This window comes from Pteropus vampyrus, unplaced genomic scaffold (assembly GCF_000151845.1).
Source record: "Pteropus vampyrus isolate Shadow unplaced genomic scaffold, Pvam_2.0 Scaffold623, whole genome shotgun sequence".
In the NCBI taxonomy this organism is placed as follows: domain Eukaryota; kingdom Metazoa; phylum Chordata; class Mammalia; order Chiroptera; family Pteropodidae; genus Pteropus; species Pteropus vampyrus.
In genome coordinates, this window is record NW_011889404.1 from 75,725 (window position 1) to 142,645 (window position 66,921).

At 37.7% G+C, this 66,921-nt stretch overlaps 1 protein-coding gene across 3 annotated transcripts; it reads right to left on the reverse strand.

The window, feature by feature from the left end:
• Positions 1 to 3,174: 3,174 nt before the first annotated feature.
• On the reverse strand, positions 3,175 to 60,682 carry PTPDC1 (protein tyrosine phosphatase domain containing 1). Of its 3 annotated transcripts, XM_011384779.2 has the most exons (11): positions 60,410 to 60,426; positions 36,376 to 36,463; positions 20,741 to 20,804; positions 20,100 to 20,271; positions 18,012 to 18,092; positions 17,678 to 17,796; positions 16,516 to 16,653; positions 13,533 to 14,791; positions 10,414 to 10,599; positions 8,346 to 8,456; positions 3,175 to 6,078 (listed from the first exon to the last, which is right to left on the reverse strand). In XM_011384779.2, exons 3-11 carry the CDS (start codon positions 20,799 to 20,801, stop codon positions 5,962 to 5,964), a joined length of 2,244 nt encoding a protein of 747 aa, XP_011383081.1. In that variant the 5' UTR covers positions 20,802 to 20,804; positions 36,376 to 36,463; positions 60,410 to 60,426; the 3' UTR covers positions 3,175 to 5,961. The 3 variants fall into 3 exon arrangements, with proteins under 3 accessions (XP_011383081.1, XP_011383080.1, XP_011383079.1); XM_011384778.2 differs by lacking the exon at positions 20,741 to 20,804 and having other exon boundaries at positions 60,410 to 60,682; XM_011384777.2 differs by lacking the exon at positions 60,410 to 60,426 and having other exon boundaries at positions 20,741 to 21,172.
• Between the last annotated feature and the right edge of the window lie 6,239 nt (positions 60,683 to 66,921).

A 66,921-nucleotide genomic window follows, 5' to 3' on the forward strand; every position in this document is an offset into this window, starting at 1 on the left:
TTGCTGACACCACAGTGGGAAGGGGTGCTACAGGATGTGACCGGCTGCTTCCACTGCCTAAGTCTCTATTGCTCAACCGACTGAGGACCCCCCAGCCCCCACCGTTACAATGGGGGAATTGGAGCTCCACACACTGCTTCTTCTGGTTGGGGATGAAAAATCAGCCCCCACTTACCCAGTAACAATATGTGGTGGGCAATTGGTCACCACCTGCTTCCCCTGAGGGGACAGTTGGGCGCTACAGGAGGTGGTGGTCTCCACTGGTGTTTGACTGGAGCAGCTACTGTAAGGGTCTTTTGTTGGTAGGATGCCCTTTCCCTGGTTCTTTGTCCCAGGGAATAGATGTCCTTCGGAGCTTTCTTGTTGGTGCCTGTTGGCGGTCCTGGGTCAGAGCTTCTGCAGTGACATCTGGAACCATGGGAAACAATAAGGGATGTTTGGGGCCCCTCAGTGATTTTCCTCAATCTCCCAGACCCCTTGGCTGCTGCCACCTTCTTTACACTTCTTAGTCTACCACATTTGTGATTTGGGGTTATGTCCAAGGTTATTTGTAAAATGAAAACCTGCAGGAAGGGGGCTTCTTTACTTCAGTGCAACTGAAGTCTGCATTGGGGTTAATCTGGGAGTGTGACTCAGAGCTCTCCCCTCCTTTCCTCTATCTCTCTCCTCTTTTCTTTACTCGCATTTGTTGAGTTCCTTCCATGTGCTAGGTGTTACACTAGGTGTGGCAGGTCCATGGATAAAAAGAAAGAAAACCAACAACAAATACAGCACCATGCATTTAAGTCTTATGAGAAATAGACATGCACATAAACAATCACTTGAGAGGACGCACAAATAGTCCCAAACACATTGGAACACTACCTGACACCAACAGGATCTGGCAAAAATCAAGAAGTCAGACAGTACAAAGTGTTGGCAAGGACATAGAGCAAATGAGAACCCTCAATCATTGCTGCTGGGGGTATAAATGGGTACGATTATTTTTAGAAATACTTTGTCATTGGAAACTAGACATGTGCATACCCTAAGACTCATAAATTCCACACTGAGCAACAAAGGCTAGAGAAACTTGCATGGTGCACCCGCATATTACATTCATGTACAAATATAAACCACCCAGTGTCTATCACAAGTCAAAGGGATAAATTATGGTATATCCACACATGGACTGCTACGGAGTAGTGAGCATACGTGAGCTGCACACATCAACACAGATAAATGTGTGGAGCATGCTGAACAATAAAAGCAAGTCATAGGAGGATATGCGCTGCATTTTTCAATTTATGTAAAGTTTAAGAACAGGCAAAACAAAGCGATGTGCAAAACTATAGAGAAACACACAAAGGTACAGTGGGAGCACTAAAGAGGAGCAGAGAATTTTGTTTCTTGTCTTGTCAGCTCAGGACGCATAACAAATACCACAGACTGGATGGCTTAAACAACAGACATTTATTTTCTCACAGTCCTGGAGGCTAGAAGTTTGAGATCAAGGTGTGAGCAAGGCTGGTTTCCCTTGAGGTCTTTCCCCTTGGCTGGTAGATGTCTTCTCCCTGGGACCTCACCTAACCTTTCCTCTGTGCCTGTGTCCTAATCTCCTTTTCATATAAGGACACCAGTCATGTGGGATTAGGGCCCACTCTAATGACCTCCTTTCAACTTAATTTTCTCTTTAAAGATCCTATTTCCAAATTCAGTCACATTCTGAGGTACTAGGAGTTGGGACTTCAACATAGGAATTTTAGGAGGACATAATACAGCCCATGGCGCCTTTCCGCCTCTCTGGGCTATGGGGTAGCCAGATAAATATAATTACATTTAACAAAGAGTTGGTTAGCACATATTCTGTTCCAAAGAATCAGAGCCAAGTTTTGAAGGACATTCTAAATTAACAGAATGATTAAGTGTTGAAAATTAATCTTCCCCCACTGTGTAGAAAGAATGAAGTATGGACTGAAGGTGGTAGCTAGGCAGAAGACAATGCAGAACTCCATTAGGGTTCTGACAGAGGAGAAGACAGCATGAATAGGTGACGCGGTAGAGTGGACATGCACTAGGCTCGGCTCCTGGATGGAGGTCGATGACTGACTGATTCCTGTGTGTCACCAGCATCAGCAGAGAGCCGAGCAGAGTAGGCACAAATCTGTTGCTGAAAGAATCAGTTTCATATTGGTCTCTTCCACTTGTACTGGAACTCTACCATGAGCATACGGGATATTCTTAGAAAATAATTGATCGTTTAATCTAAACTTTGCCAAAATTATTCAGGAAATGTCCGCTACTGATCCTGGAAACATTGCATTTAATATTCAGTTGAATCACACAAAGTGGCCAACATTTGGTCATTCTGACCTGCAGAAATGGCCATTCTACATGGGTCAATCTAATTCAGTGTCAGTTGTTGGTTTACATTTTTATTTTTGGGAGGAGACAAAAAATGACAAAACAATCCACTACATCAAAACCAAGGAGTATTTGCAGGTATAATTAAATGGTCACATAAGTAGAAACCTATTCCCAAAACAACTTCTCCTCCACACAGGCACTCTTGAGTAAAACACCTTTTTATTTTAATCAAGAAAGCCAGGAAGCAAGGGCATAACCGCCTTCTGTTGTGATATAAGTTGCAGTGGATGTAAGAAACTTTTATTTTCAGTGCAGAAGAGTTTAGGATATTAAAGTCTTACTGAGACATTATGTTTAGTGACTGCATTTTATTGGCCGGCTTGGAATGAAGGTTCGGCACAGCTCCACTAGTGAATGGCTCCATTGTGATTACTTATAAATCAGTTTTATTGTCAGTGTCAGGCTAATCAGAGATCAGCTCATGACTAAAAACAGGACTAAAAAATAATGCACCACTGCACAACAGGATTTGTTAAGAGCTCCTTGAGGAAAGGTGCTAACTCTGGGCTGCATTCACAAAAATAAAAAGCACCAAAAAGAATGTTGTTCGTAATTTCCTTGCACTGAAAACATATCAGTGCTTCTTAATTTGGAACAACAAAGATCCTATGAGTAAACTGACAATTTTAGTCAATCCCCCAAATAATTTGGAAGCTTTCAAGAACTTGGGGCATACACTTTGTCTATAACATACTGTTCCTGGAATTTTTTCAGACATCTAGAGGATAGCCTGAAACAGCGCCCAAAACTATGAGTAAGCATTCTCCATTTAAGAGAAAATCGAGAAACTTTATTGAAGTATGACATATGGCTTTTTTCATGAAATACAGAGTGATGAAAGCACATACTCTTTCTCAGATAAAACTTGGAAGTTGGTTGAAGATATGATGACTAAGTTGAATGGCACAGAACTTCTGAGTTATGCAAATACATGAAGCAATAACTAAAACAGCAGTACTTTATCTCAAAGAGCAGCAGCAAATGTTCTGAAATAGAAAAAAACAAAAGTGGCAAGAAACCATACACTTCCTAAGTGTGATATGCTAGAGATACTATGAGAGTAACACAGCCAGCTCGGCCTTTTCCAGAGGACCAGACGCATGGGAGTGTTCTACCGCACTTGTGGACAGCACAATGCTCTGTAACACCATCGTGGAGCCCTGTGCTAACATAGCCTCAAGGTCCCTGACAGGCACTCGGTGCTGGGTAGGTCTGCCTGCTTAAGAGCTCTACAGGCAGGTGGCTTCAGGAGGGAGGAGAACTTAGTTCTGAATCAGTCAGACTGGGATTCCTTCCCCAGGCAAGTATGAATAATATTTTTCTCTCGGTCTGGTAAGAGAAGTAAGCAAGACAACGCATGTGCTTGGCTACCGGTAGTTAAGTTCTAAATGTGTGTGCTCTTGGCTCTTCCCACTTCTGTTGAGCCGAATATTGCAACCCTGAAACTTCTTCGGATAGGTAGATTTCTATCCTCTGGGCAATAAAGAATTCCTCATCCGTTCAAATTTAGTATGGCAGGAATGCTGTTGGCTTTGAGGTTTTCCTCATCCATTCCTCTTAGAACTCTCCAATCCCAGTCCCTACCCCGACATCTCCTTGGTCTTAGAAAGAGTCATGACTTTCTAGAGTTTGGCTAGTTGATTATTCAGCCTACAACTCAGCCTGCCAATCAAGATAATCTATCTTGATTGATTGCATCTTTATCATCAGGATATCATGACTCTCAAGCTAAAGAAGTACAAGATAAGAGTTATGGATTATTCTTTTCACTTTTATTCAAATAAATACAATAATTGTATACAGCCCGATTAACTCTTCCAGCATCTTTCCTTCTCAGGCTGGCACACTCAGATTTAGATGTGCACTGCCGCAGCCACATCACAGCTGCGCAGCCTCTACCCTTTAATTTGAAACAATCGCTTCAGACTCACAGGCCAATAGCCACTCATCAGATGAACCACGGAGCCACCTGCCCATGTGAGACTGAGATGAGGACAGACATCTTTTTGGGTAAAAAACATTTGTATAATGTATCTTTGGATAGAGTGTAATTGTTTTCTCCCCTACTTTCCTAGATCAGGCACTTGAAAATGAGAAATTTCAGGATTGAGCAACCCAGTTCATAAAAATTCACTGCATTTGATTTCCTAATAAATTCAAACAGTGTGGGAGAAAACAGCATTTAGCATTTGCCACCAGAGTTAGTTAGACTGATAATGACGAAAGTATTTTTGATGTGTTAAAGCTTGATTCACAAATGAAGTAGTTGGAGAAATTTCATTTGTTGTATATTTGCCTTGTTTTCCCTGAAATTCTGTCTTTAAAGATAAAGTAGTAGTTTCTTTAGTTTGAAATTGGTTTGATTAATATCACTTTTACTGGGAAAACTCTGATCTACTCTGTGGGCTTGGCCTCTGGTACCCCACCTGTTCATTTAAATAATAATTTATTATTTAATTGCTCATTGATAGTTTGGTTCTATAAGAAACTAGTTTAGGTGGTTACCTCTTATCTAAAGCCAATAGGGTGAATGTAACCTAAGTGGGTCAACTTCAATTTAAAAATCTTACTTCTCATAGTAAAAAAGCAGCCAAAGATTGGATCTACAGAATGGCAGATCTGGTGTTGTGGGCCAGTGCTCATGCTGTCACACCATTAACACGAACAGGCATGACTCTGTGGAGCTGCTACAGTGCCCGGGCCAAAAAGGGCTGCAGAGCCCACTGTGCAAGATCCGCCCTTCTCTGGAGTCTTGCTTCGGAGCAGCCTCCGACAGTGCCTGCCACTGACCCCACTTCCTCTGTAAAGATGCTGTTGGGCTCAGTGCAGTCCAGGGGAGTGGGAGTAAGGCCTGATGTGTGAACACAGCGCCTGAGCAGAGGCTGGCAAGGTCATCTGGAAGAGCAAGTCTACTTTTCACAAGTAAAAAATCCCAACCACTTCACAGTCATTCCTTTAACATAAAATTAATTCACTCTGAAAAATAATACACTTTGAAACCCTCTGTCACATTTATAAAAAGAAAAAAATTCCAACAATTAAAAAAATCTTTTAAAACCTTTGTAACAATTGCCTTCTTATTAAGAAATATAAAACAGTTTAAGACACTTGGTGACTTCCTTAGGTCATATATCAGGGGATTAATACACAGTGAGGTTTTACTACTAAAATTATCCACTTGGTAAAAACTCTAGAAAGAGTTCATCAACGAGCAGGGCATTTGCATCAAACCTTTTCCAAAATGTCAAAAAAAAAAAAAAAAGGATGTAAACACCACATACTTAAAATATTAGTACAACAATATTTAGTTAAATAAATAAAAGAAAGCGGCACTGACTTTATGGCAATTTTTCCAACGCAAAAATGTAGCTCAACAATATGTTAAAATAAATAATTGCTCCAAACAGGAACAGTCATTCTCAGTACAAAGAGCATCTGAAATAAAGTGCTAGGAGATGAAGTAACTCCACACTTTAACTTGTTCACTTAGGAACAGAAATGCTGTCTGGATCATCAGGTCTGAAATATTCACCATGACAGGGAAAGTCAGTTTCACTAGGCACTAGGCTTAGGGCTGTCTTTTGCCATTTTTCTTTTTTCTTCCAGTGCGTGCTTAAATATTTTCTTCAGAGTGTTGTAAACTATTGGTCCATTTTCAGAATCAAAATTAACCTGGTGACAAAGAAAATTTATATTCAGGGCACTGTAATATGAATTTTAACTAGTCTATTTTAGGAGAAAAGAAATGGGGTAGAGAAAAAACTAACACTTCTAAACAAAATTATATATAATTTTAAGAGTATACACAATGCATTTCACACATTACTTTTAGTTGAAAGACTATAAGAGAATTGCCAATCATGTCAATACCAAACTTATCAATGAAAACCCAGCACTAAATCTAGTGCCTGGAGATGTAGTATACTTGTCAGGAAGTCAATAGTGAGTTTGAGTCAGTTTTGATTCCAGAGACTGATCACTGATAATATAAGGGAAAGGTCTCCTTATGAAGACAACTGTGCACCAGCTGTCAGTGTTGTGCTGGGGTGACCTGAAAGGGCTCTCCACCTGCTGGTCATGCAGCCTCACGTCATAACTGACTTCTCTGTAAAAAAATCACAATGTCCATCTCTTTGGAGTTTCTGTGAATACTAAATGTGAGAGTCTTCCATGTATGTGGCACATATAAAAACCTATGTAGCAGTCTCCTTTCCCCTTGGTGGGAAGGCACCATGTACACATATGTGGACCGTTTGCCCAAAGTCATCATACCGAAGGATTGGGAGTGATGCAGGATGGAGAACCAGAGCAATTATCACGCCTCCACTCAACGGCCAAAGAAATGTGTGACTCCTTAGGACAGGATCAGATCACTTGGCCAGTGACTCCCTCCTCCTGAGGGAAGGGAGGGAGGGAGGGAGGGAGGGTTGTCCTCTTGTGAAGGGCTGGGAAAGGTCCGGGATTTCACCCTGCTCTCATAACCCCTTCATCTGCCAACTCAGCGACACTGGCAGAGATAACAAGACTGCTGGGTCAGAGACAAACAACTTAATAACTCAAACAACATAATCACATGGGTTTCCTTGCCCTCCAAGTCACATGGGGTGACTTGGAAGACACAGGTGGAGGCTGCATAAGCAGGGCATTTACATCGTAACTAAGGACCCCAATGTGTGATGTGGGGGATGAGGGGGCTGTAGCAAATCTGCTAAGCTCTGGCCTGAAGGGAGACATGATCTTTACCACATGGGAAGCAGACACCACACAGACTTCCTTGAAGAACCCAGGACGAGACCCGTCACAGCCTCTGCTCATAAGGACTGTGCACAAAGGGAGAGAATGAAGAACTGTCTCCTGAAATTTTTATATATGTGGAACAACTGATATAGTTAACTTTTCATTAGTATCCCCCTAAAAGGCCAACAGAAGTTGTAAAGAATTCCTGATGCTTTCGGAAAGATGAATATTAACGTTTTTTTTTTTCAGTTAAGTCAGAAATTTATTTTTATCTTAACCATGATATTGTCTATCCCATTTACAAAAACCTCTTATTAACATTAATAACAGTTTCAATTGTTTACTTTATTAAACACCAAACCACAATCCTCCCCACACAGCAGGTAGCCTTTTGGGTCTATGGAAGTGTAATAAAATATAGATTTAAAAGGATCATGTGGTTGGGGTTTGAGTGGCTCACTTGGGAGCATGGAAGCTTAGTGCCGTGAAGCTCCAGATGAAGAACAAGGAAGCCTGCCAGAAGGATATCATTTTGGAAAGAGTGTAGGGGGAGGAGACTGGTGAATGAGTACAGATGACAACTGCAATCATCATTAATGTTTATCACAGACACTATCATTGAAAAGCTGGTTCTTTGTTTAATGACATTTTCATAAGTGAGAGGTACCGACAAATTAGCTGAATGGGTGAGGGTAATTTTTTCTTTGCAGGACCTGGCTTCTTTCTTCAGCCAGGAAAGATTGCTGTGAGCCAAAAGGATGTGCAGGGAAAGGACACTTTTTTACTCTTTGCTTATCATTTGCCAACCAGGACGCACTACCAAATAGTCAATGCTGGATGCTGATTTCTTAATATATACGCTATCTTGTTTAGACCCAAGGTAGAACTGGCTCAACAAGAAGATTCTCTGATTCCTACTAGGCAGGCACATCATTTAAAAATACTTTCTCAACACTCAATTGTTTCTCTCTACATAAAAGCTCTTTGTTCCAATGTTCTCCTTCAAAAAGCCCACAGTTCAGCTTTTTCTAATAGCACTTAGAAAACTGATATGTTTTGGCGAGAACTCTGCAACTATTTAAAAAGTCAAACGCATTTTCATTAAGAGGAAATAGCTAAAAGTTTTATTTTAGAGGACGCTGGATTTTGATTTACCAAGATTATGCTGCTTGTGGTCTGAAAGAAGAAGGAGTGCCACCCACCTTAGTGAAAGCTTTAATGGCGTGGGCAAGGATGGCTTCCTCAACATCCACGGGAATCGTCTGCAGGCTCACTATGCAGTGTAACACGCAAAGAATAGTCTGGTGCTGGCCCTATTTTTGCAGAAATCAAAATAAAAAATGTTGTCTGAAAAATACCTCAAGAAACAAACTCAGAGCAGCTGCAGAGCCAGGAACTGGTTGGGGACCAAGTACTCAAAACCTCCAATACTACACTATCTACCAAGGGCTCACCAATGTTTACAATTATGTGTTTGAAAAGCTTTCAGGAGATAAAATCAAAGCTCGTTAGTTATTACATGAAGTGCGACTTCAAATAAAATGTCTTCCTTGCAGTGAACTGATGGGATGATCCACTCATTGTTTCTGGACACAATCACTTCAGTTTGGCCAGTGTATACTGAAATGTCACGGCAATACATGGACATGTGTGCCTGCCCATTGGAGATGCTACTGAGGGAGGAGGGGTAGAAGAAGATACAGCACAGTCCTCCAGGAGCATACCAGAACTTAAGGCAGAGGTCCCTGACGAACATGTCACGACTTGATTCCTGGCGGCTGTTCACCTTAGAGAAACAAAGGAGAACCGCCGCCCCACCCCCGCCCCCACCACTGGACAGTGTGCATTCAGTACACATTGCCCCCGAGAGCCACCAACTTCACCCTGGGCATCTATTCTTTTTTTTTTTTTTTTCTTCCTGGACATCTATTCTAAAGGCATAATCTGAAATACAGAAACTCCTTCAAACACAAATGATCATAACAGTGAAGCCTACAAAAGTAAAAATGCTGAAAAGACATCCTACAGGTGGCGTTGGAGTAAATGCTGATGGAACAGCATGATGTGACAAAAGGTGCACAAGTTTTGTGCCAGAGCCACTGGAGTTTGAACCTTGCTCTGATACAAGCTGCGTACCTCGGCCGAGTTACTCCACCTTTCTTTCTCAGTAAAACAGGGCCTCTACCTCTGCAGGCAGAGGAGATGAACAAAGGTGAAAACGGAAATTACATCCCAGCAAGGGCCTGGCCAACCACCACCTAATAAGGATAACTGCCTCCCTGATCCCCTCCCCAGATCCATCTCTGTAATTTAACTGCTGAAAATATAGCCTAAGAGAAAGACTACTAATACAGGAAAAATCTTATCTTTAAAGATGTGCATCACACAACTGTGTGCATCTGCATGTCTGTGTGTGCACTAGTAGCAGATGTGGAAATGAGATGTTTACACTGCAGCATACTAGGTAACTCAAGGCTGATTATGAGATTAACGGTTTCCTAAAACAAAAACAAAGTCTATTTTTAAATGAAAATTTAGTATCTCTATATGGTTAAAAATATTAAATTGTATAAAAGGAACTACGATGAGAAGAAGTCTCCCTCCCTCCCTTCCTAGATCCATTGTCTTCTAGTATGTTCCCTAAGGCAACCACTACTATCAGTTTCTTGGTTTTCCTTCTATATCCTTCTATATTTTATACATATATAAATTATATACATATGTATATGTGTGATACAAACCCCTTTCAAAGAACTACAAATAAGTGCATATTCCAACCTACCTCACAGTTAGTTCTTCCCATTATATGCTCATGGTAAATAAGTAGAAACAAATACTCAAAAATGAAAAAGTGGTTAATCACGACATATCCCCCACCTATGTGTTAGAGTATTACTTACTCATCAAGTTAATTTTTATTAAAAAAAAAACTTATACTAAACATGGAAAGATACCTATGTTATAATTTTGAGCAAAAATGAAGCATGAAGTTGTACATGAAATGATTTTTACCAAGTTAATACATGCAGTGATAATACTGAAAGACGTGAAAATGTTTAAAGTGGCTCTCCCGGGATTATGGATATTTTCCTTTTTATTTTTGTATCTTCTAAATGTTTATACTGGGTATGAATTTCTTTTATCTTGGAAAAACTTTAATTAGATCCAGATATGGGATTCTGTATGAAGTCCCCTTTTTATTATGGATGTTTTTTTGAGTGTGTGAAACTTATATAGTTAACTTATCAACTGATCCAGCAGCTCCTTTACCTTCTCCAATAAAAACAGCGCTTCTGCGGCATCTGCATGTCTGTCAACCAACATGTCCACATCCTCTTGGGTTAGCACAGGCTCCTTCAGCTGCTCCACCCAAGACCACATCAAACTGCACAGGATGAAAGGATCCTTTTCGCCACATATTCTTTCCCAAGCTCCATCTCGGGAATTTAGTTCTTTCTAAAAAGAAAGGAAGAAAGAGGGAGGAGAGAGGAGAAAAGAGGCAAGAGAGGCAGGCACCGTTCGACATTTGATTACCTCAGGCTGTCCAGGAGAGTGAAAGTCTCAGGCTGTGGGTATGGGCTGGGACTCCTCCTAGCACCCCCACTTCCAGGAGGCACATTGGGGTGAAATAGTGAACTTATCTAAGCCTCTGTTTCCCTCTGATAAGTGCGTCCCTGTCTCACATGTGTTGGGTTGACTAAATGAGGTCTGTGAAAGCTCCTAGCGCAGAGAATGGCATAGTGAACCTAAGTTTTCCACTTCACTCGGACACCAAAGAAACAACTCTGGAAGGAAGCCTTCCTTTTCGGGGTCCTGGCGAACAAAACAGAAATATTTGCTGCAATGAAGTAGAATGATAGATGAAAAACTATAAATAAGAGAACATTTGCAAATTAACCTGGGATAAGGAAAAGCTTCTGAGTGAAATGTTAAAGTATGCCCCACCAAAAGTGTTTAAAATTGCAAATGTGGCATATGTTCTTTCAAATTCCTTTTTAGAATCATGTATACAATTTAAGAATAAGGAGCCCTGCATCCTGAAACTTGATAGGGTGAAAAGAACTAAGAAGTCTTGTCAATACTCCAAATGCCTGGAGATAATTTAGGCAGGAGCTTTTAAAACTTTACCTCAGAGAGCAGGGGAAAAGTGAGATAAGAATTTTAATTTCTGACAAAAAATTTAACTTAGATTTATGTTTTAGTAAATAAAATGTTTGCAATAGTAATAAGCACAATTATTGCTACCATTCATTCATTCATTCGTTCACTGTCAATTATTGCTACCATTCATTCATTCATTCGTTCACTGTCCAGTACTTGTAGAACACTTAAAATATGATAGGAACTATATAATATACGATTTATCTCTGATTCTATAGCAATCCATCAGGGAAGCCCCTCTGCAACAAATGTACTGGGGCTCAGAAAAGATGGAATAACTGACTTGCTCAGGAGCCCAAAGCGAGAAAAGAGCAAAACAGGCACTCCTACCCAGCTCTGCTCCACCCCAGTGTCTGTGATGTTTCTGCCATGCCACTGGGGTCCTTCCGCACAGGGTTTCTCTTTGTTATTTCATAAGTAAGCCAACACTTTGGAGAAACAAGCTGGGCAGAAATGACATAACTGAAAGACCCTCTCAGTAAATGACCATTATGTCACGATGTTTTCTGAAATCTTCAGTGGGGTCAGGAAAGACAAGGACGAAGAAAAATATATATATTAAACATGAGCTGTATCCTGGCTCTGCTGCATTCAGACCATGGGACCCCGAGTACATCACTTGACCCCTGTAACCCTTAGTTTTCCCATCTGTGATACTTAATTAATAAGGACTATACAGATTAACAAAGAACTTGTAAATAATATCATCTGCCTCACAGGATTACTGTGAAAAATCACATGAGATAAAAGAGGTGAAAGGGCCTACTATAGGCACAGGTGGCATCATGCTATTCAAATCATGTTCATTTTACTCTTTCCAGAATTCAGTAGGTTTGTTTTATTACTGCAAAGCTTGTAATAAAATCAAGAACAGGGGGAAAAAAAGGCAAACTTACCCAGATAAAAGGGCTGTATTCAGCTCTAGAAAATGCTTTCCTATGCGCTACATATTGAAACGATTTGGCCCATGCCAAGTACCACACTGAGCAGTGTGGGCACAAGTGGGGCTGGCCCATGAGGGGCCGCAAGCTGTTGCACATGAAACCAAAGGGCCTGCTGCTAGCTACTGTGGCACACAGTGATGCAGAGGGAAGACCTGCCGACTGAGTGGAAAGATCTCTCAGTTACGAGTAGGAGATAAAAAACACATTTCATGTTGGAAAAAATAATACATCTATTTGTTAAGCAAAATACAAGTCTAGTGGAGAATGTGTGTGTGGAAGTACTCTCCTCAGGTCATACAGTTGTAAGCTGGTGCAAGGCTCTGCCTCTGCATCTGGAAAGTTCTGGCCCTCCTGGAAAGTATACATGCCTTAATTAATGGCAGAACACAGAAGAGCAGCTACACAATTAACTTGTGGTAGATTACAGGCCACCAAGTCAAGATTTCACTAAGCCAGGCCTGCCTGGTAAGCCCCCACAGCTGGGCAATTTACCCTTTCCTACTAAATTTACAGGGCCTGCCTTATCTCTAGATCAGCTGCTCATTCAGGGCAAAGAGTGTGGCTGGTTTAAGATTGTCTTTCTAGTAAAAATACAACACACAAAAAAGGAGTTAAAATATAATTTCACATTCTAATTTAAGTAAAATCCAAGAAATGGCTCCCAAAGACCTAACCTCAGGAACCAACTACACACAGGTACTCTGACTGCTCCCATTTGCTTTCCTGATCTGACAGCTGCCTCACTGGGACAGGACTGGGGAGTTCTCAAGAGGGAATGCTGAGTAGACAGTATCCATCATGCTTCCTCCTGACCTCACTCAACACTTGTGTAAATGAGCTTTGGAAAAGAATTTGCTCTGATTTCATTTATGTCTCCCAGTCGGTGATCCTCAAAAGGTGGCTCCTTCACATTGGCCTAGAGATCCTTCAGGTCAGTTTACAGCTGTCTGCCATGGCCTATCCACCTGTACATCAGTCTGTCTCACAAATCCAGAAAGAAAGAAGGAAGCTACACGTATCAATCATAACCATGCTTTGCTCACTCATACTCTGCCAAGCGCTAAATGCCTTTTTTCACAGGAGACTGAAAGTAGCCCACCCAATAGCCTCATTTCTGTCATTTTACTGGGCTCTTTTTACAGCTGAGAAACCTGAAGTTCAAAAGCTAAGTATTATACCAACACGTCTTCAAATTCCTATAACAAATGAATCTGGGAAAATGCATGATGTTTGCTCTGACATAAGTATTTCCCAAGCATATATAATTCAATGAAATATAAATACCTGCCACATTTCTACTTTCCTCTTCACTTCTTCCTTTTCTGCAAACTCATTTAAGTTTGCCAGGGCTTTGGCCGCCATTATTCTCCTTTCTTCAACACTCAATCCAGACTGCAGAGCAGTATGTGGAGCAACTTCAGGCACATCTTTGCTTTCCTGGGTTTCTGGTCCAACCAAGGACTGTGCTTTGGGGCTGGAGCCACAGTTCACAGGGTTGCAGCAGGTCTTACTGTCCTCCACACCAGAGTACAGGCTGCAACCACCAGGAGCTCCACACTGACACTGGGTTCCTTGCTGGGAAGAATGATGTGGCTCCTTAGGGCTATTTGCAAAGCTGGTTGTAAATGGTTCCCCAGGGCTGTATGAACCTGAAACACCTGAAGAGAAGGTTCTACTCCGCTGTACTTCCTTTGGAATATTCCTCCTATGGAAAATTGGTGACCCATCATCTTTGAGACCTTCTAGGTCTCCAAATTTAGCCTGATTCCAGAAAGAAAATGTATTACGGACCAGTGTTTCTTTATTGAATTCCAGCTGTGGAGTCTGTGCAGCATCACAGTGACTTATGGGTGTCTGCTGCCTGGGGTTGTGGCAAAATGAGACCTGAGCAGGCACCGTCAATGGAGTCCCTGACTGCTCCAGAAGTGACTCGGCCCTCTGTAAATCTGAGTCGCTGTAACTGAGTTGCCTTTTCAGGCGAGTCAGGGGCTGAAGGCACTCAACATTCCGTCTTTTCCAAAGAGGGTCAAACTCTTGCTCACTGGAAAGAATCACATCCTGATTATCAAAATCTGCTGCCATTACAGCGGGGGTGAAAGAGTTTGACACATCACTGTCATGCCTCAGTAACTCTTTATCCAGCTGCATCGTGACCACCTCAGAAACAGTCTTTTCAATTTCGGCAGAGAGGCCAGGTACTTCTACCACTTTTTCTGTCACCACGGGCCTATTCTCTGCTAAGTCCAGCAGCAATTTGCACACGAGGTGGATAATTTTTGGCACATGTTTCAGAAATCGCGCCTCATAACCATGAAGCAGATGCCGCTGGCGGATCAGATATTGTGCTAAGGTGACAGCATGTGCTTTGGGGTCACAGCAAGAGAATATGTTTCGAAGAGGAATCAGAAACTGAGTAAATTCCCTCACACACAGTAGCTGTCCTCGAGTTTGAATGGAATTGGGTCGTTTTGCCCGAACAAATATAATTGCTTGGTCAGCAGTCATCCTCGTTGCAAAAACTAAATAACAAGCTATTAAAACACCTAATAGTGAAGAAAAGAATACTGAATGAGAAAAGTTTATGTATATATTTTTATTAATCACTCTTTGATGATTTAATTTGATATGTGTTAGGAAACCATTTAAATACAGAAACATTTTAAGAACAATTTTGTAACTTTTTGTAAAAATGTTCATCTATTTACTTGTCTATATGGCAACCCTCACCTTGACTGAGAACACTGTCTCCCCTGTACCCAGGGGTGAGCACAGGAACTGTCACAGTGATTTTAAGTGTGGATTAAGGGGAGAAGACTAAGCATGGAGTGAGGAATGACTGAGTAAGTGGGGGATGATGGGGGGATGACTGAGTAAGATAAAGCAAGGGGGAATGACTAAGTGCAGTAAGAGGGGATGACTGAGTAAGTGTGGAGTAAGGGGGGATGACTGAGTAAGTATGGTGTGAATGAGGAATGAATACATGTAGAGTGAGTAGGGGATGGATAAGTGTGCCGTAAGGGGGGACGACTGAGTAAGATGGAGTACGAGGAAATGACTAAGTATGATGTGAGGGGAGATGACTGAATACGTGTGGAGTGAGTGGGGGATGGATGCCGTAAGAGGGAATGACTGAGTAATAGTGGAGTAAGAGGAGATGACCTGGCCTGTTTATCCACCTTATGCCTAACTCCCACATGGAAGAAATAAAATCCTGCTTTTATTTCCCACTCTGTACAGTTTTTGAAAATTTTCATGCAATGGACCCATACCCTGTACTTGGAACATCTCACTCCTGCCTTTGCCATTGACTGTTCACAATCCATTCACAATCCATTTTTTTTCCCCTGAAAATTCTTCTTGCTGACTTATCTCTACACTAATATATGTTTTTCTTCATACTATGACATAATTCTATATTGCTACAAGCACTTAACAGTGTAAACATTATGTATTCTTGCTATTAATTTTAAATTAAAATAACAAAAAGGTGATAATAAACAATTAATTCAATTTATCAAAGTAAAAGGCAATCAAAAGACATCTGTATGATTCACCAAGGTTGAGAATCTCGTTACACATGATTATCAGAACCTCTGAAAACTGCATGTTCTCCCAGTACGTGGTAGGTGGGGTCCAGCATATCTTTTTCATTAGGACAGGGCAGGTCCTTAGTGTTAGGTATGAAATATCTGTAGACCTATTGCATGGAATCCCCAGGAACAGCAGAATTTTGCTGGACCATAAGAGCTGATGATATCGAGCAGTATTGAGTCCCCACCCTGACGAAACTCTTGAACAGATGAGAGACCCTGTGGCAGGTAAACTGTGGAGAGAGTCAAACTCAGGTGTTTGGTTGAACCAGATGACAACGAAGGTTCCAACCCAGCGGTCTTTATTTTTGCCCCAATATCAGTATTGAACTGAGATTCTGGGTTTTTTTTTGTTTTTGTTTTATAGTAAAATCATTAATTTTTATATAGAATTCTAGGAATGAATAGACTCTCCTTTACAACGACCTAATAGCCATGAATTAAAACTTGGCCCTGCCACTTACTAGATGTAGCAAATTACTTAACTGCCTTCAAAACTCACAAAGCTGCTTAAGACAGTAAGAATAAAATGCTCAGAACATTGTAGGTGAAACAATGCTTCCTATTTCATTATTTTAAAGAAAAATTACATTTTTAAAGACAATACATGTTTAAAAATATTATTCATTATAAGTTTAAATATATACAAGACAATAAAACTACCTCCTAAAATTTACCTGTTCGACCAAGCCCTGCATGACAATGGATAGCTACTTTTCCTTCTTGTAGAGCAAATGTCATCACCTTAACCATATCTAAGATGGTAGTAAGGGATGCTACACCATAGTCCTTCCATCCGAAATTGTAGAAATAAACTGGGCAATGAAAAAGAGAACAGGAAAAAACATCAAAATACAGGAAAAAAAACTTGCAAAAATATTTGAAAAAAGTGAGTGAATTCATGAAGAGTAGAAAGCTGTAAGGCACACAGATCTCACTGTATGTGTAGGCCTAGAATAATAGGCTTTTTACATTTCCAATAAGTTTATTGTTAGCATTTCTCACAAAGAACATTCTGTATTACTTAAGATATTTCCTGCTGAAACTCAGACAGAAAGAATTATGGAAAAGCAGGACTGCAAATCATAAAGTCAATAACATATGCCAAAACACCTCACTATGAAGGGAAAGCATAGAATCCTGCATAGAAATGTATCTAAATGATTGATAAATGGCATAAGATGGTACATACAAATTTTCCACCTAGTGGGAAAAAAATAGGTAGACACGAGCTTCTTAAAATCAAGTTCCAAAATTGCAATGGCTTTGATCCTTTCTAGCCTAGTGTGATTCTACCCAAAGTTCCCGTGACTAAGGAGCTTCCGGAACTGTCACTTAAAGAATCCCTGCATCCTACCCAGGAACAAAACTGTGCAGCAGCAAAAGCATCAGTGAGTCCTGGGTTCCGATCCTGTTGCCGTGGTGAAGCTGTGTGATCTTGGGCAAATTAAAACTTGCTAAGTCTGCGTGGTCTCATTTGTGAAGCAGAAACAATAACTATATGCTTGACTGCTTTAAAGATGAAATGAGATGACAGGTCCTGGAATACTGTTAATGTTAATTAATGCGGGCACTGATCAAATGTTACCTTTGTTTCTACAGAGTCTCTTCCTAAGACTCCTCTCAAAGAAAAAGAAAGCTTACATTTTCAACAGCAATAGCACAGAAGAATGGTAGCATTCTTTACAGCCAAAGTTAGTCCATCTTCATGCTTTAGGAGCCCTACTACCATGCAGTGAGGATTTATTTCTATCACCTTTTTAATCTGAGAGCTGAGCAGAGAAAAGTCTCTGAGTGCTGTCCCTGGTAACTCATGCAGAGGAGGGTGGAAGGACTTACTGCCAGCTTCCATGAAGGCTTCAGGAAGATACGTGAAACCACTTTCTTGTTCTAGAGGGTTCCCACAGCTGGCATGTTCACCAGGCCGCTGCAGGTTGATGATTGTTTTTAAGCCATGGCTTAAAAGGAAAGAGAAAAAAATTTGTCATATTGGGAGCAGCATTAAAAAAAAGTAACCACTTTTGGCATTAAAAAACATTGTTAATTATTCTCAAAATCTTAATTTCTTATTTGAAATAAGCTCTTTATGGATGAAAACACCTTTTCATTGAAGTTAAAAGCAACGAAAGAGACGAGTTAGCTTATTAAAGTGTGTGAACGATGTGGCATTTACCTCTGGAACTGCTCAATGACGTGGTACTTCTCGAGGAGCTCAGTGGATGGGCGAGCCATGGCCAGGATGTTATCAGTGACCCTACAGATTGGAGGAAGGACTGGTGAGATGCACGAAACCTAGAATGTTCCAGCTCTAAGAACTAAGAGAGCAAGGTATTAGGCTCCTACATTTTCTATGATGTCGACAACTCTGTGTGATAATAATCTCCTTATATAAATCTAGCTTCAATTTTGCATTATGATTAGGGCTCTAAGAAATCTTAGCTGCTTAAATCCCTGGAAAGAATTCCAGGGCATGTGTGTGTATTTACGGACTGCAACAAAGCGTTTTCAAAGACTCTCTTGAGATTCTAGTGAATGTGATAGGGAAACCTCAGTTGGCAGCAAAGGTGACAGTCTGGATTAGTTATCCAAAGGTCAATAACCAAATGAGGAGGACCATTTCTAGTTCCTGAGTTATCTACAGCTCAGCTTCCTATGTGTTAAATGAGGATAATAACACCTGCCTTGTAGGGTTGGTGTGAGAATTCAATATGACATGGATGTAAAGTCTTTAGCAAAAATCCTCCAGCATTTATGAATAAATGCTGAGTTATTGCAAGTTAGCCAAAAATAGGAGCTTCAGAGTCAGTTGGACTTGGTTTCAAATGCTATTTGTGTAGCACATCATATCATCAATAAAATGTCATTACTAATGCTTACTTCACAGGAATTTATGAAGATGAAATAACTTGAAAGTGTCTAGCACAGTGCCTGGCCTGTAGCCAAATGGATGTTTACTGAATGTTTGAATGGACAGACCCAGCAAATGGCTGTCCCTCATTAGGGCTTTGGCTTCACTCCATTTTGGTCCAATTTCTCATCAATATTTTTGTAAAAGATATATCGGGCAGTCTATCAGAAATTGTGAGTCACATGAACCCGAGAGAAGTAACAGTGACATTAAATGAACAGAGCAGAATCCAAAAAGATACCACCCTTCCCCTTGGGGTAATGCCTGAAATTCAACAGGGACCCCAAAGGTTTGGGACCCCCAAAATTTTATGGTACTTAGTATGAGATGAGGAGAGATGTAACATGAAAGCAGCAGAGATGAAAAAGACTCAGATGGTTTAGTTAGCAATAAATAAAAAATATTAATGTGGCCTTAAGCTACATTATTAGAAATTTACTTATCTGACCACACCTTAGGAAAAGTGTTTGCTTTCTCAAACATTCTTTAAGAAAGACAGTGATAGACTAGAATACGATCTGAGGACAACAGGGACAGTGGACCCCTGACTATATCACCAGCAAATCCAATATGAAAAGGTACAGGTTGTAAGTTAGAGAAGATGGTTGACAAATATCTAATCTGTAAATTCTGGCTATACAAAATGATTCACCATTAGAATTCTTTAAACACTGAATTCCTCTTAAGTGTGTTTCAAATGGGATTTGGTATAATTATCAGAACTTTTCAGATATCACTACATAAAAAAAATGTCAGTTTACTATTAATAATAAAAAGTAGTATAACTCAATAATGAGTGAATTACACTTACATACCATAAACAATGCAAGCATCTTATATTGTCCACTGAACCAGCAACTTGTAGCACTCCGACTGAGACAGACTGGAAGTGCATTTGTGTGAAAATGGGGCCTTTCATACAGAATATGGGAACCAATTAAAACAAGGCTAAAGCTAACCTGTATGAAACTGAAAACTACATACATACCTCATAATTTCTCAAATTTATAGCACATTTTTATATTATTTCCAGCAATTTCTGAAATTTAAGAGCTATCCAGTTACCATTTCTTTAAGGTATTTACATACATTATTTCACTTAACTAGAAAAAGACCCCGTGGAGTTGGTTTTATTATTTTCATTTCACAGATGAGAAAATTAAGGTTCAGAATGCTTGTATGAGTAGGACACAGTTCATTAAGTGGCAAGGCCAGGGATAGGAGTTGAGGTCACAACTTCAAAGCCCCACATTCCCTCTTCCACAGCTACTGCCTCCAGGCACCACATACATCTTCATCCTCTTTTCCTACTTAGCAGCAGGTGAGAGCTACCACAGACTGACAGTCACTCACCAGGATGAGTAGACCCCCTTAATGGCCTGCTCCTGCTCACTCCAGCGGGCTGGATTTTCATACTTGCATGCTCTGCCCCCACATGCCATGGAGCAGGCCATGTGTCCAGGAATGACATGCCGTAAACGCTCTCCGACTTTTGTATACTTTGGTGTTGGACGTCCTGAATTTCCTAGAACATACAAGGTAGGGAAGATTCAAAATTCCACTCTCCATACACAAGAGTGACCTGGGAAACAGGTTCCATTTTATCTCAGGATTGCAGATGAAAAACCGGTGCTAACTCTTCATTTTGTCAGGATTAAAACCATTTAAACTGCATCTAAGTGCACTATCTCTTACCATAGAAAACACTTTCATACATTATTTCCACATATCATACTGGTCACGAAGAGGAGGAAATTATCAAAGTAGATCTTTTATAAGGGGATGAGGTTTGTTCAAAAAGTATATTTTCAATGAAAAACATAAAATATTCAATCATTTTATCTCCTACTACATAACCACTGAAACAACAGACAATAAAAACTATAATGTAGAATTGTCAAGATTTAAAAAGGTATAACACAGCACAGCCTCTTCATATTCCTAAAATTTAAACTCAAAGGTGTGGCAATCTTTAAGAAGAAAAGGAACTTTACTTTTTCTCTTGGGGCAAGTTGGGTTTCTTCTGGCACAGCTGACAGAGGATACCGCCACCATCACCTGGAGAGAGGAGGATGAAAGCATCTTAGTGGCAGAGCAGCACTGCCTTTGTGGCAGCTGCAGGATGGGGTCTGAGGCAGAGTGCCGGCGGCCCTGGAAGAAGTTGCTGAGGAAGGGGACGGCTGAGAGTCGTCTGGGTGGCTCCTGCATGACTCTGGGCTCCCAGAAAAGCTGGAGGCAAGGAGATGTCAGTGCCAGCTTGCTCTGTGATGAACTTATATTGAGATCTGAGCATCATTCTGCATGATCTAAAGGCCATTCAGGATAGGCTGACTTGTTTCCATAGTGACGAACAAAGAAAGTACTGATTCCCACTCAGAGCTGCACAGGCAAAGTCCCACGTGGACTGCTTTGGACAGATTGTTCAACTGTGTGGAGGAATAACATGTATTTTCAATAAATTATTCCTAAATTGTGACTATTTTGTTTCTCAAACACATTTAAAAGATCTGACTGCTTAAAGAATTACATCGAAAATACCCGAATGGATTTAGAAAATAACTTTATGATGCAAACACTGTCTTTTATACACGTATTAAAACACTTAAATTCTTTTATTCCTTTCATATCTATTCTCTTGAACATGTTGGAAAAAATTCTCTTTCTACTCCTCTTTGGAACAGGGCAGACAGAAAGTTAATTGTAATGAAGTGGGACATGCTAGATACCTTATAACATTATTAAAACATAATTCCATTTTTCAGAATCAAAATATTCTGTTTTCTTGATAGAACTATTAAAGAAATTCTTGGATAGAATAAAGAAAGACATCTCTATAGGGCAGATACATGAATCAGATGACATTTCCTTTCACATTTTTATTTTCAGAATGTGAAAGCTCAATTCTTGGTTATGCCTTTATTGGATAGTTACAGTAGCCAGGCCTCTCAAAAACTCAAAAACACAATTGTGTACCTTTTGTCGTGACTGGGGAAAAAGAAGCTTGGATAATGTCTTTGCAGAGGCATACGAAAAAACAAAAAACTAAGTATCACATTTTTTAAAAAAGGAACTGAATGAGGGGGAGGTTGTAACTTGAGAATAAAGGATATAAAGAAAACAGAAACTCTTAACAACCACCCATTGTCCTTGTCCACCTCCTCACTGGTTAATATCAAGCTGTAAGGTGCCCGCCCACTCCCCACCCCTACCCCTTTCTCTGTCTCTAAATGGTATTTCAGCCATGTGCAGATGGAAACAACCTACTGTCATAGATAGGGCTCTTTTGTTTCGTTTTGTCCTGTTTTACTTAGCAGTAATGCTTTAAGCAAGTACCTTTTAAAAAGCAGCTCCCTATCTCCCCAATAGGATGAACTTTGTTAAATAAGAGAATTGGTGCCTAATTCCCACACAGAATGTAGCACCATGCCCTTGTTATTTTGTATATAGCAACAGAGAATAATTTTTAAAATGTAAACAAGCCAGAAAGCCCAGCTCCCAGAGCTTTACAGGAGAGTAAAGAGTAGATGGAGCATGGAAGGCAAGTTGGAACCTGATAGCAGAAGACCCTAAGCGCTCCAACTAAGGCGTCCTTGTCTGCTATCTCGGGAACGGGGAGTCAGACTCAAGTTTCTGATGAAGTCTCCATGGGGAGGTTAACACTGCCCTACAGAGACAGAGCTGGAAGGCCAAGACTGGGGACCTACTGGGACAGTGACTGTGTAAATGTAGCAAAGTATGGGTGTGAGACAGTGCCGAGGCAGACAGATGGCAGCTGGAGGACAGGATGGAAATGGTGCCAGGACTTCCCACCTAAGTGAACAGCAGAGAGACACTGAAGCTGGTTAACATGGGAGCCCATGAGAAGGTAGGTGTATGAGACAATCGGCAGGCAAGCTCCATTTGAGACACAAGACATATAAGAGGTAGCAACTAGGAAGTCTCAGTTAGCCAGTAGGAGATGCCTGATGTCTGCAAATCTAAGGACACCCACAGAGGAGAGTCCAAGTGTCTGTTCTCAAGAGCTCTGAAAAGGAAAACAAATTTGATGAGGGTGGGACTTGTCTGGATGGAGCTGTGGAAGAGATCGTTAATGTATCATCTCAAGAGTAAGTTCTGCTGTGAAATCCTAAGAACCGGGCTGACCTCAAACACGTAACTATTGAGAGGACCTGATAGTCAGGGACTCTGTGTAGGGGTCTTTAAGGAAGTGGACTTGAAGCAGCTCTCCCTCTCAGCATGTCCTCGATGTACCCCAGGGCTCCCATGGGTGCTGGGATATGCCTGGAGCTGGTCTGGTGCTGAAGTGGAGCTCTGCTCCCCTGTCGGCACAATATGGGGGCAGAGGCCTATACTTCCCCTAGACACATCAGAACTGTCACCCCACTGTCTCATGCTCCAAACTATTCCTTGGCAAAATGCCCAATTCAAAGCCGAATCCATTTTTGAAAACTAGTTTTTATTTATGTCAAATGGCTTTACAATAGGGAATTGTACCTTCAGTTGCAACCCACCACTCTAGACTTGTCTCCTTTCCTGTCTTTTCCCCTAGACACATGAATTTTCTGCATCTACTGAAAATATATTCATTTCCTACTTTTCTAAGCAGCACAGCAGTATCTTCCCATTTTGCTTTAATCTTCTCATAATTTTCATTTAATGGAAGCACAATTATGACATATCGAGTTGATGTATCATAATTTACCTAATCATTCTTTTGCAGTTAGATATGTAGGTTATTATCAATGATGTTACTTAAAGGCAAGACAAATATCCTCCTTTTTGTGGCCCCTCGGAGGCAGTCGGCTGCTTCAGGATGAAGCTGAAAATCTATTTCCCAGACATTGGCTGCCAGGACTCATTGAAGTGGACGATGAACACAAACTTCGTACCTATTATGAGACGTGTATGGCCATAGAAGTTGCTGCTGACACTCTGGGTGAAGAATGGAAGGGTTATGTGGTTTGAATCAGTGGTGAGAACAATAAAAAAGGTTTCCCTATGAAGCAGGGTGTCCTGACCCATGGCTGTGTCTGCCTGCTACTGAGTAAGAGGCATTCCCGTTACAGATCAAGGAGGACTGGAGAAAGAAAGCACAAATCTGTTTGGGGTTGTGTATGGATGCCAATCTGAGTGTTCTCAACTTGGTCATTGTGAAAAAAAAAGAGAGAAAGAAATTCTTGGTCTCACTTCTGTGCCTCATTGCCTGGGGCCCAAAGGAGCTGGCAGAATCCGAAGACTTTTCAATCTCTGTCTAAAGGAGATGATGTCCATCGCTGTGTTGTAAGGAAGTCCTTAAGCAAAGAAGGAAAGAAAACTAGGACCAAAGCCCCCATTATTCAGCGTTGTGTTACTCTATGCGTTCTGCAACACAAACGTCAGTGTGTTGTTCTGAAGAAAGTGTACTAAGAAAAATGAAGAAGAGGCCATAGAATACACTAAACTTTTAGGTAAGAGAATGAAGGAGACCAAAGAAAAGTGCCAGGAACAGAATGCTGAGAGATGTAGGGCATCCTCTCTGAGAGCTTCTACCTCTGAGTCCAGTCAAAAATGAGATTTTCTAAGAGTAACCAATAAGCTCAGACATTTAAAAAAAAAAAAAAGAGACATTTTCAAATTTATTTCTTTATTTCTCCAGTAAATTCCTGGGGATGATATGACTGGTGAGCAAAATTAATTTTCAAAGCTTGTATTTTTATTCAATTGGGTCTTTACATGTTTCAACAACCAAGTATGAAGACGTTGAAAGGGTTTGGAATATTTTTAGCAATTTAACACAGGTTTTTCCTGAGGTCAGAGAGAAATACATCATTAAACTAAAGATCAAGATATGCCATCTCTGAGAATAGGCTTTTGTGCCAACTTCCTTGACCTCAGAAATCTCACATTATTAATTTTGTGGGTTAATTTAGTTACATATGTCCACGTTTTTGTTTCACACATCTATAAGAAAGCATATTTGTACTATGACCTAAAAATCAACTTAAAAATTTATATAGGATGAAATCTTATAGTAATTTTATGAAGGGCCATGCGTTCAACAGACACTCAAAAGGTACAGAGCCTTTTTTCCTGGCCGCCAGAGAGCTTCTGTAGAAACTCATTGTTCTAAGCTGCATTCCCCTCTCTGCTCTTCTTTTTTCCTTCCTGCCCAGTTATTACTTATTTTTAGGCCACGAGAACTAACATTACTGTTGTTTTCCCACCTATCTGCTAATAACGATCTATTTTTCCCTCCTTTCACAATGTAGTTTCCTAAATACATAAGAAAAAATGTCAGTTTTATTTATTCCATGAATATAAAATCGTAGGAGACCCTGCCTCATTACTGTTCTTACCCTTCTCACTTCCAAATATGCTGTCTCTAAAAAAAATAGGCTCCAAGAAAAAGTAGGAAAACAACAAAAGATGATCCCCACAAGCAATTCTACATTCCCTCGAGCTGCTGTAATCATCAATGCATAAAGGCGTCTCCCTCAGCATAATGAACACAGCACTGTACTCCATTTTCCACACAATACCTTTATGGCCATTGGCCTGTTTGCAGGTGGGCAATCAGACCCACCCATATTTTTAATCAGATCCATTTAGAGTGAGGGATATTTAAGGAACCAAATGAGATACTAGTCACTGCAAAATGTGAAATTATCTACACTTGTGGTAAGCATAATAAACAACCAAAAAACCCACTTAAAGGTTCCTGTGAACCCACAGTCTTTTCCTCTTTAATTTCTACACATCGTTGGTTAAAGCACTACAGAGCCCAAGCTGATGTGGAACCCCAAGAATTGGTAATGTCCTATTATACTCAAGATTTCAGAAAGGGCTAAGAACTCCTACTTAAACACTCATGTGACAATAGGCCTGAGAATGCAGTGGGAGCAGGAGGTCCATCTAGTCTCAACCCTAAGTCAATACAAGAGTCACATTCAAGAACTGGGTTGGAAGTGGGCTGGAACACTGACTTTCCAGTCTCGTTTTCCACTTTTGTCACAGGAGGCAAACTTCTCATGAGGCAACTAAAATTTATTCAGCTGCTAGACATGTCAAGATGTTTTCTAATGTTCAGTCAAAACCATTTCTCTGTAAATGTTGGTTCTAGTTCATCCCTCTAAAGATAAAAAACAAAGCATCTTTTTGACTTGCATCGTTTTCAAATATCTGAAAACAGAAATTCTCCAACCACCCCCCAGCCCCCATCATTTAAAATTTTCCAACATCCCTAGTATATGTCATTGTTTCCAGATCCCTCTTTTGAGGGCCCTCCCTCCTCCTTCATAGCTAAACTCCTAAAAAAAGGTGTCTGAATCTGTCATTTCCATTCGTCACCTGTCTCATCCTCAACCTCTACCTCCATTGTACACTGGAAACTGGTCTTATTAAGGTCTCCGATGGCCTCTGTTTCAAGGTGCTTTGTCTTATTTGACTGCTCAGCAGTATGCAACACAGTTCAACAATTTAGTTTTAATTTTAAAAACTTTTTGGAGAGGATTTTATTTTTTATTTTGAAGTAATCTCAAACTCATAGAAAAGTTATAAGTATAACACAAGAAATATTTTCTTTTGAACCACTTGAGAATAAGCTGCAAACACGCTGCCCCATAGGTCCAAATAACTTAGCGTGTATTTCGCATAAACAAAGATGTTCTATACAATTCCCCCAAATCAGAAAATTACGATTGATAAATTACTAGTTGCCTTTTATTCTACAGACATCACTCAAGATTCATTGATTATCTCAATGTTCTTATGACTGCTGGGCTGCCCCCATATGGGTCCCCCTCACCCTGCTTGGCCTGCGGTGTTGCAGCCTGATCCACTCTCTGGTATGGATACCTACTTTTCATGGTCTTGCCCAGTGGCTTTTGGACTGAATTGTTGAGGAAGAGAAGGGAAAAGAAGAGGAAGAGAAAGCTCACTCCTTTTTTTATTTCTTTGTGAATTGTGGTAAAATATACATGCCACACAATTTATCATTTTAACCATTTTTAAGTGTACAGTTCTGTGGCATTAAGTATTCACATTGTTGTGCAACCATCACCACCATCCATCTCCAGAATATTTTCCCAAATTGAAATTCTGTATCCATTAAACACTTAACTCCCCACTTTTCCCTTGCCCAGCCCCTGACAATCACCCTTCTACTTTCTATCTCTATGAATTCGACTATGTATCTCATATAAGTGAAATCATGTAATTACTTTGTCTTTTTGAGACTGGCTTATTTCACATAGCATGGTATCTTCAAGGTTCATCCATAATGTAGCATGTGTTAGAATTTCTTTCCTTTCTAAGGCTGAATAATATCCCATTGTGTGTCCATGCTACATTTATCTATTCATCTGTTGATGGAAATTCAGGTTGTTTCTAACTTTTGGTGCTGTGAGTATGGCTATGACTATGGATGTACAACTATCTACTCGAATCACTGTTTTCAATTCTTTTGGTACATACCCAGAAATGGAATTGCTGGTTCTTATTGTAACTCTACTTTTAATTTTTTGAGGAACCTCCATACTGTTTTCCAAGGTGGCTGTACCATTTATACACCAGCAATATACTAGGGTTCTAATTTCTCCACGTCATCACCAACACGCTATTTATTTACTTATGTTTTATAATAACCATCCTACTGGATATGCAGTAGTTCATTGTGGTTTTGATTTGCATTTCCACAGCTGTTAATAATGTTGAACATCTTTTTGTGTGCTTATGGACATCTGAGTATCTTTTCTAGAGAAATATCTATTCATTTTGTCCATTTTTGAATTGTATCGTTTGGGTTTGGTTGTTGAGTGTTAGGAATTATATATGTAGATATTAGTTGAGATATTAGTCCCTTATTAGATACATGATTTGCAAAATAGTTTCTCCCATTTAGTAGACTGAATTTTGATGAAGTCCAATTTATCTATTTTTTCTTTTGTTGCCTGTGCTTTTGGTGTCATATCCAAGAAATCACTGCCAAATCCAAAGTCATGAAGCTTTTCCCCTATGTTTTCTTCTAAGAGTTTTATACTTTTAGCTCTTATGTTTAGGTTTTTGATCCATTTTGAGTTAATTCTGTATATGGCATAAGGTAAGGGTCCGACATCATTCTATTGCATGTGTATACCCAGTTTTCCTACCACTAATTGATGAAAAGATTGCCCTTTTCCCCCATTAAATAGTCTTGGCACCCTTTTTGAAAATCATTAGATCACATATGTGTGTGTTTTTTTTAATCTAGGATCTCTATTCTATTCCTTTGGTTTATATTAATGTAGGGAAGAGGCAAGAGAATTAAAATGTTAAATCAAGCCACAATCAGAGACTGTAATATGCTGATGAGCCCTGCAGCCAGGCTGGGAGGACATCTTCAGAATAAGGAAAGATTTCTGCTGGATTACTAACGACCCATTCTCCACACCTGTGTAGGGGAAAAAGGCGCCAACAGTCATTCCCTATGGCTAAAACCATAGAAAACCTAAGGATTAATGGCTGGGAACTGCCAACAGGCCTTTCACTCTACATATTCTTACCTTTTCATACTACATACTCTCCTCTTTCCTCACTGTATGTCCATATCAAAGGAAATGAGAACTAAAGAATGACATATAAACTGAACTCCCTAAATACTCAGGGTCCCTATTAGTAACTTAACACAGGCTCACTGTCCCTCTCAGTGCCTTTACTCTGTGTCTCTCTCACTGTCCCTCCTGCTCTCTGCCTCTGAGAGGAGACTACACTCTGTCTATGGAGTGTTATCCCTTTTCTAATAAACTTTCCTTTTGACTTCTACTTTGGCATGTGTGTTGAATTCTTTCTACATTCTCCGAAGGACCCCCTTCTCTTAGTACAGGGCTTGGTCTCCCAGTCACTTGGGGAAATTTGCCCTGTCTTGCATCACCAACACTTGGGGAAATTTGCTCTGTCCTGCATCACTATATCTGTCTTTATGCCAGTACCACACCGTTTTGATTACTGCAGCTTTGTAATACGTTTGAAGTCAGGAAGCATGTCATTCAACTTTGTTCTTCTTTTTCAAAATTATGCTGGCTATTTGGGGCTCCTTCTAGATTCCATGTGAATTTTGGGGTGGATTTTTCTATTTCTACAAAAAACATTATTGTGATTTTGTTAGGGATTGCACTGAATCTGTGGATCCTGTTGTGCTGTACTGACATCTTAATATTAAGTCTTCCAGTCTGTTAACAGAGGATGTCTTTCAATTTATTTAGATCTTCTTTAATTTCTTTCAGCAATGTTTTTAGTTTTTAATAAGGTAAGCTGAGAATACTGGGGCCTTGATCCCTCCCCCCACCTCATTTGCAGGTCAGAGGTCCCGTGCTGAAAAAGGCAAGCCGAGAAGACCAGACGCTACCACCCCCACTCAGTTTGCAAAGCGGAGGAATCACTTAGAGAAGGGCGCCGCTGTCCACGTCCTCAAGCCCCAGAGCCATGCCTAGGAGATTTTGTCCAGAGGGAAAGACAGACCTTAAAAACAGAGAATGCTGAACCTCTTTCTGAAGAAACTGTATTTATTTGAAACAGTGTAGAGAAGTTCAAGTTTAACAATGTTCTTAAAAACAATGGAGGCTTTGGTGTTAAGCAATTCAGAGGAGGCTGACAGATTCATGAGAAGGATAAGCTAAAGTGTAAATCAGCAAACCTATTAGAAAGAACAAGAGAAAGAAACAACTTAAAAGAGTTGTCACAGGGTAAGAACAAACCTCAAAGACTGGCCTCAAAAATCACCACCGCCTGAACTTAATTGGATCAAACTGAAGAGCAATATGTGCCCAAGACTTTGTTCAAAACAACAGAGTGACCGGCAGGCAATTAGTGAAACCTAACAGATGGGTGTGATCACAACACAAACATTGCAAGGTGACTGTGTTTCTGTTTGCATGTCTAAGGCTGTACCCTCCCCTTGAAGGAGTCACATCAGAAGCTTTGGAATGTGGAGAAAACAGACTTCAGTTGGTCTAGTCAAGTCTCTAAATAGTAGACAAGCAAAAACAACAAAACTAGCCTGGTAGGGAAGAGGAGATCTAGAAATATCATTTGAAACTATCAGTGAGAGGGCTCAGACATCAGATTTATAGACAAAGACTTCAAAGCAACCCTTATAAATATGTTCAAAGAACTAAAGGAAACCATGCTTAAAGAAGCAAAGGAAGCTATGATGACAAAGTCTCATCAAACAAAAAGACAAAATATAAAAAAAGGAACAACTGGAAATTCAGAAGTTGAAAAGTACAATAACAATGAAAAATTCACTAGAGTGGTTCACCAGCAGATCTGATGCAGCAAAAGGAAGAATTAGATAACTGAAAGATAGACTGATAGAGATGATACACTCCGAAGAAGAGAGAAAATAAAGAATGAAGAAAAATGAATAGAGATTCAGAAAAATGTTGGACACCACCAAGTGTACCAACATACAGGGGTGGAAGTGGGGGAGGGGGATTAAAGAGGGGGAAAAAATAAATTAAAATAAAAACTACTGAATATTTTTAAAAAGTCAATTTTATGATATATGAATTTTATCTTAATAAAAAACATGGGCAAGAGATTTAAATAGGCCTTTCTCCAAAAAAAAAAAAATGGCCAATAAGCACATGAAAAGATGCTCACCATCCTAGCTATTAGAAAAACGAAAACTGAAACCACAATGGATAACACTTCATAACCACTAAGATGACTATGATCGAAAAGTAAGATAATAAATAAGTCTTGGCGAGCATGTAAAAAATGAGAACCCTCACAGACTGCTGGTGGGAATGTAAAATGGTAAACTATTTTAGAAAACAATCTAATAGTTCCTCAAATGAATAAGCAAAGAGTTAGCATAGGACCCTAAAATTCTACTCTTAGGTATATACCCCATCCCAAATGATAACATAGGTCCACACAAAAACTTGTACACAAATTTCAAAGCAGTAATACTCATAATAACCAAGAAATAGAAATAACACAAATGTCTATCAACTTATGAATGCATAAAAAATGTGATGTGAAGCAGACCACGAGCTTGTTACACCCTGTAGCAACAAAGTGAGATGAATCACCCTTTCACTTCCCCTTTCCCAGATGGCAGTGGGGCCCAGGGAAGTGCTGATCCTCATTTTTCCCTCAGGGAGCTGGTCTTAACACTCCCAATCAAAAGCAATGTGACAATGCAAGGCAGTGCCTCACTTTTCCCACAAAAGTGTCAAGAGAGCTGGTGGGGGAGCTGAAATTCCACCTCATTCATGTGCAAGGAGGCAGTATAAGTAAGTGCTCCACTTTTGTTGGGTGGTGCTGACAAGGCTGAATGGGGAGCCAAGAGTACACACTCACCTGGTTCTTGAGCTACACTTCAGTAGGAAGAATATTCATTAAAATAAGAAACAAGACCCACAATATCTACAATAAAAAATCACCTGTCATTCCAAGAACCAGTAAAATCAAGACTTGAATGAGAAAAGACAACCAACAGACGGCAAAACAGAGATAAATGATACGTTGAAGGATTTTAAAGAATCTATCCTAAAAGTGATTCAACAATTACAAATTCTCCTAAAACAAATAGAAATTCTCAGCAAAGAAGTAGAGGTTATTAAAATAATAATAATAATAATAATAATAATAATAATAATAATAAAGAACCAAATAGAAATAACAGAACTGAAAAATAAATAACCAAAATTTAAAACTCTCTGGAAGGGCTCGATAGTATAGTGGGAATGACAGAGAATATGATTAGTGACCTTGAGGACAGATCAACAGAAATTATACAATCTGAACAAGAGAGAGAAAAACAGACTAATAAAAATGAACAGATTCTCAGAAGTCTGTAGGATATTAAAAAGTAACATTCATATCATTGAGTCCCAGAGGCAAAGCAGAAAGAGATGGAACTAAAAAAATATCCAAAGAAATAATGGCTGAAAGTCTCCCAAATTTGTTCAAGAAGCTAAATGAACCTTAAAGAAATCCATGCCAAGATGCACTATAATAAAACTTCTAAAAACTGAAGACGAAAAAATCTTGAAAGCAACTAAAAAGGAATGACACATTTATAGGAAGAGACCAATCTGAATGATGGCTATTTCTCATCTAAAAAAAATGAAGGCTAGAAGGAAGTGGCACAGCATTTTTTGAGAGAAAATTACTGTCATATGCAAATTATATATCTGGCAGAAATATCTTTCAAGAATAAAAAAGTGACAATTGTCAGAACTCTAGAAAATATCGAAAGATGTACAGCAACCAAGCAATGCTGAATAATAATAAAAAAGGCAATGGTAGGAAATGTTTGAAACATTTCCCTTGTCCTTGCCCCATCCCCTCTGCAGCTTGGTGGCAGTCTTGAAAATGGCAATTCACCTGCCCAGTGTTGGATTCTGGTCCCTGGTTCCAGGGGAAGCAGAGTAGACCTTACTTACAAATTATTGCATGTGTTTGTCCTAACTTGTCCGGGGGATATGTGAAGGATGGATACAAGGTGCTCACTCAGAGGAGAAAAGTGATGGGTATTATTTGAAAATACTGTGTGATGAACAAAAAAATCTTCAGCCTCTTGGGGCAAAAGACTACTGCTAAGACAGTGGAAAATGCTACCAAACATTTAAAGAAAATTAAACACCAATTTTATACAATATCTTTCAGAAAATAGATGAGGATGGAACATTTCAAATCCCTTTTATGAGGCTAGAATTACTTTTAACAAAAGCAGATAAAGATAGTATAAAAACATAAAACTATAATCCAACATCTCTTTAGAATTTAAGCACAAAATTCTCAACAAAATATTAGCAAACCAAATCCAGTAATACATAACAGGAATTATACACCATTATCAAATGGGATTACTACAGGCATGTAAGAATGCTTAAACATTCAAAAATCGTTCAATATAATCCACAATATCAGGCTAAACAAGAAAAATCATATTATATCAAATAACACAGAAAAAGCATTTGACAAATTCCAACACATATTCATAATAAAAAAAAAATCTCAGCAAGTTAACAACAAAGGGAAGATGTTATAGAGCATCTACTGAAAACTCATCATCATACTGAAAGGTGAAGGATTGAACGTTTTCTCCCTAAGATCAGGACAAAGGCAAGGATGTCTGCTTTCATGACTCTTACTCTGCTTAGTAGAGTTTCTAGGCCACTACAATACAGCAAGGAAAAGAAATAATGGCATACAGAATGTAAAGAAAAGAAATAAAACTATCCTTATTTGCAGATGTGATTATTTATATAGAAAATCCCAAGGAATCTCCCAAAAGCTCCTAGACCTAGTGAGTTCTGCAAACTACAATAAGATACCATTAGACGCCTACTAGAATGGCTAAAATAGTGACAATTAATGCTGGCAAGGCTACAGAGAAATTTGATCACTCATACATTGCTGGTCAGGATGAAAAATGATATAGCCATTCTAGAAAATAGTTTGGCAGTTTCATATAAAACTAAACATGCAACAATCCTATGACCTAGGAAGTCCACTCTTGGCCATTTATCCCAGAGTAATGACACAATTCATGCTCACACAAAAATCTGTATGTGCATGTTCAGAACAGCTTATTCATAATAACCCCAAACTGAAAAAAATTCAGATGTCCTTCAATGAGTGAGTGGATAAACCTTCTGGGGGTACATCCATAATAGGGAATGCTACTCAGCAATAAAGAGGAATACACTGAAGATACATATAACAATCTAGATGAAATTCAAGAGAACTATGTCAAGTGAAAAAGGCCAAATTTATAAGAGTGCATGTTGTATGATTTCATTTATAACATTCTTGAAATGATAAAATTATAGAAATGAGGAGCAGATTAGTGATCATCAGGGGCCAGAGTAATGGATGGAAGTGGGTTTGGCTATAAAAGGGTAAAAGTTGAATGAGGACCAGGATATTTACATAGTCTCAAAGCATCACTCCATAAAATATTAATTACGAAGAGAAAAAGAATAATCTATAATGGATAAATCTTGGCAGACACCACTTTACTGACGTGATCAAACTTAACATTTCCAGTGATAGAGCAAAATGGTATCTTGTGCCCCCTAATATGATGCAGTGAAAAAAGCATAGAATCTATCCTGAGATGTTTCTGCCAAAAATGTATAACCTCAATCTTATAACGTAGCAGCACACAAACATGAATTGAGGAACATGCTGCAAAAATAACTGGTTTGTAATCTTCATGAAGATCAAGAAAGGACTAACTATGGTCATTGAAAGACTCTAAAAAACCTAACATCCTTTTGCTATTAAAGGATATTATTGGGACAGCCAATGAAACTTGAATACAGCTCTCTGGGTGAACAGTATATAGGAAATTTTTGTTCTTTTTTTGTAAGTTTGAAATTATTTCAAAATAAAAGAACTAACATCATAAGGAGAGAACCAGACATCATGGGCATCCAGATGGAAGAAGACAGCACTATCCATGAAATATTGTTGACAATAAAAGAACAACTTCACTAGACTCTACATCCCTCTACCAGTTCAGTTTATAAGAAATACCATGTGGGCAAACAACAAATAAACTATAAGAAAAAAGAGATGGAGAAAAATCCCAATTTTAAAAGAGATGTAGGATACATATCAACCAATTACAATATATTGACCTTTGTTGGATCCCAATTCAAACATACTTCATCTATAAGACGACTAGAAATTTCAGTGATGTTTAGATAATATAAAGCAATTACTGCTATTTTTAAAAATTATGAGGATGATGACAAGGTTAAATGAATGAAATGAAGTAAAAAGAAGTGGGGGAAAGGAATGATGGGAAGTGAATGAGCTGAAATTGTTAAAGCCGGGTGATGGCACCTACATGGGTAGGTGGTGCCTACATGGAGAGAGAGTAGTATCTCCATAGGGATCTTTACTGTATTCTTTTGTAAATGTTTGAATTTTCCCAAAATAAGTTTTTATTTTCAAAAAGGAGTAGAACCAAAATTTAAATCTAGGTCATTTCAAAGCTAGTTCTTGATGAGTTTTCTATTTTCCTTTAAAAGTAACTTAAACATTTATGTATCCCCTAATTAAATTTTTCCATGATTCATTAGCCAACATTTAAAAAAATACTTCCTATCCCAATGTTAACCCAATAAAGAATAACTGATTACATTTATAGAAGAGACATACTTTAAAGAAGTTAGATATAAAATAAGGTTTTTATTTGTCCAGATTTTTTCCAAATTAAAAATTAGCTACATTTATACAATGAGGGCGACTGTAGTTAAAAAGATGATTTTTGGAAAGGTAAAAATCAGCTTACCTAGTAGATCACAATAGAGGTGTTACAACCCTCCTGGAGGCATCTGGAGATGTATAGAGATTTTTGTTTGTCACTGTAATTTGAGGACATTACTGAACTAGGGGGGCAGGGATACTCAGTATCTTCAGTGCTGGGGCTCTCCTGCACAATGAAGAGTTGCCCCACCTCTAAAGCCAATAGAATCTCCAGTGAGAAACATCAGTTAAGAGGTAATATTTCAGCAGAAGAAAGAACAGGGAAAAAGGTACAGCTGACTCTTAATCTTATTAGCTAAAGAGTTACTTAGGGGAAAAAAAACCATTATTCTATAGGGGAAGCAGAAAATAGATACCATTATTGCATTTGTTTTAGATAGCACTTCTTTCTAAACCAGGGAAAGTAACATACAGTTAAGTCTGGTACACAGAAGCTGTCCACAAATGGTATTTACCAGTAGTATTGGTCCCTCTAGAGTCAGACACAGCACAGAGGGAGGATCTAATAAGATCAGAAGTGGGAAACAATGATTTTCAGGATAAAAGAGAGCTCCCCCTGGTGGAATGGTTGGGTTCCAACGAGAGCACAATCAACTCCCAATTTTCTGAGTGTTGAACTCTAATACCTTTGACCCATACTCCTTTACTTTTCCTTATATTATCTAATCCATACTTAGTGGGGGAAATCCTGCAAAGTTCCCTTTACAGGATAATTAAAGTGAACTTGGGCAAAACCAGGAGTGGTCAGTAAGAAAATCATGTAAGGGGTAATACCAAGAAAAATTACTCAACATCTCTCTTTGCTAACTGCTGGTGGTGGCAGCAAGACCAGTGGTACCAAAGTGGTAGGAAATCAGGGTGCACTTCCAGCTATGAATATGCAACAGTAAGAGAATGTGAGGGGCAAGTGCCAGTAAGAGTCCAAGTAACCGCACCCTTCCCCCTGGGGAACCACGTGAAAACCAAAACTATGGGAAGGCAAAACTGTGAAAGACAAAAACTGGGAGAGGCAGGGCTAGCATGCTTCTGAATGTGCTTTACAAGTGACACTGTAAGTAACCAAAGAAGAAAGAAATGAAAAGTTTGGTTCACAAGCAGGAATTTGATGAGAGAGACAAAAAGATAATTTCAGTCTAAGAATAATGTAGGAGACTGTTTTCACCCTTCCTTTTTAAAAGGTCAAGATCATTCTTCATGATTTTGAAAAGGATTTTTAACCAGTGAAAACCTTAAGGCAGAAATAAACAAAAGACCATAAGTACTACCTGCAACTTGGGATTCCAATATCAAGAATCAAGCCTTTTCTTTCGTGTCCATTCACATAATTTTATTAAACTCTAGTTTGCATAAAGAAACAAAAAATATATTAAAGAACTATTACCTTTCATGTTTGCAGCATGCCCATCATTATTCACTAAAGTGGAATATGGTTGTTCATTCTGAGGCAAGACTCCTGCAGCCATGGTGGTCTGTTGGGAGAAAAAAATTATTTTTTGAAAATCTGCCTATGGGATATTCATTTACTAATCATCTATAATGTGCTACACCCCCGCTGTCTTAAAATGGTAGTCATTAGCTAAGTGGCTACTGGGCACTTGAAATGTGGCTAATACAGATTTGAGATGGGCTGTAGATATAAAATACAAGATTTTGAAGACTTAGTACAAAAACAAAGAAAGTGTAATACCTCACAAATAATTTTTACATTGATTCTATATTGAAACATTTTTGATATACTGGGTTAAATAAAATATATTAAAATTAATTCTTCTGATCCTTTTAATTTTTAACATTGCTACTAGAAAATCTAAAACTGAATATGTCGTTCACATGATATTCTACTGGACACTGCTGTGCAGCATGAACATTACAGAGGAAAATAAGACAGAGTCTCCCGTATGCATTTAAAGCCTGTCAGGAAGATAAGATGTAGACACAAATAATGCTAATATGTGCTTAGTGTGTCACAAGACAGGCTTGCACAAGCAGGAGGGCTGTCCAACTTTAGAGTAGGTACAAGGCTTCAAGGAGGAATTCCCATTTGAACTGCGCACAAGGAGTAACATTGTGGGCTTGACAGTTTACTAGGCAATTGAACAAAATCCCACATTCTTTACTAATTCAATTAAGTGAGGGTTTACTAAATATTTATGACTTTAACCTATAGTTAAGTCTTCATGTAGTTCATGCTAAATTATATGACTAAATGATTGTTATGTCGCTAATTTTCACTGAAGTAAAATCATCTTATATATCAAAAAAATAAACTTGTGTTTCTTAAGTTCTTACTATGTGTCTATGAAATAAGAAATATATACATATACATGTCTGTATATATGTATATGTATATGTGTGTATGTATTTCTCTGCCCCCAGTTCCTGACATAGAGCAACTAAACCATTATATATTCCTAAGTGATAAGAGCACTAGGAGTATCTTCTGTTTTAACGAGAAGGTCCGGGTAGTCTCCTGGATGGTTCCTGAATGGGGGGTGGTCATCAGAAAGACCAACACATGATTAGAAGTCCTCTAGTGGAACCAAGCTGACGTGAGCATGCCCTCTGCAACGTCTTTGAACAGTAACAGTGACGTCATCACACAGCTCCGATAGTTAGAAAGGTGTTTTTCTATATTAAGACTATCAATTCTTCATCATATATGTCAAATATCTTTTTTAACAGTTAATAATATCTTAATTATATTAATGGTGGGTTTTGCCTAGAATTCTTACCTTTTGTGGAGTATAACCTGTAATATTTTTCCTTTGACTTTTCTGGTTCTAGTGCCATAGTAAGAAAAGCTTTCTCCGATACGAGATATAAATCTCGATTTAATAGCTCCCATTTTGGGTTGTTAAATGTTGTCCCTTTGTTGCAGATTGATAGTACTACTGCTAAAGTGTAATAATCTACAAAATTAAATATGACTCATCTTCAAAGAATATCATGTATCCTACTATACTGTGACTACACTTTTAAAAATTAAAAAACTCACTTTACTTGTAAATTATCTACATTTGTAGAGCTTAAATATGTTTTTATCAAACAACACGAATATATGCTTTTTGTGAAAAAGCAATCCTCCTAATCCAGGAAACAGTGGAAGAATAGAAAGCTTGAAAGGTCTAATTACCCGAGTTACTACATATGCTTAGAGTTAAATTACCAATTTTCAAAGATCTGAGATACAATAAGCATTAGCTGCAGAAACAACATTTGAAGACCTGTCAAAGTCTAAGAGCTAAAAGAGAAAATCAGCCCTACTTATATCTGTAGGGCCCTCAGAAGCATACAGTACAGAGTCCTCTTCATTCTTCTTGTGGTTGGTTGCTCATCACTTGCCTTCATCTAAAAGTCTAGCAGCCTCAGTTCCACTGATCTACAAATTAAACAAGTACCTGTCACACTTTCATCCTGTTGTACCCTAGTTAATCCTTCTATCTTCAAGGAAATCCCCATTACTTATTCAACAGGTCTCAGTACTGACTTCTTTTCCTTGTTATTTGAAATCAGTATGGCAACTCCAGAGCAGCCTTCATTTTAAGGCTAATTTAGCCCCACTGTTAAGGCAATATCTTTCTGAGGCTTCCACCTGCTGCTCTGGGTATCCTGAGGCCTTTCTTCTCTGGCTGGTGGTAACATGAACTATTTCCAGTCCTCTGAGAACCTTGGAAAATGTTCTCTCTGCTCCTTCCTGTGTCTTTCCCTGGCCTCAGGTAGTTTGCACACATCAGTACCCAAGTAAACACCTTAGGCCAGCAAAGACTTGAGGACCCCTGCATGTCTCCAGAGCTCGCTCTTTGTGCTACTCCCTTCTCTCCAGTACCCTACACTGCACATTCCAGCTACCCTGGCTCTCTGTACATCTCTGAGCAGGCTCTGCTTAGGGCCCTCTCCCTGCACTGTAGCCTAGAAACTGCTTCCAGGGAGCGGCTAGTACAATCTTAGGCTTACTGTGTTTGTTTCTTTTCTCCGAGATCACAGTCTTGAGCTGCTTGCTTCCCAATGTCCAAAACCCATTTATATATATTTTGTTTGGTTTTCAAGTTTAAGGCCAGGAGGGTGATTCTTGTCTCTCTCAATTTTATCTTTGTTGAAAGCAGAAATCGCCCTTGGCCCTCTTCAAATAACTCAAATCCAGGGGCACTCTGCCAGAATGTTATTGTGATCGACTTTACATAAAAACATGAATTTATAGTCCCATTATATATAACTGCTGATCAATTATGTACAACTCAATTAGGTTAGTACTGTCAGAAGTTCTATTTAAATCCTGACTCTGTTCACTATCAGCTATATGAACCATTTTGAGCTTCAATTTTCTCTTCTGTGAAATGAGGATTATTATAACTACTTTCTTAGGCTGATGTGAGGGTAGAGGGATCATGTGTGTGTGCGTGCACGCTTCTAGTACAATGTCTGGCACATAGGTGTCCAATAAATGATTGTTAGTTTAATTTGCAAAGCAATATCGATAATATATTTTTGTTTCTTTCCCTTCTTAGTCTGTATTCATTTCATTTCCCTCTTATTTTTATAAGTATTTATACAGTATTGGCTTCATTACATGTATAACAGTCCTGCTAGTAGTTAGTAATGGTTGAGCTCTTCAAGATTTATGGAAACATTACCTTTACTCACAACTAAACTTACTTCATGTGCCTGGTTGTATAGTCAGGAGAAAAAGAGTGTGGCTAGTAATCCTGTCCTTTTGATGCACCATCACATACTATTTAATTTCATGTCCTGTTGCTAATGACAGATATTTTGCTCACTCTATCCTATAGTTTCTTTTATCCCCAAAAGTCCCTCAAAATGACTCAATTGTTTAGGATTAATCACATGCTCACTTTTAATACTTAAAACTTAGAACAGCAATGAACTATTACTCATGCTGTTAAGAAGAGTTGTCACGAAGTAAGAGTTTGACATAAAATATGTTCCACTTCACAAAAAAAGTTGTTTCACATAGCAGGCTGGGTTCTGAGATAAACTGAGTTCTTAGGTCACTATTTTCCTTTCCATCTCCCAGACACACAGTGTTCTGCCAAAATCGACATGTGTACTTTTGGTGAGAATTTGTGGGGACTGTATGAAGAAGTGCCTGGGATGTCAGAAGTGTAGTGTAATCAGGCCCAGACTCTCAAAGCACTAGCAATCCAACCTGCATCAGAATCTCTTTGGGTGCTTGTGGAAAATGCAAATTCCTTGGCCCCATCCTCAAAATGTCTGAGTTGGTAACTCTGGTGAGGAATGTAACAACAATCTGTATTACAAAAAGACTCTAGTTTATTCTGATGTAGGAGGCCCTCTGCCCACATTAAAGAAATGCTGTCAATATGATTAGATTCTACATAGCAATTATGGTAGAAGAATTTGAGGTTGAAAAACTTAAATATTTATGGGGAAAAACAGAGATGGAAGCCCAAGTATATGAGTGAACCTATGAAAGCTATATATTTTTATGTTAATGAATAATATAATAATAACTAATAACATAAGCATACTCTATGCCAGACACTGTTCCAAGTGCTTTAAATGTATTAACTCATATTATCCTTACCACAACACTACTGAGTACTACTATTATTCCCATTTTAAAAAATAGTTTATTTGTAGAGCAATTTTAGGTTCATAGCAAAACTGAGTGGAAGGTACCGAGATTTCCCATATACTCCCTGCTCCACCTCCACATGCACAGCCTCCCCCATATCCATTTATTACAATCAATGAACCTACATTGACACATCATTCTCACCCAAAGTCCATAGTTTACATTAGGGTTCACTCTTGGTATTGGACATTCTATGGATTTTAGCAATTGTATAATTACATGTATCTACCACTGTACGATTGTATAATGACATGTATCGTACAGAATATTTTCACTGCCCTAAAAATCCTCTGTGTTCCACTTGGTCATTCCCTTGCCCTACCACCTCTCTCCTCAGCAACCACACATATTTTTATTGTTCCCATAGTTTTGCCTTTTCCAGAATGTCAGAATTGGAATCATACAATATATAGCCTTTTCAGACTGGCTTCTGTCACTTATTAAAATGCATTTAGAACTCTTTCATGTCTTTTCTCAGCTTGATAGCACAATTCTTTTTATTCTGAATAATATTCCATCGTCTGGATGTGCCATAGTTATTTATTAATTCACCTACTGAGGACATCTTTGTTGCTTATGAGTTTTGGCAATTATGGTTAAAACTGCTGTAAACATCTGTGTGAGAGTTTTCATGTGGACGTAACATTTTTCAGCTTCTTTGGGTATATACCAAAGGGCAAGACTATTGGATTATATGGCAAGAACATGTTTAGTTTTATATATGACTCCATTTTGCAGATTAGGAAACTAAGGTAAAGAAAAGTCAAATAATTTGCCTAAAGTCACAGAACTGTTAGGTAGTGAAGCTGAGATTTGAAAATCCACAGAGTTCAGCTCTAGAGTTTGTGCTCTAAACCACTATACACACAGCCTTTTAACAATAGAGACCTCGCATTAAACAAGAAGAACTTCATGTTACTCTATGTGTTTTAACTCAGCCTCACTAGATTCTGCGCCATTTATAATTCCTTTGCTTGGAAGAAACTTCTCAGATCTCTACATCCACAATAAGATTTTTAAATCTTTTTGCTTTGTGCAGATAATTTGCTGATCCTTCATCTAAATCTTCATTTACTGCTGTGCCAAAAACAAATATTAAGAACACAGCCCCTCACACATTTTAGCCTCTTCTCTCCTAAGAGAAACACAAAAGCAGCTAGCTTGAACATAAGGTTAAAAAATCCAAACATGTTTTCAATAGAGTTGTTGGCACTTACTATCTGTGTGATCTTAGGCACATTTATTAACATCTCTGAGAATATCTGCCCAGTGGTCATTGATTACCTGAAAGTCTGTATACAGACCTAATTCAAACCTAGTCCATATTTCAGTCTGTTCTCAACACAGCAGTCAGAATAATCTTGTTAACTTCAGCTGGGTCACATCATCTCTCTCTTCAAATCCTTATAGCCATCCTATTTACAATTTAAATAAGCTCCCCTTCCCTGTTTCACTTCTCTCCTCAGGACTTATGAAGAAAATACATCTAACACATTATGTAATTTACTTACTTATCCCATTTATTGTCAGCCTTCCCCTATTAGAATGTAAGCTCCATGAAGGCAAAGATTTCTGTCTGCTTTGTCAACCTTTATATCTCCAATGCCTGCAACAGTTTGCCTCCCTTGATATTGACTACATATTTTATTTATATTCCCTCTTCACGAACTGCTGACTGAAGATTTATCCAGTGGCTCGGATACTATAAAAGTTTCTTAATATTATAGTAGTAGTTTATCATTAAAGAATTTAAGCACTCCTTATGATTCTTTATGTAGTAAAACAAAACATTTCTTTTAAACCGAAATGTCCTCACCTCTGAATATAAAATCCCTTTTCTCCTCAAATTACCTCTAGGGCAAGCAGGCAACATTTTTTAAAAACACCTTTTCTTGAAAACTGGGGTAGATGACATGGTCGATGGGAGTCAGTTATCTATAATTTTTTTTCTAATCAGAACAAGCATCTGGATTCCTCGATCAAATTCAAGAAAAGACTTGTCAGTGTTTGGGTCCTGACCTTCGGAGACTACTTGAGCTGTATGCAAGAGGGGTTGGGGGGATATAAATGTGCTGAGCAGAATAGCGTGAGCACCCGACTCTGCTGTGGGCAGTGACTCAGCACTGCCTGAATTTGGCACTCACAGCACTAGGCCAGGGAAGACTAACATGGTAGAAGCTGAGAGGCTCTGGAAAACTAGCTAAGCCTGGTCATGGTAAAGAGTCAAGTCTAAGCTAAAGGGCAGTGGGTACAGAAAGGGAATGCCAATTGCTCCACTGGGTGACTCACCCCACTTTCTCTCACTTAATCCTCATAACTACATTAAAAGCTAGGTATAATCATCTTTTATATACACAGAAAATGAGGCATAGGGACATTAAGCAACTTGTTCAGAGCCATACAGATACCAGGGAGAGTCTGTATTTGCACCTGGGTGTCTGTCTTCAGATCACTTTTACTCACCGAAAGTGTGGCTGCTCAGTTTAGGGGTCTGGCTCTGGCCTGGGAGGAAATCCAAACTCTAGACATGGTTCTGTCCACCTTGCTATACATGAATGAAAGAAATTAATTTCTTCTCTCTGAGCCTCATTCTTATCATTTATTCATTTGTTCATTAAAAGTTAGGATCGGGTGATCTTTAAGGTCTCTTCAAACTCTGAAATTCTACAACATCTAGCAAGAATTTTCAAGATGTTACTTTCTTCTCTCATTCCTCTGCTTCCCCACTATCCTCTACACACACACGTGGCCTCTCAAGAAGCAGTATATAAAGAATCTTTTTATACTATCCAGTTTAGAAAGAGAAATTTGACAAAGGGTAGAGCCTCTGGGGACTTATCATTGTTGATTCACTCAGAACTACATACCTCCCCAGACACTTAATGTCTCATCTTCTCTGTTTCTGTCTGGAAAACCTATCCTCCGCCCAGCAAAAGAGAACTGCCTTTATCTTCCACAATCCACTCTTTTTCAACTTTATCTTGGAGTTTTAGTAGCAGTAAAGAACTCTATTCAGCATGTAATTGGAGAAAATATAATGGAAATATTGAAATAAAAATAATCTTCTCCTTAATATATTCATTTTAATTTTTCTTTTCTCCTCACCAGAGTGAGTGGGAGTTAATCTCGTCTATTTCAGTTACATCTTCTTCAAAAGACTGGGGTTTTATAATGTGCTATATTGTAAGCAGAGATTTTTCTTTTATTCCCCCTAACTCCCTTATGTTAAACTACATCTGGGTTCAATTTAAATAATTTTACTGTATAAAAAGAAAGAAACAAACAAACAAAAACAAACAAACAAAAAAACCCTTTTCTTTTTTTGGTTCCCCTCCAGCCTAACGAGCTAAGTCCTCAGAGAAAGTATTAAGGGCTGCCTTGGATACACACCTCTGGCAGTTCACTATGGCCTTCACTGGCTTCTGTGATCTCACACCTTAAATATACCTTAGGGAGGGTTTTCCACTCTCAGGAGACTTGTCACATATCAGAGAAAAACAACATTACAGCAAGATGCTTGCAATTTCATCATTTAAAGAAATATTCCACTTGGTCCAGATTCCTCAGAAAACACATGACAAAGCAGATGGGTAATATGCTAACAATAGGTGAAGCCGATTTTCACAGGCAAGATTTCCATATTTCCTCATCTTTTCCCACAAACAGCCATATCTGGCTAATTACTCCTATAGGTTTAAATCAACCTCATATCAACGTCACCACCAGATACTTCTAAACTCATTAAGAGGTCAACAATTACTAATTTAACACCAACAGAACCACGTGGAGGGCTTTCTTAAAAACCCAGACTATAGGACCAAACCGCAAAATTTCTACTCGGTAGGCCTGGGTGGGGCTGAGAATCCGCATTTCCAATTGGTTTTCAGTGATACTGATGCTCTAAGAACCACTGGATTAGGTAAATAGATTGCATTTACTTAAAAGTAGGTATTCATACAGGTTATTGTGAAGGTGTGTCTCCTTGGTTCTCTTTAGCTGTCAAACAACAAAGCATTTTTACAGCCCCTGGGACAATATTCACAAAATCTTGAAATACATTCAGAAGCTCCACATCACCAATCAAATCTAGAAAGAGCTTCATATTCCTGGGTGAGGCCTGGGTACTAATGTTCCTACTGAAACTCTATTTTAAGCCAAATGCATCACCTGAAATTAGGGCATTGCTATGCAAATGATATCAGCAAGAAGAAAGACTCCCCACAGAAGCCATTTTTTGGCTAAGCATCAGATACTACACCATTTTCAAGACCATAATTTGGATTCCTAACCAACGGATGTTCATTATCTAAATAATCCTTTTCATAAAAGTATAAATATTGCAGTTATATAAATGTTCATCTTTTAATACATATTTTGTGACATACTGTTTAGAATTAGTTCGACATGAAAAACTTAAAATACTGGGTAGAGGAGAGTTTGTTATTCACTTTATTATTTCCATTAATTTATAGACTAGGAAGGATAACAATATTTTCTACTTCAATTCCTCAAATAGTTCTCTAAGAAACAGCTATTCTGTGAAACAGCTATTCTGTGAATATCTCAAGTACTTGGGGGACGAGTCTTGGTGACTTAAAACATAGGCATTCTGTGGCTCATGTGACTGCACAGGCTTAGATCAGAACTTTCATAAAAGATACATAAACATTTGGTTTAATGAAGTGAATTGAGCTCACACTCTAGCTTCCTCTTCCTCCAAAGAATCTGGTGAAAAGAAATTTTTTTAAAAAGCCCACAGAACAAAGAGCAGGAGGAGGTTATCAATAGACTAGTTATCTCATTGAGCTTTTGGAAGAAAGCAAGCAGATGAAAGTAAAAAGGCAACTAAAACTGAGCTGAGGAAGTTTTAGCCTAAAGATATGACCATGAATAGAGTACTATAGGGAGGAGGGTTGTGGGTACTTCATCAAAAGATGGAAGACAGTGTGATGACCATTTTCTAAATGTTGGAAGAAACAGATGCTCAACCAAGAATTCTACATCCAGCTAGACTCTCCTTAAAAAATAAAGGAGAAATAAAGACATCTCTAGATTTAAAAAGAAACAAAACCCAGAGAACATTTGTTGCTAGTAGACCTGCCCTTCAAGCTGAAATAAAAGACACTAAAAGGTAACTCCAATCCACACAAAAAGCTCCAAAAACCTAGCTAAACAGGTATTATAAAATATATTTAAATATAATTCTTTTCTTGATATGTTTTCAAAAATACCTGCCTAAAACAATAATCATAAAAATGAGTTGATGAGCATATAATGTATAAAGATGTAAATTAAATTGTATGAGGGTAACAGTATAAAAGTGGGAGAAGGGAATGGAAGTATGTTGAAAGAAAATTTTTATATAGTACTGAAATTAAACTGGTATTAATCTGAACTAGACTGTTTAGGTTAAGATGCTAATTGTATTCACGGCGTAAGCGCTAAGAAAATAACTCAAAATATATAAAAAAGAAACAAAAAGGGAATTAAAAAGGGATAATCAAAAACAGCTAACAAAAAAGAAGGCAAGAAAAAGGAATAAAGAAATACGAAAGACATAAGACTTATAAAAAAACAAATAGGAAAATGGCAGGTATAAATCCTAATTTATCAGTCATTACATTAAATGTAAATGGATTACATACTCAACCAAAAGTCAAATTGGCAGAATGAATTTAAAAACTAATTCATCTAACAAAATATATATAAGATCTATGTGAGGAAAATTACACAATTCTGATGAACAAAATTAAAAAAAGAACTAAATAAATGAGGAGATATTCCATGTTCATGGATAGGAAGACTTAATATTGTCAAGATGTCAGTTCTTCCCAACTTAATCTACAGATTTAATGTAATCCCAGCCAAAATCTTGGCAAGTTATTTTATGGACATCAACAAACTGATTCTAAAGTCTGTATGTAGACACAAAAGAGCTAGAATAACCAGCACAAAATTGAAGGAGAAGAACAAAGCTGGATGATTCACACTAACTTCAAGGCTTACTATAAACTTACAGCAATCAAGACAATGTGGTATTGGCAAAAGAAAAGACATGTAGGTCAATGGAACTGAATATGAACCCAGGAATAAATCCATATAAATACAGTCAAGTGATGTCTGACAAAGGAGCAAAGACAAAACAATAAAGAAAAAACAGTCTCTTAAATAAATGGTGCAGGCACAACTGGACATCCACAGGCAAAAAAAAAAAAAAAGAATTAGACAGAGACTTTACACTTTCCACAAAAATTAATTCAAATAAATAATATACCTAAATGTAAAAGGCAAAACTATAAAACCCCTAGAATACAGAATAAAAGAAAACCTAGATGACATTAGGTATGGTGACACCTTTTTAGATACAAAACCAAAGACACAATCCATGAAGGAAATAATTAATAAGCTGGACTTAATGCAAATTAAAATATTCTGCTCTGCTAAAGAAAATGTCAAGAGAATAAGAAGACAAGCCACAGTTAGGGAGAAAATATTTGCAAAAAACGCATCTGATAATGGACTGTTATCCAAAATTTACAAAAAACTCTTAAAATTCAACAATAAGAGAACAACCTGATTAAGAAATGGAGCGAAGATCTTAACAGATACCTCACCAAAGAAGAAATACAGATGGCAAATAAGTATACGAAAAGATACTCCACATCATATGTCATTAGAGAAATGCAAATTAAAATAACGAGACACTATTATACATCTATTAGAATGGCAAAAATCTAGAAAACTGACAACATCAAATGCTGGTGAGAATGTGGAGCAATAGGAACTCTCATATATTGTTGGTAGAAATGCAAAATGGTATAGCCACTTTAGAAGGCAGTTTGGTAGTTTCTTAAAAAAAAAAAAAAAAACTAAACATATTTTTACCATATCATCCAGGAACTGTACTCTTTGGTATTTTCCCAAAGGAAGTAAAAACTATGCAAAAACTTGCACAGAAATATTCACAGCAGCTTTACTCATAAAACCTGGAAGCAACTAAGATGCCCTTCAATAGGTGAATGGATAAATAAGCTGTGGCACACTCAGATAATTAAATATTATTCAGCATTAAAAAATGAGCTATCAAGCCATTTAACATAAATGCATATGACCAAGTAAAGAAATGCATATCGCTAAATTTAAAAAGCTACATACTGCATGATTCCAACTATATGACATTCTGGAAAAGGCAAAACCACAGAGATAATAAAAAAAAGGTCAGTGGTTTCTGGGATAGGAAAAGGGAGGGATGAAAAGACAAAGCACAGAGGATTTTTAGGGCAGTGAAAACACTCTGCATGATATTACAATGATAGATAAATGTCATTATACATTTGTTTAAATTCATAGAATGTACACCACACCAAGAGTAAACCCTAAGGTAAACTATACAATTTGGGTGATTATGATCTGTCAATGTAGGTTCATCCTTGGTAATAAAAGTACCATTCTGGTGAGTGATATTGATAATGGGGGAGACTATGCATGTGTGAGGACAGGTGGGAAGTCTCTGTACCTTCCTCTCAATCTTCTTGTGAACTTAAAAATGCTCTAAAAAATAAAGCCTTTAAACAAAGTCTTTTAACAAAATGGACCCAGAATGCTTAATATAAAAAAGCATAAGTTGGATTCCATCAAAATAAAAAAAAAAAATGATTCAACTATATGCTGTCTACAAATGATACACTTTAGATTCAAAGACACAAACCAATTGAAAGAAAAAGAATGGAAAAGTATGCAAGCAGTAACCAAAATAGAGCTGAAGTGGCCACATTAATAATACGCAAAATACTGGTAGACAAAAAAAATGTTACTAAAGACAAAAGAAAGACATTTTACAATAAGAGGATCAACAGTGAAAGATGGCGGGCTTTCCCCCAAGATCAGGAACAAGACAAGAATATGAACTCTCACCACTTCCATTCAACATTGTAATGGAGGTTTCAGCCATTGCAATAATGCAAGAAAAAAAAAAAGGCTTCCATATAGGAAAGGAAGATGTAAAACCTCTATTCACAGATGATGTGATGGTAGATTTAGAAAATTCTAAAGACTCCATTAAGAAAAACTATTAGAATTAACAAATGAGTTCGGCAAATTGGCAGGATATAAGATTGAGATATAAAAATAATTGTAGGTCTCAAAGTTTAAATTGAATTTTAATTTTATTTCTGTAAGAAAAAAATGCCATTTTTCAAGTTGTGGCAGTTCCCCTCTATTCCTAATTTTCTGAGTTTTTTAGTAATGAGTCATTGCTGAACTGTGTCAAATGCTTTTTCTGCATCAACTGATATAATTGTGTGTTTTTGTTTTTTTTAACCTGTAACAGGGTGAATTATACTGACTGATTTTCAAATATTGAATAGTCTTGCACGCTCTTTACACTCTGCTTTAGGTATAGTCCACAAATTTCTGATGTTATAATTTCATTCAATTCCATGTATTTCCCCCCGAGACAAACATGTCCACTCTCACCACTCTCATTCAATATAGTGTGGAAGTCTAGCCAAAGCAATAATGCAAGAAAAAGTAAAAATCTTCCATATTGGAAAAAAGAGGTAAAATTGTGTTTATTCAGAGATGACATTTATCTACATAGAACATACGATACAATCCACAAAAAACCCTACTAGACTAACAAGATTTAGCAAGATTGTGATTTACATGATCAATGTACAAAATTAATCATATTTTTATATAACAAGGAAAAATTATGAAATTAAAACTTAAAAACACATTTACAATAGCATAAAAAAGTATGAAATATTTAGGAATATATCTGATAAAGGATGTGAAAAGGCTGCATACTGAAAACTATAAAACACTTCTGAGAAAAATTAGAGGACCTAAAAAAATGGCAAGATCTACTGCGTCATAATTCAGAAAACTAGTTAAGATTTCAATTCTTCCCATAATGAACTACAGATCCAACACAATCTCAACAAAAATACCACAAGGCTTTTTGTAGAAATTGATAGGCCAATTATAATACTTTCATGGAAATATAGAGGATCTATAGTAGCCAAAACAACTTTGGAAAAAACTTATCAGTCTTAACACTATCTGATTTTAAGCAACAGTATAAAAACAGCGAGGAAGTAGCTTAAAGCAGATAAATTGAGCAATGGAACAAAAAAGAATGTCCAGAAAGATACCCACACCTACTGGACAATTTATTTTTGACAGAAATGCAAAAGCAATGAAGTAGAAAAAGTATGTTCTTTTCAACAAAATGTTCTAAAATTGAATAGCCATATGCAAAAACATGAACCTCAAATGATCTCTCATACTACATACAAAAATTAATTCAAAATGTATCATACACCAAAATGGAAGAACTAAAAACATAAACTTTATAAACATAAAGCAAAAACTGATAGAACTGAAAGGAGATATAGACTAATCTACTTTTTATAGTAGGAGGCTTCAACACCCTTCTCCAAATAACTGATTGATCAAGCAGGTACAAAAACAGTAAGAACACAGATGACCTGAACAGCACTTCAATCAACTTGGTCTAGTTGAAATTTATAGACTATTCCATCTAACAACAAAGGCTCACATGAAACATTCACCAAGATGGACCACATTCTGGTACATAAAACATATTTCAACAAATGTAAAAGAAAGAAACCATACTAAGTATGTTCTCAGAGTATATCAGGAAAAAACTAGAAATCAAGAATAGAAAGATAGTTGGACAATTCAAAATATTTGGAAATTAAACAACATACTTCTAAATTACACATCAGTTAAGAAGTCTCAAGAGAAATTTTTAAATATTTTGAACTAAATAAAAATGAAAATACAACTTTTCTTATATAACAATGTGACTATAGTTAACACCACTGGAGTGTACACATAAAAATTATTAAGATGGTAAATTTTATGTTATGAGTATTTTACTACAATTAATTTTTTAAAAGACCACATCAAAATTTATAAGATGCCGCTAAAGTAGTGCTTAGAGAGAAATTTATAGTATTAAATGCATATTTTAGAAAAAAAGAAAGATCTAAAATCAATAACCTAAACTTCTAACTTAAGAAACTAGAAAAACAAATTAAACCTAAAGCAAGAGGAAGGAAGGAAATGATAAAACTCTAGCCAAATCAGGAAAAAAAAGAGAAGACACAAATTACCAAATAACAGGGAAAAAAATAGGGGTCATCACACTAATCCTACAGACATCAGTCATCAAATAAATATGAGAGAATACTACGAATAGGTCTATGCCCATAAATTTGATAATTTAGATAAAATAGACCAATCCTTAAAGGGCACAAACTACCAAAACTCACTCAAGGAGATATAGATAATATGAACAGACTCATATCTAAAAAAGAAATTAGTAGGAACCCCCCTTCACCCCCCCCCAAAAAAAACACAAGGCTCAGATAGTTTCACTGGTGAATTTTTCCAAACATTTAAGGAAGAAATTATACCACTTTTACAATCTCTTCCAGAAAACAGAAAACAGAAGAGAGATCAATCACTTCCCAACTCGTTTTCTAAGGCCAGCTCATTCGACCTATTCCAAAAATAAATATATTACAAAAAAGAAAACAATAAACCAGTAATTTTCATTAATTTAGATGTAAATGTTAGCAAAACGAATCCAGCAACATATAAAAAAGATAATACATCATGATCCTGTGGAGTTCATTTCAACAATACAAGACTAATTTAACTTCTGTAAATCAATCAATGGAATTCATCATTTAATAGACTGAACAAGAAAAATCATGTGATATTAATAAATGCAGCAGAAACAGAGTTCAACATCTATTTATAATAAAAACTCTCAAAAAACTAAGAATAGATGGGAATTCTCTAATCTAATAAAGACTATTTAAGAGAATCACAGCTAATACCATATTAATAGTGAGATGTTAAGTTTTCCCCTAAGATCAGGAATGAGGCATGAATGTTCTCTTTCACCACTTATAACTCAACTTCATACTAAAAGTGTTAGCTAGTGTAATTAGACAAGAAAAGGAAATGAAAGGTATACAAATTGAAAACAAAGAAATAAAACTGTCTTTATTCACAGACAACTTATTGTTTATACAGAAAACCCAAAGAATCTACCAAATAACTCCTGTACATAAGTGACTTAAGCAAGGTTAAAAGGTACATAGTCAATTTACAAAAGTGAACTGTTTTCCTACATACGAGCAGTGAATACTTGGAATTTGAATTAAAAAAAAAATAATACATTTATAATAGCATCCAAAATGAAGTCCTTAGGTATAAATCTAACAAAATATTTACAGGACCTGTGTATAAAAAACTAGAAATCACCGATGAAAGAAATAAAAGAAAATCTAAATAAACAAAGAGATGTGTGTTCTTGCATTGGAAGACTCATCATTGTAAAGACATTAATTCTCCCCATCTGAGCTATGGGCTTACTGCAATTCCTACCGAAATCCAGCCAGGTTTTTAGTAGACATGTATAAGCTTATTCTAAAATTTATATGAAAAGCAAAGATACTAGGATAGCCAATTCAATTTTGGAAAAGAACAAAGTTGGAGGATTTATATTACTTGATTTCAACACTTACTATAAAGCTATAGTAATGAACAGAGAGAGGCAAAAGAACAGTGAAACAATAAAGAGCTTGGAAACAGACCCACAAAAAAATAGCTAATTTTTGTCAAAATATAGCTAATTTTGTCAAAATATAGCTAATTTTTGACAAAGGTACAAACACAATTCAATGGAGAGAGAATAGTCTTCAACAAATGATGTTAGACATTGGACTGAGCTCACACCTTACACAAAAACAACTCAAAATGGATCACGGACCTAAAATGTAAAATGCAGAAACTGTAAAATTTCTAGAAGAAAACGTAGGAGGAAATCTGCATGACTTTGAGTTTGATGATGAGTATTTAAGTACAATAAACACGAAAAGCAAAATTCATGAAAGAAAAAATTTTAAGTTGGACTTAATATTTCTCACAGAATATAAACCGGTTATGTTTCTAACATGTTAGACCATTTTTAGGGCCATGAAACTATTTTGTATAGAACTATAGTGATGGATACTGATGTCATCCATTTCTCAAAACCCACAGAAATTTAGAGCACAAAGAGTGAATCTTAATTTTAAAATGCAAATTTTAGAACATCGACTTGGGGGGCGGGGTCCACCATGAAATGCAAACTATGACAAATTAATTGTATTGCAAATGTATAAATATAACTTCACTGGAGAGGATGGGGGGGAAAGGGATCTAAATAACTATGGAGATGAATGGAAACTGTAAGAGAAAACAAAAGGAACTGTACATAAGCCCTGTAATAGGTAATGCTGTTTCTCATGAAGATACTGGTTAACAATTCTGATACTACTGTACATGTACAGTGGGACTGAAAAAATAAGTAAAAAGATGGTGAATGTTAGGAGCCAGGTTTCTCACCATTAGAATGGGAGGTTACAGATAAGTAAGGCGGAAAGGCTAGAATGAACCACGTAGTTCTGAATTAGAGTCTGAGACATCAGTAGGGATTCCTGTTTAGCTTAACATAGAAACTAACGAGTCAAAGTAGAAAGAATACAGACATGTATGTATATAGAGGTTAATATACATACATTTATTTCCTAACTCTGGTCACTGACAGAACAAATCCTGGTTTCTAATACCGTTCTCCAATAAAAAGACCCAGGGATCTTCACTGAAATGGCTGATTTTAGGGATGAAGCAGGGAATACATGATGAGCCTGGAGCATCCATCCTGTGGTGCCAGAAAGTAAGGAGGCGCTCAAAATAAATTGCTGGGAATATACCAAAGGGATACAGAAGCCAACTGAAAGAGCTCCTAATGGCAAAAGCTGAAACAATTTGAGCAACAAAATAAATGCAGTTTTCAGTTATAATAACAGAAAACTCTGACATGCTCAATAATAATACTAGGTAATCTTTGATAATCTTCCAACTTTCATTCATATAAAGTTGTGTTATTGTACAGGTATATTTTTTCAAAGTAGGAGGACAGAATATACCAGGAACATAGCTTAAAGGGGACAGACACACTGATGTATGTTTAGAGGGAAAGAGGTCAGGATAATTAGGGACTCAAATGGTACTTAGTAGGGGCTCAAATATTTATTATAAATTTGAATATTATAAATATTCAATATAATAAATATTTGAACCCCTACTAAGTACCAAGAACTATGAAAAATATGGAGAAACATGAGGATAAATAAAATAGTTTCTGGCCTTGAGAAGGTAACTGTCTGGTAGAAAAGATAAAAGCATACATGCAGGCAGTAATGAATCCAAATATTTAAAGGACCCTTGTACAGAAGAGAGTCAGAAGTGTTCAGTATGACCTGAGGGACAGTCTTAGGAATGAAAGGTAAGTAGGGTAACAGGCCGACCCGGACTCAGCATCTTGCACAAAGTTAGTGATTAACATATGTTAAGATCTCTTCTCTAAATGCCCCATACAACAGGATTCACTCCAAAACCAATAAAATTTTACCATGAAAATGAAAGGGCATTATTTCCATCCTATATGGTTATAATCGCCTAGAAAAGCTAAGTTTTTAAAAAAGAATAACATTTGAAAGTCTAAAATGTAATAGAAAGAAAAATATTTCAATTTTATTTCCATTTACACAAATGTGAAGAATCACAAAGTTTGATTTGTCTATCAAGGAGGTCTACTACTGAGCCAAATAATAATCAATTATAGAACTAGACTCTAGAATGTACAAGATAAAAGCGTAATTATTCTATAATTTCTTTATAGAGATTTAGGTCATTAAGGGCATTCATACTTTAAAATTCCACGAATAATTAGAAATATTTAAAAATATCTAATCATTTGAATTAGATAGGAGGGAAGAAAATTATCTAAATGAAAATACTCTTCTCATGTGTACTAGGAAACACAACTAATCATGGAGAGAAGAAAACCTCTCTGTGGTCCTGCTTATCATCTCTGTTTTCAATGAGCTTTTGTTCAAAGGGAAGAAAACAATGAACTAGAGTCAACTGATTTTGTACAAAATTAGGCAGACTAAGTCAGATGCATAATAGCACCTTTGCAAAACAAGCTTATAGAATGGAGGAAATGTGGAGCACAGGGGCTGAGAAAAATGAACTCAGCTATGAGAAAAAAAGGAAGAGATAGCTGTCCAATAATAGTGCTCACTAGGGCACGATAAAGGTAAACTTGTTCAGGTAGGCTGCTGATATAAAGTACAGAAATGTAAGTGTTCAAAAAATGACAGCAATGATGACAGTGATTATTATAAAGTAGCCAGGTCAGAATGGTCAGCATCTAGGAGGAGCCTGGCCTGTAGGAGACTTCAGGTAGAGGATCTGGGAAAGACAGGCACTGGCATTAGTTGCAGTATCTTATTTCAGCAACATATTAAAGTATTAAAAATTGATTTAAAATGGTAAAACAATTCTACTAAAGAAAATCAAATACAAAAACTGTATACGTAGTATGTAAAAATAAGTAGGCAGAGAAAAATCTCTTTCATAGACTTGAAAGAGATTGACCAAAATGCTGATAATGGAAGTATGCTTGACTTTTATTCCTTTATATTTTTCTCTATTTTCCATTTTTACTTATATTGTTTCTTATTTGTTATTACTCAGATGACTAAAACAAACTTAAAAAGTTAGTTTACACATACCTTTCCCTAAAGACATATGATAGACTTGGGAAGTCAAAATCCGCTGTAGTTTATAAAACAGGGTAGATAAAGGAGTTTGACCTTAAAATGAGAATAAACCCACCCATTCATGGAACAGGCTCAAAACAGGTAACATATACATATTCAATTTAAATGAAAAGGGTCAAAGCTCTCATAGGAGAGCTGTCATTTTATATGACCATTATAAATAGAATCCTCTATAGACTAAGAAAAAGGAAAATTAGATTAGTCAACTAATGGAATATTAACAGTGGTGGGATTGTTGGTATCGTCTAAATTTTTATACTCAACATTTTACTTTTATAGGAATAAAAATGCTATTTTAAAAAGATTCTGTAGTTGCACTGGTTACTATTATATAAACCTTAGGTATTTACTTTAATGCCACATTTTAAAATATATTCCCACCATTGCTTTAAATATTTAATATAAATTTAATCTGTGCCCTGAGTCATTTATACATAATTTCTTATAGACTAGAAAAACATTAAGACTGAAGGCAAAATACTATGTATTTCAAAACAGGGATAATTTAATAGTCAAATATATTTGCATATTAGCAGTAGACATAACAAAATTGCTAGAAAGTTTGAGGTAATATATAAAAGGCAAAATGGAATTTTAAAATTGGACTATTTTCTTTGGAACATAAAATTTTAAATTTGAATCTATATTACTCAACTTCAAACATGTGTCTCCCCCTTGCTTACAATTCTGAGAAAGAATTTCAACATTTGATTTTATTTTCCTATATTACTCCAAATCCTCCCAACTCTACTCTCAATGCTCTGCCTCAAGCATCGAGTGGGAGGGTAGATGATGGGGGGTAAAGTCGACCAGAATTAAGGAAGGAAAGGAACAAAGAAGGGGATTTTGTTCTTGGGTGGACAGTTTGGGTTTCTGAATTTATCCTTTAAAGTAATTCTATAAATAGATTCTTTTGATCTCTATTCTAGCAACAACTGCTTAAAATGAATTAGAAACATGTGAGTAAAAAGCATATTTATGTACCATATAATACTAGATTTAAAAATATAAGCTATAAAGTAGAATGTACACTATGATCTCATTTTTATAAAAAATACAAACAAAATATATACATAGACAAAAGATTGGAAGAATATATATCAAAATATTAACAGTGTATATTTTATTTTTTCTGATTATTAATATTTCCTAAGTTTGACAATGAATACATATTTTGTAAGAAAAATGTTATTTTTAATAGACCATATACATTACATGCAAACTTCTTGGAAAACACTATTGGGAACAGAATAAAATAAAAACACAGTCACAACACTAATTAAACTACTAGGCAATTTAAATCTTAAAACAAGTTTTTTTAAAAATTGAGAAAATGTAATTCTCTAGAACTCTTTTCATCTAGAGTTAAATTAATCTTTATAAAGTATAAAAGTAACTTGTCAAAGATGACTTTGCAAAGGCATGATTCAAAATGAAAAAATGTTTTCATGAGTAGCTAAGATCCCATGGCCCTTACTAAATGTACAAGAATCTGGCATTGGATCTACTATAATATATAATAGATCCATTTCAACTATTATGATGTCTGGCATATAGTAAATGCTCAAAACATTTGATGAAATAAAGTCCTGAGTTCATATACAGGGTCAGACAACTTTCCTTTTGAAGAGTAGGATGCCGCAGTTACTAGATCAAACATGCAAAAGAAATGATGCTGCTTGAACTGTAGTGAATAGAAATGATGCAGAGATCAAAAAGGCATGCCTCCGTTTCTCTCAGGTAATTTGTGGGCCTTCTAACCATTCTCCACCTGCAATGGACAGCTTCTTGTGCTACAAACATTGCAGCAACCAGAAAAAAAGTCTGATTCAGAGACTGATACTTATTCATGCCCACAAAGAAAGAACAAAAAGAGAAATTATTCTTTTATAGCACCTACAATTAAACTAGGTGATCAATCACCTTGTAGTAGAATTCGCCACTCAAAAGATTAAGAATTAAAATCATAAGGTTTACAACCAAAGAGGACAAATGTTAGGTTTTAAATCATGACAAAAATGTAATGTCCAAATACTTAGCACAGAAAACATGATTAATAACAAACTGAGAAGATGTTAAAGCATAATCCCTATTAATATTTTTTAGTTTTTTTTTCATGCAAGTGTAAGTAGTTAGGGAGTTTTGAATCTTCATCTTTGCAACTTAGTCACTTGCAAAATTCAGTTTCTTTAAAAACTCAATCTGTTCAATTTGCTGTGATCAGACCGATCACTGATCAATAAGAAAAATAAAGATACATAACTTCTAAATTATGTCTATGGTTACTGGGCTAGTGAGTCTCTTAGAAACCTGTTTTAATGGTCAGTCCTTACCCATTGTTTATGTTAAAATTCCCATGGGCTTAAAGATCCATAAATTTTACAGAAATCACTGAGAAAGATTTTTTTTAATATAATTTTTTACTAAAATAGGTGCTCATACTAATTGCTATTAAAAGGGAATGATTTCCACGAAAAATAAGATTATAACTTCCTAAAGTTAAGCTAAAAGTCTATCAAAGCACTGACATTTTTATGGAACAAATGTAAATTATATCTCTTGGATCAACTGTAAGAAGTATTTCAGACCTGGGAAATCTTAAACTGCTAATTTATTTTTCTTAAGTCCCTACTTTCTGACACACAAACTACTTTCACAATCTTAACTGAGACTTGCATTTAAGAGAATTTTCTAACCAATATTTTGTTACAAATGATATTCAGTAAGGAACACATTTCCTTACCATGTTAACATTCAAAGATATTATAATTTTATTGTTCAAGCATTTATTACAATCGGTAGCTACCTTGTTTTATTTGCATATTGTCTTTTTCCCACATAATTTCTGTAAGATCTGGGACCCAGTCTTCTATACTGGTATATCTCCTACTTCTAACATAGTACCTGGCACTAACAAGTATTCATAAGTACTTACTGAGTTAACAAATGATTTTGGTCAGAGAGCAAAACATGATAAAGAGCTAGACAGTCTATGCCCTTAGATAGTCTATGCCCTCAAAAAAATTTTTTTAAGGTGGCTTGTTATTATTTTTATGGATCTTTTTATGTTTCACTTATAGTATATGTGCAAAAAAATTGCATCTTTTTTTGGGGGGGGGAATGAAAATGACCTCCAATATTACAGCTGGGTTTGAACTTACAAATTTGCTCTAAAGAGAGTCAAGAAGAAAGAAGAAAAAGAACTAATGGTAGAAAAATAGTTGTGCTTAGTATTCTACCAGGATTTTATACATGCTGTCTCAGATAAAACCCTGGAGGCACTGTCTTCATTTTAATATGAGCAAAGTGAAAATCAGAGAGGAAGTCATTGGCCCAAGGTCAAGAGAATGTTGGAATTGGGATTAGAGTACCAGTTCTTTCTTAAACTAAAGCCCTCTTTATTTCTTCTACTCCATGTTGTCTCCACAAGAAGCATAAAAAATAACTATAACTTTTTCAGTAACAACACATTAAGTGCATTAAATGATAGTTACTATTTCCAAAGAAATGTTTTGATTATTCAATTTATATAATTTTTAGAACAGGAAATATGTAAATTAATAATTAAATTAAATGTATCTTTTGGTGAGGCTGGAGTGATACGGGTAACAAAGTCACAAGAAAAGACACATTTCAATGTATATATTTTCACACCCACTATATACTTATTGTAGAACTAATGAAAATCTTCAGATTTTGAGGCATTTTTAATTGAGAAAAAGGATCAGATATACCTTTTAGAGAACTGTGTTTTAAGATTTATCTTCAGGGTAATTTTCAGATTTCCAATTGGAATCTGAAGTTCATGCCCATCTCTCCAAAGAATTTTCTAAATTATGTGAACCTGAACAATCTATATGATTAACAACAGGGTGATCATTAGTAGCAGAAAAATACAAAAGAACACGAAAATAATTCTGTTAGACTGGTGACATTATGGATGAATTGTGGTTTTTAAACTTTTTTCATGTTTTAAAGTTTGTTTAATATTAATTTTAAAATAAATGCCTTGAGCCTGTTTTTTTTGTTTGTTTGTTTTTTTTGTTTTGTTTTTAGGAAGGTCAAAATAGCATTGAAGAAAGTGCTACCAAAAAAAAAAAGGCAAAGCAAATTGTCGGCATTTTCTCAAACCTAGAGCTGTTCAACAGTGCAAGGTGTTATCTCATAAACCCTGGCTTCTCCCAACAAGTTTTCCTCTCAAAGCTTGGTTAGTCAGTCACCTTTCCAGAAAAAGAGATGGACCCTCTGAGCAGGAAGGGAAATTTTGAGTCCTTTGGGTACAACCCCATGGGAACTGGGTAGGAAATTAGACTGGAGTAGTTGTTCTCAAAACGCTCCCTGGATCACCAAAATGGAATCACCTAGGAAATGGTTAAAATGCATAACCCCAGGCCTGGTTCCAGATAATGAATTCACATTTCTGAAGGGGGGCTGGGAATCTTCATTTTAAAAGGGTCACAAGGTGAAATTCTTGTGCACAAGAGGTTCGGACAGAACTGGACTGGAGGCTGAGAGACAACATGATGAGCGGGGTGGGTTTGGAGCCATGCAGATTTGGGTTTAAATCACAGTTCTTCCATGTAATAGCTCTGACTGCAAGTCACCCAAACCCTCGAGCCTCACAATTCTTTCATATAGAAAGTGGGATGACACTTACCTTGTAGTGGAGACCAAGTAAAAATATGTGCGTGTGTAGTTATGTGAATTTTAGTTTGTTTTAATCCCTGAATATACACAACTATTACTGGACCCTCTGATTCTCTTCCCCTAAGCACTATTTCATATTTTTTTTCTCATTTCTCCCCTTACCCCCAGGAGCCTAGAGAAAGATGACTTGGTCAGGTTACCACAAATGAGGGCAAGATTTGGTCTACATCAGAGTCACAGCTGTCCCGTTTGGCTCTCCCAGTGTTTCATAATTTACTGTTAACTAGTTGCCAACATTAAAAAATCAAGAGCTTCCACGTGAGAATCCGGACATTCAGATGCTAGAGATCGCTCGGTCCCAGGCGGCGGCAGCCCCGCAGCCCCGGAACGTGGGGCTGGAGACCTCCTCCCGCGCCCCATTAAGGGCCCCCGGGGCTCACCGCGTACGAGTCGGACATCAGGACGCCCGGGATCCACTGGCGCAGCTGCCTCAGCTGCAGGCAGCTCGGCGCCTCCTCTGCCGCTCCGCATCCCCCGGCCGACGGGGCTCCCACAGGCCGCGCTTGGAGCCCGGGGACAGCGGGGTCCCGGCAGGCAGCCGGGGCCCTTGGAGCCCAGGACAAGCAGCCCCGATCCTCCTCACGGCCTCACCTACTCACCGGACAACTGCCGCGCGCGCGGACCACTCACCCACTCCGGGCGTTCCCGGGGGAGGTGCCGCTCCTGCACCGCCCAGGTCAGCCCCGCCCACTCCTGCCCAACCTAATCGCCGCCTCGCACCGCTGCACGTGACGCGTGTCGACCAATGGCAGCACGAGGCGGTCCGTGTCGCGACCCGCCACTCTGGGCGCTTTCAAAGCCCGCCGCAGGCGAGGTCTGAGGGCAGCGGGAGCGTGAGGTGTCGGCAGGCTGCGGGGGGCGCGCAGAGAAGCGGTGCGGACACTGTAGGGTTAGTGGGCCGCGCACAGGTGGAGATGAGGGCGCGAGGGAATGGCGGGCGGTCGCGTGCCCGCTTCTGCCTGGCTACAGAGAGCTCGATTCCCTCTCTGACTCTTCTTGCTTTAGGAGAAACTTCACCTTGTGTGCAGTCTTGGTGTCATTCTTAATTTAGGCACCCTCTGCTCTCCTAGCCAATGGGTGGGCAGTTGACTCAAGCAAGCTAAGCCAATCGGAACATCACCAAGACCGAGACAAAGTAGTGAGATGGGGACTTGAGAAGAATGTCAAAATATACTCACTAGAGAGAAAGTGATGGGGGTTTGTTTGAGTCATGAAAAGATTACGAGATTGGATGGAGGGCCCAGCTGAGGCTAGAGGTTACGTGTGTGATGTTTTCTTATAGCCTGGATTCTTGTTACTTCATTTTGCATCTCATCACTGGATATAAGTACTGTATTTTATTCACTAGAAAGATGTACTCTAGTCTTGTAACTGTTTTCTAACCAAAAATCAAGTACTTAAGTGTTTTTATTCAGCATGTTATGGAAAATTCAGACTATGTCGACATCATTTCTCTATGACAATTTGGGTGGGGCGTTCTACTAAAAAACATTTTTGAGTAATATGTGCAAAAAAAACTATCCAATTTTACTCTTATTCCATGTTCACCTAACAACCTTTTTGAAGTTTCAACCCAGTAACAAGGTTCCCCAGTGGAAAAATGATTGCTGCATTATTTATGTTATATGTGAATTCTTTAGTTTTTTAAATTTCTGAGCGCTTAAAACTGCTGCATCCTCCTACCCAGAATGAAACAGAACTGACAGCCTAGGAGAGCTCCTACCTTCAAGACCTCCACTAGTGTGATTTTGAGACACACCCAGTAGCTGCGATCCAGGGATAGGAAGCCAGAATTGATAGTCGGTGCTGCTGCAGCTGCTATAATGACCTCTAACTCCCTAAGATGGAGAAGGGATACTAGAGAGCTAGACAGAAAAACTTAATATTTCTAAGACTTTGCATCCTGGCAGAAAGAGCCGAATAGGGAAGGCAGAGGACCTTGTCTAATTCCCACTTTTCAAATCTCATAATCCTAATTTACACTAAGAACATAGATTCAACTGTAGTTTCCACATCTCCAGCCAGAAGGAGAATGGGAAGTCAATGGTGAATACTAATTCACATTGTCTACCACACAGAAATGTCAGTAAACAGCTTGTTAAGGAGAGCTGGTTTTAGATCTCGCTTTTATCCTTCAACCTCTCCAAAGGATGCTCTGATGTGTGTACAGAAGCTAGGCTGAGGTTGGCGCACTTCATGTTTGATCCCTTGAAATCAACGGTGTATAATTTTTTAAAGTGAAAGAATAAGTTATTATGTATAAACCCTGATTTTAAGCACTTTCTCATCTCTTACCAAGTAATACTGGCTTTCTAATCAAAATACCGATAAAGGGAAAAAAATGATTGGAGTATTAGGCACAATTAAATTTATTCCTGTGAGTCTGAGTCATTTTCTCTTGTGAATTTTAGCATAGATAAATTTTATGATGGGGAAAGTTGAATAGAACCCACATGCTTACATATAACTTCTTTTCTTTCACTGCAACCCTAGAGTAATTATATAGTTGTGGAAGGATTATCATATATGGAATACTTTTCAAACAATTTAATGTAGATGAAATGTAATTTTTCATCTCTCTAGCAACTTTATAGTTTATCTGAGAATGACTTCTTTGATTGACCTGTAAAGCTACTTAATTATTGCTGCTATAAGAAACCCTGTCCAGAAGAAATGTTATTAACTTTGGAATAAGGGAGGCTTAATGTGCTTGTGATAAAGAACAGTAATGTCGAGAGAAGACAACATTGTGGGTGATATGGCATAAAAGCCGAACTGTGTTCTTAAGTTCCCTGAGGGCTACTAATTAGAGCCACTTGCAAAGAAACTCTTTTTAACTTATTTTTGGTGAGTGATATTGTATTACTGGTGAGACTTTTAAAATAATTTTTTCTTAAGGCATAAAAAGATTGTAAGTTAGGTTATATTAAAATGATAGGTTTTTTTGCATTTCTGTGTATTTTAATCCCTACTCTTTTAAAAATTTTGCTTCCCAGATTTGAGTATCTGAAAATTAATGATTAATTAAACCTACTTCAGCAGACTGCTTTATGAATTAGAGCATTAAAAAGAAAATCCTGGCATAAATATGAATCTTTAAGCCTTATTACCAGTATTCCACCAAATGCATTTCTTAGTTAATGTTAAAACAGTTTATTCCAAGGCATTATCTCCAATTATATTCTACTCAATAATATACCTTAGCCATTGCTTGCCATCTCTCTGCATCCATCTACTGTAATGAAGATAAATGGATAATTACTCTTGAACATGCAGTGATGCTCTTATTGAAGCATTTGCCCTGTTAGTCTACCTCCAATGTCCCATTATAAGCATAGCTCAGAGATATTGCAGGTTTCATTCCAGACCACTGCAATAAAGTAAATAGTGCAATAAAACAAGTCACATGTCTTTTTTTGGCTTTCCCGTGCATATAAAAGTTATGTGTACACTATACTGTAGTCCAGGGGTACCCAGCCTTTTTGGCACCAGGGACCAATTTCATGGAAGACAATTTTTTGACAGATTGGGGCGGCGGTGGGGGATGTTTTCAGAATGGTTCAAGTGCATTACATTTATGTACACTTTATTTCTATTATTTCATTGTAATATATAATGAAATTCGCCATAATGCAGAATCAGTGGGAGCCCTGAGCTTTTTTTCCTGCGACTAGATGGTCCCACCTGGGGGTTATGGGAGACAGTGACACACAAAGTATGTTGCTTATGCCCATTCTACTCCATAATCTCGTTTTAGTTGTCACTGCAGAAAACCCTGCTTCACGAAGATAGGATGTTGGAAATGGAAGCAGGCTTTTCGATGCTTTTGTAGCAATCTCAGGATTTTTAGCCTTAACTTTAATCCAGAACATATGGAGATTTGAAGTTGTCTCAAACGTACTTTTAAGGCCACCATCATTTGCGATCACAAGCAGTTGATCCTCTTCTAGCACTAACAAAGTCGATTCACCTAGCTTATTTAAAAATGGGTCACAGATCCATTCCTTTTCATTTCGGTGGTCTTTTGTGGTGGGGAAGTAATGCTCAAACTCTTTTGAAAGCTGACATAGGTGATCATGCATCAGCTAGGAGAAAGAAGGCCCTGGCCTAGTCTTTCAAAATCTTTGCTAACATTTGAAACATGTCAAAAATCCCAGTGTTCACTCATCACCCCCATAATTCTGGTTTGGCTTTGCATGCAGCCACTTTATCTGCCAACTTGAACATAGTTGTCCTCCCCTGAAGTGACAGATTGAATTGGTTATGCAGGTCGAATAGGTCACACAAGCAAGTTTTGTTACCCATTCTGTGCCACTGAAATGTGCTGCCAGTGGTGACTGTTTTCCTAGAAGAAATCTCTGAAGTGGCTCTCATAACTCAAAAACTCTGGCCAGTGATCTACCTTTAGAAAGCCATCTCGCTTCTGTGTATAAGAGAAGATATGTGTGCTTTGTGTCCATCTCTTCACAGAGCTGTGCAAACAGACGTGAGTTAAGGGCATGTACTTTAACGTGGTTGGTCATTTGAATCACATCCTGCAAAACATTGTTAAGTTCAGGTGACATTTTTCGGCTAGCCAGCATTTCCCTATCATGGGTCTAAGGTCGCAGCTTCTAGACTAGATCCTGTACGGTGATCTTTTAGGGGTGGAGTGTGCATCCCAGGTCACGCTGTGATCCAGGCTCCTGGCTAGGGATAGGACTCCAGATTTAAAATGTTACATTAATGTAGTAGGGTGCCTATGCCTAACTTATGTAAGTATGCCTCAGCTTATTGTTTATTATGCATTTGTGGCAGAATGCCACTATTGTTCTCTGACATATATAAAGCCCATGTGGTCCCCTAGTGTAGAGCACACGCTTCCAGCAATAAAGTTGGTGCCTGTTGTTTCGTTCTCAAGTCAGCCTTTTGTGTGTTCTTCCAAATGGGCGTCTCACCATCGAACCTTCCCTTCTCGATCAGCTCAGCACTGACACTTATGGATGACACGGTGAGTAGACTCATGTAGAAGTGACCTCTTTGACATGAGTAGTGAAATCAGAAAGCCATCCAGTCATGGCTGCCACTCTGTCCATGCATATACTGAAGCAAAATGACCAATTCCATTTTCCTGATATGTAATCATTCAAAGACTGGAATAATTCTGCAACTGTGGTGCTGGTTGGCAACAAAAGTGCACATAATATCTCCTCATGCCCATCCTCCTGAAAAACATATCACACAAAAACACACATTGCTGCCTTGTTGTCAACATCAGTAGACTCAATAACTTGGATTGTGTACACAGTGACTCATTGATCTTCTCTAAAAATCGTGCCTCAATAGCCTCTGTTGTTTCATCAGTTCATCTAGTTACGGTGCTAGCTGAAAGAGAAACACGTACCACCTTTTGAACTGCAGCCTCTCCTAAAAGTTCATGACAAATGTCCTTAGCAGCAGTCAAGATCAACTCTTCACTAGTAGGAAAGGGCTCCTTAGCTTTAGCAATGCAGTTAGACACTAAAAATGATACACTCAGTGCAGACGCATTTGATGAAGTGGTGGCCTTCAGTAATTGCTTCTGTTCTTCATGTTCATGTTTTTTCTTTGGAAAAACTCCAAAGCCTTGTCTTTTAATTCAGGGTTCTTGATCTCCACGTGGCAAAGCAGTTTTGAAGATTTCATGGCTTCGTTGGATAGCTGGTCACGACACATTATACAAAGCGGGCTTGGAGAATGTGAATCACCTATTGTGATGAACCCGTAATTTAAGTAGGACTCTTGGTATTTTCCTTTAAATACAGCTTTCTTTTTGTTGGCATTCTTAGAGTCTTCTGCTGTCTCATCATTGGGTCTTTTCCCCTTTTCAAAGAAGCTCTCCAGAGATGTTTGTTTTTTACTTGTTTAGGCTAGGGTTAGCTTGCAGGCTTACCAAAGCTGTGACTAAGACAAGAGCACAGTGCAGGAAAGAGGTACAGATGGAAGTGGTAAGTAAAATAATGGACGGGCCATGACAGACTAAAATAGTGGTTGAATACTGACTTAAAGCCTGCCACCAGATGTAGCTTAATTGTCACTTGCCACTCACTGATAGAGTTTTGATATGAGTCTGCAAGCAGTTGATTTATTATGGTCTCTCTGCTGTCAAACCTCTTTGCTAATATTAACCTGTATTTGCAATCACTATTCAGTGCTAGCATCACCACCTCAGGCCTACCTCAGATCAACAGGTATTAGATTCTCATAAAGAATGTGCAACCTAGATCCCTCACATGCACAGTTCACAGTAGGGTTCGTGCTCCTATGAAATGGAACTTTGCTGGCCCACCACTCACCTCCTGCTGTGCAGCTGAGTTCCTAACAGGCCATGGACCAGTGGCCCAGGGGTAAGGAACCCCTGCTGTAGTCTATTAAGTGTGAAATTATATTATGTTTTTAAAAATGTGCATACCTTAATTTAAAATACTTTATTGCTAAAAAATGCTATCATCTGAGCCTGTTGGAAAAATGGAATAGACAGACTTGCTCAGCACAGGGTTGTACAACCCTTCAATTTGCTTAAAACAAAACAAAACAACAATATCTGCAGAGCGCGATAAAGCAAAGCACAATAAAACAAAGTATGCTTACATTGAGTAGAATAAATGTTTTGTCACAGCAGTTACCCAAGTTGTGATTTTGATTCCTCATAGTCACTTGCAATTGTGTTTGAAATAAGCCACGGTGCAATTTTCTCAATATGAATTATTTTTAGCAGTGCAGAAGTTCTGATTGCAATTTTGAAATTTTTATCCCTTATATTACATGGGTATCCATGTTTAATGATATACACAGATTGCCTTAATGAACACAAGTATGTTACATTATCTTTAAATAAATGAATGCCAATATGTTCCAAGGCAAAAAGAAAAAA

Excerpts from the sequence above, each read along its gene's own strand:
- PTPDC1 (XM_011384777.2), bottom strand. The coding sequence starts at position 20,954 with ATGCAGGAGCCACCCAGACGACTCTCAGCCGTCCCCTTCCTCAGCAAC. Across the intron at positions 20,272-20,740 it reads AACTTGCCCCAAGAGAAAAA|GAAATTCAGGACGTCCAACA; the intron begins GTAAAGTTCCTT and ends TGTATGTTCTAG. Across the intron at positions 16,654-17,677 it reads AGCCTTCATGGAAGCTGGCA|TTTATTTCTACAATTTCGGA; the intron begins GTAAGTCCTTCC and ends TTCATTGCCCAG.